Source organism: Macaca fascicularis, chromosome X (genome assembly GCF_037993035.2).
Source record: "Macaca fascicularis isolate 582-1 chromosome X, T2T-MFA8v1.1".
Lineage (NCBI taxonomy): Eukaryota > Metazoa > Chordata > Mammalia > Primates > Cercopithecidae > Macaca > Macaca fascicularis.
The window spans coordinates 103132556-103204644 of NC_088395.1; positions in this window are offsets into that span (position 1 = coordinate 103132556).

The following is a 72089-nucleotide window of genomic DNA, read 5'->3' on the forward strand; positions in this document are numbered from 1 at the left end:
TTGTACTCTAGATGGCATTTCTAGTTGACTCAGTTTCTTTTTTCAGAAGAGGAAATTATTCTTTCCCTTTAGCCTACAGCAATATTTTAATCATAAAATCACAGAATTTAAAGTGAGAAGAGTCACTGAAGCCTCTAAGTACAGATAAAACTTTGTAAACTCCCTAAATTCTTTGAAAAATAATTATTGTTATTTTCATGGTTTCTTTGAAAAATTACATGATGTTCTGAGGGACTTGCTATGACAACCCCAGGAGTGCAAAAATGCTGTTTACACATAGAACAAGTATCACAAGAGATAAAATAATACAAACATTCTTGCAATGTGCTTTAGTGCTGACCTGGAGGGCTGCATTTATGAGAAAGGGCCATGATATATGTACTAAATTTGTAAAAAATGAGTCTATCATCAAAGGCTTCAGGGTATATGCATGTGCAAGACACTAAAGCATGAAAAAAACTTTAAAATGAATATGTAAGGCTTAATTCCAAACCTAAAAGCACCAGATCTGTGTCTTCAGAGAAACAGAAAGAACACTCCCCTGGTTTTTTAGAGCAGTTCCCAACCATGAGGTTATGACACATAACTGTGTCACAGACAAATTTTGAGCTGTGCTGCAAGGAATATGTTTATAACAATACTTTAAAAGGAAAGTTTGTAACTGATTTATTTATTTTGAAGAAAATAATTTAAAGCCAATTCATACTGATCTTCACTTACTTGCATTCCTGTATGATTTCTGAGTAGAAAAGAGAAGCTGAGTGAGGTTACAACTGGTTCCCAGATATTCTTCCCTTGTACACATGAATGAATCAATTTATTCATTGATTTAACAAATGCTTTTTAAGTTTCTAGAATGTTCCAGGCACTATGCCAGGTACTGTAAATGCAAAGATGATTAAAGCAAGGTCTGTACCCTTTGGAGAACCCATATGACCAGTGTAGTAGGCAGACATGTAAAAAAACGTAAGCGAAATCCAAAGCGACGAATGCTAATACAAGTAAATGCTAAGTGACAAGGAAATACTGGATAGAAAATAGCTTTTTCTGTATAAGTCAAGAAAGATTCCACACAATTAGGTTAGTTGAGATAGGCCTTACACAATTACTGAGAATTTACTCAGACAGGAAAACATGCAGGGACTTTATAATTTATTCTCTAGAAACTGAGAAGACATTGGAGTTGCTCCTTTTGTTGTTTATGACTTTTTTAAAAGTAGGGAAGCAGCATGACTAGACTTGTTTTTCAGAAAGTTAATTTTTATCAGTATATAATAATTGTATACGTTTACAGAGTTCGTATATTTTGATACACGCACACAGTGTATAACAATCAAATCTGGGTAATTAGGATATCCTTCACCTCAAACATTTACCATTACTTTGTACTGGGAACATTTTAAACTTATAGCTATTTTTGAAATATCCAATAAATTTTTGTTACCTATTGTCACCCTACTGTGCTGTTGAACACTAGAATGTATTCCTTCTATTTAACTGTATTTTATACCCATTAACCAATTTATCTTCATCCCCCTCCCACACACACCCTTCCCAGTCTCTGGTAAAAACCATTCTATTCTCTACCTCCATGAGATGAACTTTGATAGCACCCACATATGTGTGAGGACATACAATATTTGAGAGAAAGCTAACTTTGATGATTATATAGAGGATGCCTGGGAAAGGAGAGAAACTGGAAGCTGGAATTCCAGTTAGAAGGTTATTGTAAGAGTCAAAGTAAGAAATGGTGAGAGCCTGAACCAAGCAGTGCCTATAGGAATAAAGAGACTGAAATATATTTAAGTGATATTTAAGCAACGGAACACTCAATAGGATATGGTGACTGACTGGATTCAAAAGGTGAGGAAGAGATAAATTAATCAAAAATGACTCCAAGTTTTCTAGCCTGAGTAATTTAACAGACATTGTTATTATTAATTAAAGAAAAAGACTTGCAGAAGACAAAAAAGGTCTCAAGAGATGAGTTTTGTTTTGGACATGTTAAGCTTGAGATGTCAGTGGGTCGTTTCAAGTAGAGCTGTTCCACAGAGAGATATATTGTAATCAGATTTCAAGAAAAAGTCTTGGTTACCAATAAAGATTGAGATTCACTATGTATAGGTTGTAGCTAAAAATGTAAAACTGAATGACATCACCCAGGAAATGTGAAAACAGAAAGGGGTCCAGGCCAGAATTCCAAGGAACACCAAGCCTTGGAGAGTGGGCAGAAGAAGAGTGGGGAAAGCTGAGAAAAAGAAGGCATTAGGCAAACAAACGAATAGAGAAATGTGCTTTGGAGAAAGGTTTAAGGATGAAGTTGTCAAAAATATTATGTGCCAAAGACAGAATGAGCACGGAAAAGAGGCCACGGAATTTGGCAAGCAGGGTGTTATTAAGTGATCTTAGAGCAATCTCAGGAGTAGTAGAGCAGAAACCAATAATTCAGTAAGTTAAAAGACATAAAGGATGTTCTCTGAAGATCAGGAAAGGGGATTTAAAAGATACAACGATACTACCCAGCTCCCACAGAAATCATTGTTCCTTCTGCCATGAGCCCCACAGATGGTTACAAATATATTAATGGAAGGAGGGGTGAAGGAGAGGTAAAATCCCTACCTTTTGACTATGATCCTCTGTGCCAGTTATTAACTTGGTGTCTCTCAGACTTACCTTCTGTGTTCTACTTTGTGAGACCCTGTGGTGCCGGGGCTGCAACTCTGCAAATCACATTTCCAGCTGGCTCATTTGCCGTGGGTTCCCTGATAGGTGCTGAAGCTAGGAAGCACTGGAGTGAGAATGCAAGGCTGAAGGAAGGGCAGAAGGCGTTACTCCTTCCCGTTTGCTTTCTGGTTTCTTAAGTGTTACCCCAATAATGGCCCTTCATCAAGGCCAAGGCTTTGGTTCCAGTCTGTAGCTTTTGGTCCCATTGTTCCCAGATTCAGGTTTATTGTGTTCCTCAAGGGACACCAGCACCAGGCTGCCAGCACCCTCTTCTCAGGAATGTGTGTTCCAGCTCTACATGGACCCTCCTCCAAGCTTCCTGGTTCTGATAACCCCAATCTCTTCCTTTTGTCCCCCTAGTCCTAGAGGTGGTAGAGATTTCCTGAGACAGGGAATAGTAATAGGTAAAGAACAGGTTTGGAGAAGAAAACTCCAGTATTCTGTTTTGGAGATGTTAAAGACGTCTTTGTGATTAATATAGTGACTACAAGACTTCAGGCACTTTTTATCCATCATTTATTCAAACACACACACACATTATAAATATATATATATATGTATGTATTATGTGTATATACAAAATATTAAAATACATATACTATTAAACTCTATACATAATATTGAACTATATATAATATTAAACTATATATATATGAATATTAAACTAGCCTATCATAAGGAAGCCTGAATGTTCTGGATTGTTTTCCCTGTAGTGAAACAGCATTGGACTGAACAAGCTGATTTGTGCTGATATTTGCACTGCCTCTAATTGGTTGTGTGACGCTGAACAAGTCATTTCTTTCTTCTCTCAGCATTAGTTTTCATATTCGTAAAATAAGTAAATTGATTACACTTTGATGGTCACCCTAGAAAGTACTGTTGATTGTGGCAGGAGGTAGAGAAATAGGGGTGAGAATGGCAACTGGCAATAGAGGGGCAGAGCATGGGTGAAACTTGTGTGTCTACTTTTAAGAGTCCAAGTTGGCATCTCTGCTGAAATTTTAAGTCACTTTTTGCTTGAGAGACAGGACAATGCAGTGGTTAAGAACACTGACTTGGATGTCAAAGAGACTTGGTTTTATTTTTTTCAGAGGTAGTTTTAAATCCTGTATCTACCACCTGTTAGCTCTGGGATGCTAGGTAAAACAATTAAGCTTTCCAATTCCTACTTTCATAATCATTAAAATTAGTATACCTGTTTTGTAAAATAGAGGTCTAGGGTTTCTGGGTATGAAGCAGTAGGAGGGACAACTACCTGAAGCATTAGGAGCTTGATCTGCTTACTGAAACTACTTTAAAAGGTTGTACTGCCATATCTGCATGTAGAAAGAAATGTTTCAGCCCCTTACCTGGATTAAAACGAACATAACCCACAGATAGATGCTATTATTTTTAGGCACTTGATATTTTTCTAGTAATGAGGAATGGCTGCTCATTGGTGGATTCATTTGGAAAGAATGAAATGTTCCTGGATTTCATCAAATTACCTATACTAAAAGCATATATATCCTGGTGAATACTGAGTTAAATCTGCTTGCTTTCCTCATACATGCATTAAGGAAAAAAGCATCTTAAGGAATTTTTTAAGGTGCTGGGATATACTCTACATATGTCAAGGAAAAAGTAAGGATGAGTACATCAGGACCTATACTGAGTATAAGAAACTACAGTACATTCATAGATGCATGAGTGATGTTCTTTTCAATTACGGGATTAATTTGCATAGAATACTGTGGCACATTTCTTAGCATTTCTAGCCAGTGAAAACGGATGGTAATAAATTAAGAGCAAGACCACCTTTCTGACCAAAGGAGACAATTGTTTACATTCCCTATGTTTACTTTCTAAATATTATATTGCTGTGCTAGCTTGCCTCTTGGTCTTAAAATAGAATTTTGCAAGTACCATTTACATCCTTATGTCAGTCCCTTACTACAAAATAAGTGAAAATTAAACATACAGTCCCTGGATTCAGAAACTTCAAGGCAGATTTCTAAGGCCAAGAGGTCATCTCCTTAGGTTAACATACATTTGGATACATTAACGAGTTATTCACCCATCCCATCCCTAAACAGCCACACTCACATGCAAATTTTCCCTATAATTTGAGGCATCTGCAAATAATGCAGATGATTCTAAGTCCCGAAGGTGCCAAGACAGAAATTAGGCTCCTTTGGCAATTGCAGTAACTTTTTCGAGTTACACAGATTATCATTTAAGTGTCTGGATCATCAAATATAATATGATATATAAGGAAATGAGTAGGAGGGAAATGTGGTAGAGACGTGTATTTGAACTGATTTAAAAATATGTCTCCTTTGAATGACTAATGTAATGTTCCAAGGTTGAATTTTGCGGTTTCTTAAATGCTTTGCTCTAAAAACATATTTACAACCTGTACTCAGAATGAAAAGTTGAATATGAGGAGTATATGAGACAGCAACAAATCTTTATTTCAAAATTTTTGTGCAGGCTTTTAAGAACAAACGTTAAAGTTAAATGCTAGCTCTTGCATATTCCAGGTGGAATAATAAGTAGGTTTTCTTGTTCTTTGAAAAAGAAAAGAAAGAAAAAAGTCTGTGATTTTTGGTCATGAAAGAGAAATCCTGTGGTGAGAGATTTAACTATAATGGTTTGGGCATGGGCTTATGCTTTTCCAGTGTCTATAATAATTGATCGAATAGTGTTTCTTTGTTTTCTAAAGAAAACAAAATCATAGGGAACAGTATCTTTTTATTCTTCAGGGATACACACTCATACTTATCCTTTTCTTTTCCCAAACACTTGTAGTTGTCAAAATGTACTCATGTACATTTCACATAAATGTGAACCTCTTAATGTCCCTGTGTGATGAATAAAAAAGGAATCATCCTGTTTTACAGCTGAACTGACCTTCAGAGAGACTATGACTTGCCCAAGGTCAGGTTGTGTATCTATTTAATGTTATTTGATTACAAGCAAAATAAGCCCAACTCACATTGACTTAAGGAATAAACAAGTTGCTCATTGGCTCATGTAACTAGAAGCCTGCAGGGGTGGCGTGGGAGGGGAAAGAAAAGATGAACTGTCTTCACCCATGGCTAGATCCAGAGGCTGAATGATGTCATCATGTCTCTCTTTCCCTTATCTTGGTCACTCATCTCTGCTTTTCTCTGCATTGCCTGTGTTCTTGGACAGGCTCAATCCTGATTGGAGAAAGATCACAGCCATCAGCTCTAGTCTTATATTCCATCCTCTTAACAGTGTGCTTCATTTTCCCAGTTGATACACATCAACCTGGCTTTGGCCATAAATATGGAATATGCTGATTGGCCAGGCCAAGGTCACGTGCCTTCCCTTGGAACTGAGGACAGGGGTATTGTTAACCCCATGTTAAGCCCCATGAATTAATCACAGAAAGGAAATAATTCTCTTTAAGGTAAGTCAGTCTTCAGTTAACAAAAGAAGAGGGAATAGATGCTGGGCAGGCAAAAAAATTACCCAAACCTTCTAGCTTCTAAGTAGGAGGACAAGGATTCAAACCCAGGTCAGCTTGACTTCAACGTGTTCCCTCCTTACACTATATTATGCTACCTCCATATATTATTTTGTAAATATTATACTGTTTTGCTCAGTATACTTATAACTCAAAAATAATCACAAAATCTATTAGTACTACCTTAGGAAATCTCTGCACTGCATATAAATAGTGACAAAGAAAATTACTGGCATGTGTAAACAAATTAACACTAAAGATTAAATAATTCAATGTTTTCACAGAGACTGCCAAGACAAAGGTTGAGCTATCTCTTATTAGCCAAACCTTTCAGTGATGGCTTCCCAACTATATCAACTCCTTACCTCATTCTAATTCTGCATCAGTCCATGTCAAGAATTGCTTATGCTAATTTCTGAAGGGGATAAAAAATGAGCAGTACCCAGATCCTGTCACTAAGTAATTTGAAATTCAGTGGGGGCTAGAAGATGAGAGTGAAAATTAGGTGACCTTATAAACAGCTACAGTTATGCACTGCATAACAATGTTGCGGTCAACCATGGGCCACACACACAGCAGTGGTCCTACAAGACAATAATGGACCTGAAAAATTCCTATCACCTGGTGACATTGTAGCTGTCCTAACGTCTAGCACAATGCATTACTCATGTGTTTGTGGTAATGCTGGTGTAAACAAACCTACTGCACTGCCATTCATATATAAGTAGAGCACACACAATTATGTAAAGTACATAATACTTTACAATGATAATAAACAACTATGTTACTGGTTTATGTATTTACTACACTATACTTTTCATCATTTTAGAGTGTACTCTTACTTACTAAAAAATTTTAATGGTAAAACAGCCTCAGGCATTTTCTTCATGAGGTATTTCAGAAGATGGCATTGTTATCATAGGAGATGACAGATCCATAAGTTTTACTGCCCCTGAAGACCTTCCAGTGGGACGAGATGTCGAGGTGGAAGAAAGTGATATTGATGGTCCTGTGTTGGCCTAGGCTAATGTGTGTGTTTGTGTCTTAATTTTTAACAAAAAAATTGAAACTGTAAAAAATTAAAATTAAACAGCTTATAGAATAAGGATATAAAGAAATATTTTTGTACAGCTGTACAATGTACAGGTCTACCATTTTTAATCTTTTATACTGTATTTTTAGTGCACCTTTTCTATGCTTACATACACAATACTTACCATTGTGTTATAACTGCCCACAGTATTAAGTACAGTCACATGCTGTACAGGTTTGCAGCCTAGGAGCAATAGGCTAAACCATATAACCTAGGTGAGTAGTAGGCTACACCATCTAGATTTGTGTAAGTACACTCTATGATATTCGCACAACAAAATCAATTTGTATAAGAGTTCCCAAGTAGCATGGAAAGTAATAGAGGAAAGAAAATCCATTTTGGGAGGAGAGGGACAAGAAAGATTTTATAAGGATGTAGCGGCATTTGAGATAGATCTTAAAAGAGAGGGTAAGATTTTGATACAGCGTTGAGTGGAGGTAGAGGAAACAGAAACATTAATCTGGAAATTATGACAGAATGGAATTTCTTGACTTTCATTCCAAATTAGACTGAAGTGGTGAATTTCACTTTTGGTTTGTGAAGATACAGTCCAAAAGCAAAGAATTCTACTAAACTTCCAGCCTCTTGAACACAAGTTAGAGTCCCTTTCTCACTTTGATCTTTATGTTTCTACATCTTAGCCAATTCTTCTTTTTTTTTTTTTAGAAAACTAAATTTATTTAGTTTATGAGAAATTATGTGGTTATTAAAATTGGTTATTTCTATGTAATAGCTTTCTCTTGATGTAGCAAAGAAGAAAATAGATCAATCTTCATGAATTAAGATTTTTAACCATCTGAAATAATAAAATGGATGCATATAACATCTTGAAATTAGTTTCACCTCTGTTACTCTAGTTTTGTAAAGCAGACACTAAAATAAACATATACGTGTGTTTGCATATGTGTGCGTACACAGACATAAACATATATATGTACATTACTTATTATTTGTCCTCTGTATAGTAGTGTGTATTATATGTGTATGCATAAATACTATGTTCATATACTATATACATACGTGTACAGTGTTTATTCTTAAATAACATCTTGCTGATTTTCTAGCATGATTCCTACAGTGATCAGGTCTTTCCAATTTGTCATAAGGTAACTGTCCAACTCCAAGGTACAGAAGAAGCCCACTTCTAGTTAATTGCAAAATCAGCATTTAAATCCTAGGCAAGCATTAAGGCCCAAATAAAAACTCAGCTCCTATATGAAGCATTGCCCCATCAGCCCAATCCACAGACACACTTGCTTCAAGTCCTACAGCAATTATTAGCAATATCACATTTTCAGAAATTACCATATGCTGCATATGCTATTTGGTTGTTTCCAACTGTAAGTTTCTTGAGGATAGTAATCATATCAAACAACAAACCTATGTTAATTGAGCACCTACCATGTACAACATGCTATTAGATACTACTGGGAATATCAAAAACAGACAAAACAAACAAGATAACCCATGGTTCCTGCCCTTATTTAAAGAGGTTTTAGTTTATTAAGCCTACACAGCACATTACTGCATGTTGTTCATTTGGATTGATTGAAAATCAGGGTCAACTTCCATGAACTTCCTAATCTTTCTACCACTTCAATTCAGAGTTTCTCTGTTGCTACATCTACTCTCTCACCCTTCTTTCCAGCCTCAGAGAAGGGTCTTCTTCCTTTAAAATTTCACATTAGTACTTGTGATCTTGAACATATCTCTCTTAATACTCTCCAGGCCCTTGGACTTCAAATTATCCCCTCATCTTTCAAGCATTTTCCAAACGTTTTCAATTGCCTCCTCTCCTCTTACCTCTCCTACCACTCCCTTCACTTGTCTTACCCCAAACCCAAATCCAAACTCCCACAGATCTCAACTAGTCTGAAAAGACCTTTGCTTGAACTTGCTACTTCTATCCATCATTCTAATTTATCCCCACGTTGACTAACAAATTTTCAGCAGTGTGGGCCTGTACCTTCATTGTTCGTTATGGAAGCTACACGTTCAGAATGGTTTCCTGCTCCCACGTATATAGGCTTTTTCTCAGACCTCGTTCCTTCCTAAGATAGTTCCATGTAACATGTAACAATATTGTCCATGCTCTCTTTTGTGAAAAACTTCCTTATGTGGACTTTCAGGATGCCTTTCCTACTTCTCTGAACACCCCTCATTCCTCCTTGCTGGCTCCTTCTCCCATCATATCCTAATAATGAGCATTCTCTAAGCCTCAACCCTCGGCTTTTTATTTCTGCGTTTATACTCTCTCCATCTGAGAATGCATCCGTTCTCAAAGCTTTAACTATCTGCTAATGCAAAGAAACCTAAAAGGTAAATTAGATAATTTTATTGCTCCCAGATAATATCTTTCAATAACTTTATGTTACAAAAAAATAAAATTTAGGCCGGGCGCTGTGGCTCACACCTGTAATCCCAGCACTTTGGGAGGCCGAGGCGAGTGGATCACTTGAGGCCAGAAGTTTGTGACCAGCCTGGCCAACATGGCGAAACCCCGTCTCTACTAAAAATACAAAAATTAGCCAGCATGGTGGTGCACACCTGTAGTCCCAGCTACTCAGGAGGCTGAGGCAGGAGAATATCTTGAATCCAGAAGATGGAGGTTGCAGTGAGCCAAGATGGCACCACTGTACTCCAGCCTGGGTGACAGAGTGAGCCTCCATCTCAAAAAAAAAAAGGAAAAAAAAGAAAAGAAAAGAAAAAAGAAATAAACAAAATGTAATGTTCTTTAGATGCTTTTCAAAGCCATCCATGATCTGGCTTCTGCCTTCCTCTCTAGCTTCATTCTGTGCCATGTCCCTTGCTCTATAAGCTCCAGTCACCTTGGCCTTCTTTCTGTTCTAGAGCACAACAAGATCTCTTTCACACCCAATCCTTTTTGTTCCCTCTTCCTGGAATGCTCTTGTTTCTACTTTTCCTGGCTGTTCCTTTCTCATCTATCAGTTCTCAGGTGAAATAGCACTTTCTCCCAGGCTTTCTTTGACCACCTAATGTAAATAGCACTTTCTCCCAGGCTTTCTTTGACCATTTTACCTAATGTAAAGTAGCCCTCCCTTCATAGAACTGACCATGATTCTATTATCATATGATTCTATGATGATACATAAACACTTTCCTAGTTTGTCTGTCTCTCCCTCTTGACTACAAGCATCTTGAGGGAAAGTGCCACGTCTGTCTTATTTGCATTCTAACTAGCCCCAGTGTCTAGCATAGTGCCTGACAGAATAGGTGCTCATTAAATGTTTGATGAATGGATAATTCAAAGTTGGAATTGTTCAACTTTGACCTGATTTTTTCCAGAGTTCCTGTCTCATATCCTAGTTCCCTATTGGTCCTTTACGTTTGGATGTATCCTCCCTAACGTGCTATATCCCAAAATTATCTCATCTCACAAAACTGCCCTCCTCTCCTAATGATAATTTTATGTCTATGTTTTAATAATCTCGCCCAGGCTTGAAATTCATAAGTTATCTTTAACTCTTTAACTCCTTCCTCTCCATCCCCCTCCCACTCCCATGAAAACCATTTTTTCCCCCCAGACATAGTCTCACTCTATCACCCAGGCTGGAGTGCAATGCCTCAATCTCAACTCACTGCAACCTCCGCTTCCTGGGTTCAAGAGATTCTCCTGCCTCAGCCTCCCAAGTAGCTGGGACTACAGGCATGCACCACCATGTTCAGCTAATTTTTTTTTGTATTTTTAGTAGAGATGGGGTTTCACCACGTTGGCCAGGCTGGTCCTGAACTCTTGACCTCAAGTGATCTGCCCACCTTGGCCTCCCAAAGTGCTGGGATTATAGGCACGAGCCACTGCACCCGGCCCCACCAAAACCTTTAATCTTTCTGCTGGGATATCACTTGATGATATCCTTTTCTTCACATCCATGGTCACCACTCTGGTTCAGCCTGTTATTACCTATAGTCTAGTTCAGTGAGTGATCTCCAAAGTTTTTTATCCTGTACCCCACTCAGATTTGTAATAAAATGAATACTCATCCTCAATATTCGTATTTATATATTAGATACATGTAATCCAATGATAATATGCTTCCATTCCTCATTCTACTCCCTCTACTTTAGTAATTCAGATGTATTTTATAGTTCCTCAAATGTATCAAGAATGTTATACCTCTGTACCTTTGCGAGTGTTCTTCGTCCCTGAAAAAATCCCCATTTTAACTCTCTATTCTATAGGATTCTGTTTAAAGTATCACCTTCTCTGTGAGACTTTTTCTGAGCTCCCATCACACACACACCAGTACCACCACAAGCACCAGCAGCACCAGCAGCACCACCACCACCTTGAAGTATATTTGTCTATTGTATAGACATCTATACGCAAGTAGAACACTAAATTACAGATACCTGCTTATGTTTATTTCTCCCTCTGGACCAAAAGTCTCCAAACACAGACAACTAGCAGTAAAAATGTTTGAGTATTCACCCCCCACATAAACATATGATTGTGTTACTGTATGTATCATATTACTGTATGTTATATACTACTAGATTATATTTATTACACTGCATTTACATTCCTATAATATATACATTATAAATTATGAAAAGTAAAATTGCAAAAGTATGAACTGAAACAAAGATGAATAGTAACTGAAGTTCTAATCCTCTTTCCCTCCCACTATATTGTTTTGAACACACCTTTGAGGCTTTGAGGTGTTCGCATTCTTTTTTGTTGTTGTTTTGTTTTTTGTTTTGTTTTGTTTTGTTTTTTAAGAGATGGGGTCTTACTCTCTGTCACCCAGGCTGGAGAGTGCAGTAGTGTGATCATGGCTCACTGCAGCCTCAAACTCCTGGGTTCAAGCAATCCTCCCCCTTCAGCCTCCCAAGTAGCTGGGACTACAAGCACGTGCCACCAAGCCCAGCTACACTCCTTTTTGGAGGCGTGTGGTCTATTCTATACTATTGTAATAACTTCCAACTCACAGTAATCTCTCCCTCTGATAGACCCCTATGGCACTTGATTGGCATTTTTGGTAGTTCTTATACAACTATCTAATTTGAAATTAACAAAAAAACTTTAACGATTACTTTTATTTGACAATATTTACTGAGTGCCTATAATATACCAAAAATTTTTCTGGACTTTGGGGTTACAGCAATGAACAAGACAGACAGGGCCCCTGTTTTTATGAAGCTTACATGCTGGGATGGAGAGAGACAGAGATCAAGATAATTGTATCATATGATTGTAAGCAGTGTGAAGATCTATAGTCTTATAGTGAGAAAATAGCAAGCGTTCAAATTAGGCAGATCTGGATTCAAATCTAGAGTTTACCACATATGAGGTCTGTGATTTAGGCAAATAATTTAATCACTCTGATTTTGTTTTCTCATCTGTAAAATAAGATTAATAATTATCCTTTCAAAAGGGTGATTGTGAGAATTAATAAGATAATGTATAAGGTTTCTAGAATAAGTGTCTAGACAGTCATATTTTATGTGTATTTTGTAAAATCTTCATAGCTAAAACGGCATACATTATATTATATCTCTATTTAAAGGAATTTACATTAATACTAGAAATAGGATATGGAAATTCTCTTTTCAGTTCACCTTAATTAGATAAATTTGAGAGCAGATTTGAATGTGAGGAATATACTTTGGAAAATATTAAGGAAGGAATGTTTGGAGCTAGCTGTCTGCCTAAGATAAGAAAAATAATTGCTTTTGACAGTTTATTTACCTGACAACTTTCCTAGAAGCTGAAGTTTTGGCAATTCATCTTTACTGAATATTAGTTGCCTCTGAGGCAGCCTCGAGCTCCACAGATTACAACAGGCTGGAGAGAAGCAAATATAAAAGAAGAACAAATGGAACCCCAAATTGTCTTTCATGTTCAATCCCCTACCTTCATATATAAAATGGCCTAACCCTACAGAGTTAAGATATTCATCATTTGCTTCCTAGGTTTTCATTTGAAAGATATAGCAAAGCCTAGCACAGCCTCTCTTCCCAGACTGAACGCAGAGATAGATAAAGCCTAACTACCAACAGCAAAGACAGTAAAAAGCTATACTACCCAAGTTTAATTAAGCATGTAGTGGTGACTGAGGCAGAGGAGTTGTAAGGTTCAATGTGACTTCTGAGAATACACTAGTACTTGATGAAGAGTCATAATTATTGCGAATATGCACATTTAAGTGATAAAAACAATTTAAGGGGCATATGTTGCTATCTGTTTAAAATCTTACTCGTAGCTAATATTTCATTTGATTATAGCTATGTAATTTTTATTAAAACATTTTATTTTCTAATAGTAATTGAATCAGCATTGATATGCTCATCTTATTACATTAGCAATTAATGTCTTTTGTGTGTTTTATAAAACACCTGTACAACAAATTCACTGTTGCTTTTTCTCTCACTCCGCTTCCTAATGGTTTCTCCAAAAGCCTGAGACTCAACAAAAAATAAAAACTGCAATGCTGAGTTAACCAAGATTTTCTGAATTGTATATGTCTTTTTCTGATGATTTGTATATTTTAAATTCTGGCCTCTCAACACTTTTCTGTAAGGAAATAACTAATTAAAATTCACACCTGCCAAAGAGCTCTTTAAACTTTTAATATTCATAAGCCTTAACCTTCATGGCTAATGTCATGTCACCTAGGTAACTATGCATTAAACTTCATAAATATTAGACCAGCCTTTTGAAGCTCAGTTTCTCTCAGGTCTATTATGAGTCATCAACACCAGAAAATAGAAACGAGTAACTGAAAACTGCCCTTTGGTACTCCAAGAATGATGACTTACTGGTAACGCATATAATGTTGGAAGAAAATTACCAATACAGTCAGCAATTCATTTTCACTGCTAGGGTAACAAGGTTCACCCAAAGCATGAAACAACAAATGGAAGGTCTACCTTTCTTTTTATTCATGAATGCAAAAGAATCACCTTAAGTTCAAATATAGCAAAGGAATACTTTAGTTATGGTGCAGAGCTGAAAGAGAGTGCACCTCATGCACAATCATTTCATTTGAAGGCCGAGTTGATGTATTTTGACCACGTCCCAACAGTATACTTGAAATGAATCATGGTTTTATGTGACAGGAACTGATAATACAGGAAAGTAATTAGTTAACCAGGAATTAAAGGAGCGAAAATAGACCATTAGCAATTTTATTTTCAGTCTCACTATGGAAGTGAGTTTTGACTCTCTGCGCTTACTGTTAAACTTTATTAGTAATTTGAATATAAGTCATTAAACATTCCTACTTAAATGTTTGGTATTCATTAATTAAATTTATTAACATGATGCTTTCCTTTCCAACTGCTCTATTCCAGCCTCTCATTTTAACTCTCTTGGATAGTTACAGTAGCCTCCTGACTACCTCCATGCTTCTAGTTTCTCATATATCCAACCCAAAGTCACCATCGTCATCACGATATTCATAATAGCAACTGCTATAATTGAATGAATACATATGATGTGCCAGTATATAGCGGGGCATTTTAATTTAATGCTCACAGCAACTCTATAAGGTCAGTACTAATGTTGCAGAAAAAAACCAGGTTCTTGTCACACGACCAGGAAAAATTAGGTACGCAGACACTTTAAAGGGTGAAGGGAAACGGAATTTACTAGGCGAAAAGGAAGAAAACTCTCAGCAAAGCAAGAGGGGTTCCTGTTAACAGGCCCCCATCTCACCAACCGAATCCCAGGTACCACAAAGGAACAGGAGAGGCCAGACTCCTGCCCCCCCTGCAAACTGCACGAACTTCCCATGACTCCACCCTGTTCTCCCCATGCCCGGGCAGATAGACGCTATTCTCCGGGTATCCTCCCCCTTATCTTCCTCCTGCATCTATCACTAATGTCATCCCCTTTTTACAGATGAGAACATTGAGGCTGAGGTGAGGTTAACTAATTCGTTCAAGGTGAAATAACTAGAAAACAATAGATCTCAATTAAGTTTTGCCTGCTCTAACTTTAAAACATACACAGAGTCTTCCATTTCTGTCTACATCCCCTACAAATTCAGCACATATCAGGCAGAACCAACTTTTTAAAAATCTAAATCATGTCATGTTAAACCCTACTTAAAATTTCCTCTAATGGCTTCCTGATATGATTAGAATAAAAAACAAAATCCTTACCCTGGTCTACAAAGACATGGTAATCAGACCCCTACCTTCCTCTAGATCCTAATCTCTTGCATGCATATCTGCCCTTCAGTCTCTTCAGTCCTGCCACATCAGCCTTCTGTCTGTTTCTAAAACACATCAAGCTCATTCCCACATAAGGCCTTTAAATCAGCTATTCCCTTTTATTGGAAGTCTTTGCCTCAGATATTCACCTCACTAATTCCATCTTCTGCATAGCACTTACCACCATCTAAAACTATCTGTAAAATGTATTTTGTTGTTGTCGTTACTGTCCTCTGTCTCTCCTTTGCCCTGCTAAAGAGTAAGCACCATGAGAGCAGGGGACTTGCCAACATTCATCACTACTATGGCCCAGGTGACTAGAACAGTTCCTGGAATGTAGGAGCTCAATCACTTATCAAATCCAATTCTGTCAGACTTCAGAGCACTTAGCTCTTAACCACAATGCTAACTTCTTGTTTTTGGGTTTTGTTTTGTTTTGTTTTTTGTTTTGTTTTGTTTTGTTTTTGAGATGGAGTTTCACTCTTATCACCCAGGCTGGAGTGCAATGGCGTGATCTCTGCAACCTCCACCTCTCAGGTTCAAGCGATTCTCCTGCCTCAGCCTCCCAAGTAGCTGGGATTACAGGCATGCGCCACCACGCCTGGCTAACTTTTGTATTTTTAGTAGAGACAGGATTTCACCGTGTTGGCCAGACTGGTCTCGAACTCCTGACCTGAGGTGATCCACCTGCCTCTGCCTCCCAAAGTGCTAGGATTGCAGATGGCAGCCACCATGCCCGGCCCACAATGCTAACTTCTTAAAGAATAGATTTGTTCACCTTACTTCTTTCTTCAAAAATCACCAATATTGCCATTTTCTACAAAATAAAGTTCCAGCTGCTCAGTGTTGCTTTCAGGGGCCTTCACATCTAGCCTGTCTTTCCATCTGACCTCCACCTGCACCTCACCTCATGTGTTATGACTGAAACACAGCAAAGGATCTGAATACTCCCCATACTTCATATTCTGCACTTCCCTTCACTGCGACCTCCCCCGACCAACCATTTCTACCTACAAAATATGACATGCATCCTTCACAGCCAATCTCAAACCACACTTCTTATCCAGAACTTTCCTAACCCTGAAACTGCCTTTGCAAAAATTATATCAGCAAGAAAAATTCTAACAAGTTGAGCTACCCTGCCTTTCCTATCTTGCCTTTCCCTTAGTTATTCCTGGGCTATTGGGCCAAGCTAACTTTGGAAGACATAGACATTTAGGCTATTATTTAAATGATAACAGGCCTTGCCCAAAACTCAACCACCTTTGTAAAGCTAACAGGAGGCCATCAGGCTGAGGGGAGGCGGGGCACCTGAGTCCTGCTAGGGTGCAGACACAAAGGACTGTCAGCCATTATTCTAGAAGTTATAAGATCTGCAACTTCCCCAATTTCTCCTGCAAATAGCACCACTATTGTAGATTGACCTTTTGGGATATCTCTTCAGTTTTTTTGCATGTCTGACATCCATGGCTCCACCGGGACCCACCAACCCCACTCCTGTGGCCCTACCCAGAAGGGTTCAGCCCACTAGAGGACAGCTTCAACCCCCTACGATTTCATCTTGGCCCTACCCAATCAGCAGCAAGCACCTGTTACCTGGCCTTCCCCACCCCTTCCCCCAAACTGCCTTTGCAAAACTCCCAAACTAGGAGCTCCCAACCAGATGATTTGAGTAGGAACTCCATCTCTCACCTGAGGTGGCCGGCCTCATGTCTATTAAACTCTTTCTCTACTACAGTGCCATAGTCTTTAGGCAGTAGGCAGGAAGAACCCCTTGGGCAGTTACAACTCCCTCACACATAATTAATTTCTCCCTCTATGATTTCCCCCATGGTACTGTGTAGATCTTGAAACATTCACTACAATGTGCCTCACAAGAAAGTTAACTGTCTCTTCCTCCAGATTGTTACCACTGTTATCTTATTTTCTGTCATTTTTTTAAAAATTTAGGATCTAGCACATAATGTTTACTCAAATATTGAACTGAACTAAACATTTGTGGGCTCTCACATCCCTTTCACCACTCATGTATGCTGTTTCTAGTATATTACATTTTTCCCCTTGCTTCTTAATTGCTTATTATTTGACTTGGGTATGTTATTTTTCCCCCAATTAGATTTTAAGGTAGTGAAGACTTCTGTTTCTTTAAGGTTATTCCTTGTCCTTTCTCTTGTCAACAATACCCCTCTACCCTGTGGTACCCCATTACTGCTCCTTCACATTTAACCTGTTGCTGAACATGTAGGGAGTATATTCTATATAACAATGAGTGAAGTATAACTGACTACACAAATAAATAAATGGATTAAAAGAAGATTTCCACTAGGTTTAGTATGATAAGTTTAAAAAAATAGCATCTAAGTAGTCCAACTAGTTTTTCTCTTTCTGTGTTTCAAGTGGAACAATGGTTAATTGGAGAGGCGGGGTATGATAGTAGCCCTGGGCTACTGGCCAGAGGCAGGAACAGGAGATCAGAGTCTTTCCCTCATGATTTCTGGCAGATTTGCAGGGAGGTTTAAGAGCAAAGATTAGATCAAGCTGACAAAGCAGGGTCAGGGTATTATTTGCATTCTCCTCCCTCCATACCTCCAACTCCCCCAAGACAGACATGAACAGCTTTGGGATGGGTAAATGCATAAATTGATTTTCCCTAGCATTATTATTTGAAGAAGCCATGGAGGTCTTGAAAATAGCTACTTCTAAAGAGTAATCATTTGTGGAGCAAATAATGAACATCGATTATGTTTATGAATTTTATGTGTATCCCTAGAAGGAAAGATGACTATCAAAATATTAGTGGACTGGTAAATAGTGGTTAATTAAGAGGCTGCAATGACCATGTTTATTTGTTTTTTAAACATAAAATTTAGTCTGGACAAGCATCATTACTTAAGACATCTCATTTTTGCCCAAAATGGCTTATGGCCCAGTCTGGATGAGTCAGACCAAACAAATGTCTCCTGTGTATTTCCAGAGTAAACATTTCCCAGAGGCAGAACTCTGCCCTCAGTCTTGCCTATTAACACAGAAGACTGCTTGAGCTTTTCCATAAACATAAGGAAGAGGAAGAAAAGGCTGAGGAGGAGGGAGAGAAATACAAGACAAAGTTTCTTAATTAATAAATTAAACATCGACCCTCTTGAGGAAAATCAGCAGGTCTGACTGTTTTTGTGTTTGGTGAATTATATATCTATTTACTGTGGAAAGACCTCCTCAGCCATAGGCAAAAAACAGAACACCAACAACAAAAGAAACCCAAAAATCAAATACCAGGAATTGGACAAGTGACTCAGCCTCTGAAGACAACCTAGAACAATCATCAGACTCTAGTTAGGTAACTCTTTGGCAAATAAAAAATAAAAATAAAAACAAAACCACCAAGATGCCTAAGTATGTGCAGTAGCATTTCCAGGTGAACTTTTCTTGATCCAGACTGTAAAGAAGAGGAAGCAAAAGAGTGATGAATAACGGACAACGAAGCAGGTCAATTCTGTGGTAGCTAAAGAAAGGGATTTTTACCCTTAGAATCAAAACAGTTTCTTGATGACTTAGTATAATTATGCTATCAGCCAGCAAACACAGGGAATACTTTTGATTGGAGCAGGTCCTTAATATACCAGAAAACCATGAAATAAGGAACTGTTAACAGTCCAGTAAAGAACAGCAGCGTTTGAAAAGGTCTGTCTCTTAGGTTTTAAAATAAAATTCCCAGTCCCGGTGTGGTAGTTCACGCCTGTAATCCCAGCACTTTGGGAGGCCAAGTGGGGTGGATCACTTGAGGCCAGGAGTTTGAGACCAGCCTGGCCAACACGGCGAAACCCCTTCTCTACTAAGAATGAAACCACCTTTGCAAACATTATAACTGAGGAAATTATGACCATGAAAGAGATCGTACCTAATCAATTCCATCTTGCTTCTAACCTTTAAGCTGTCCTTGTTCATCCCTGTGCATAGGCTGAATTAACTTTGGGAAATAATTCAGTTATGGTTTGACTCTGAAACAAAATAGATAGCAGCCCTTTCCCAAAAAGACCCCCTTCTCACCTGGGGACCAGTCTGCCTTTGCAGGACTAATAAATTAGCTACAAGACTGGAAATTAAGGTTAAGGAGTCAGCCTCTGACTGCAAGAGTCTGAATCTCCCCAAATTGCTCCTGGGGATAACATCACTTTTGTAAAACCTAAGATCAGCGTTCCAGAGATTTTGCAGATTCTGCACTGGATGGATCAGCTGACACCACCCAGACCGGTAATCTGGCTGAACCAGCTCTGCCATCCCACCCAGGAACAGATGACAGCAAGAAAACCTCACTTCGACGCCCTGTGATTCCATCTTCCAACCTGACTAAACAGCACTTACAACTTCCCTAGCCCCTACCCACCAAATTATCTTTAAAAACTCTAATCTCCGAATGTTTGGGGAGATGGATTTGAGTAATAATAAAACTCCTTTCTCCCACACAGCCGACTCTGCATGAATTACTCTTTCTCCATTGCAATTCCGCTGTCTTGATAAATCGGCTCTGTCTAGGCAGCGGGCAAGGTAAACCCATTGCACGGTTACAAAAAAAAAAAAAATTAGCCAGACATGGTGGCACACGCCTGTAATCCCAGATACTAGGGAGGCTGAGGCACAGGAATCCCTTGAACCCAGGAGGCAGAGCTTGCAGTGAGCTGAGATTGTGCCACTGCACTCCAGCCCTGGCGACTGAGCGATACTTTGTCTCAAAACAAAACAAAACACACACACACACAAAAATTCCCCTTACTAATGAAATCACTTTATGCAAGTGGGCTGCCATCTATTCCGTTTTTCATACAATGGGATTTCTTTTTTAAAAAATTCTGACATGTTTTACTTCAACTCTAGATATATGATAGTTTAACATAATAAACTCCTGTAATCTATAACTGACAACTAAATACACAATCTAATACCCCACTCCTTGAGGTATTTTTTATTGTCATGCTATGAATATTGCCTTATTTACCTATAATATCTTCCTCTATGTGGTAGAAAAGTTACTTTTTGTATATAACAGAAAATCCTCTTTAAAGCCAATAAACTGAAATTGTGGCTGATAAGAAGATGTTAAGCCCAATGAATTAGAATGAGTCAGGAATGGTATGAGCCACTTGAACAAACTGATGTCACGACCATTTGGGGAGAGAAGAGACACATACAAACACCCTCTCAGAGAGAAATGTTGTGGAAGAATTAGTTATACTTGTATGTTACAAAGTTAATTATATTAATAAGCAGATTGAAATCCCTCAAATCAGACTTTTTTGGGAACCATGTGAAATAATATATTTAAAGATATGAAGGCTGCACATTTAATCTATTTGATTCTTGAAATTTCTGAAATCTGATAAAGAAAGGCACTTGCTGTCAGACCAAGAAAGTAGAAGTTAAGGAACATAAGGTTTAGAGCAATATTATTCAAAGTGCAGTAGGTGGACCATGCACCATCAGAATCACTCAAAATATGTAATACAAAGACTGATTCCAAGTTTCACTACTTCAGATATTCCAAAGTACATTTGAAATCTCTCCTTAGAACACGCTCCCCTCCCCAGATTATTCTATGGTCATTAACATTTGAGAAATGCTAATTAAGGTATTTATTCTGGGTTACTCTTGCTTATTCCTTTGATGCTCTAACAAATCTTTCTAACCTCTATGTGAAAGGTTACTACAATGCTAAATTTATGCATTGCCCTATTCCCAAATGACACCAAGATACAAAGCTTTAATAGGGTTAAGAAATAGCCCCACTTTCTGGGAGCTTGTTTGGAGATTCTAGCAGAGGAGCACAGCTACTCATATATCCTTGACCAAAGAATGGTCCTTTTCTACCAGGGAAGATCCTCTGACTGAATGTGCAGCTTCGGGTGGGATGTACATGGAGAGGTGAGGGAGGAAGCAGACACCTGCCTAGCCAGTCAAATCAGCCAAAGGCACCCTGGTGATCAATGGAGTGAGAGATGTTGCAGTCATATAGCTCTTACATCCACCCCCACTTTCTGGGAAGGGACTTTGTGTTTTCTGAAAATCCAAATCTCCCCTGCCCACATTTATTTATGTAAAGGCCAAGTCGAGGCCTTTTGGATATTTTAATCAAAAAGTTTTATCGAAACATAAGTTGGTAAAGTATTAGTGTTTTAAGCAACAACTTCCTACAGGGCAAAGAGTGTTTACCTGAATCAGGAACATGTGGGAATTTTTTTTTAAAAACCTTTTTAATGATGATGACTATTAGCAAAAATGGAAAAGTGCAGTTTAATATTTACTCAGTAGAATGTAAGCAACTCTCAGTGAATGTTTATTTAAACAACACACACCAAATCAGTTAACAATTTTTGCTGAGCATGTAAAAAAACTGCTATGTCTTCTGATTTAGACATTGCATTCAATTGCAGAAGGTTCACAGAGTAGTGGTTTACAATAAGCTCCAAAACTTTCCGTGTCTTTCTGGTGAACTTCATTATCACAGTGTCTTTTAAAACCCATATGGGCAATTTCTATTGATTACAATGCTGCCTACTGCTGAGAGCAAAACTGATCCAGTGCACACTCCAAAGTGGATAATCCCTGCCAGCAGGTCACTTGTGCCTCCCGAGATTTGCTTTTAACACAATTAATGATGATGACGAAGGTGGTGATCATAATAATAATAATAATTCTTAATGCTTACTCAACACATTCTATTAAGATAGCTGGAAAATTAAATAGGGCTAACGTAATGTCATTTCCTTGACAGTGAAAACATAGGTTAGAATATTCCAATGGCCTAGTTACATTTTGATGGTAATTTGAGATTTTTTTCAGAAACTAGATCCTAAAGACATCCTTGAATTAAAAAGAGACTCAAAACATCTTTAATAAACAACTACAAGACAACTACAGATTTTCTACAAAGTTACATCCTCTACCATGTAAGACTTTGCTTTCTATTTTCCATAACATGTCAAAATAATTCCCAAAGGGTACATATGTAGCAGCTGGCTTTGCTTAATAAAGAAGGAAAATAACCTCATAGTTCTCCAGTAAGTTTTTGCAAAATACACCTCCTTAAAACTCTAAGTCAATAGAAGAAATATACCCAAAAAAGTAGCTCCACCAATTACCAAGTTTGCTAATGTATTAGCACACTATTATTAGCTTCAAGAGTGAAGACAGTAGCTTTCATTTCATTAATATGGTGACCAAATGTATTTTCTGAAATTCCAACCATATTTGGACCCCAAGTTGAATTAAATTTCTTTTTAATAAAATAAATATAAAACCTAAATCTACCTGGTATTCTTTATATAATTTTTGTCTTTCTGTGTGATTATTTGGTAAAGGTCCACTTGCATCATCGTTTTAAAATGTCCTTTGGTAATGAAGCTATAGTTATTCTTTCATTCTTATTTCCTTGGAAGATTAAAATGAAGAGGCTGGAAAATCTTACCTTTATGGTTCTTCCTATGAGTCTATGATTGTTGCACACCGATTGAAGAACAGCTTAACTGCCTACATAGATTAGAAGGAAAATGCAGGCTGAGAATAAGTATCTCTCATTTGAATGCAGATCTTTCAGGTGCACTGGCACCAAATTATAAAGCTGCTTCTTATGAAGCAAAATTTATTATAAGGTACTTTCAATTGTGTAGACCCGAAAGATAGTTATTTTCTAATAACCAAAAGGACTAACTATAAGGCAGGATAATTACAGAAGGAGAAACTCACCAAAACCAGTGAAAATGTTTATGCCATCAATATCTCTATAATTCCAAAAACTTGTTATTTAGAACTACCATTGTGTTAGTCTACTCAGGCTACCATAACAAAATATCAAACCCTGAATGGCTCAAATAGCAGAAATACATTTCTCACAGTTCTGGAGGTTGGGAAATCCAGTATCAAGGTGCTGGCAAGGTAGATTTCATTCTGAGGACTCTTCCCTTGATTTGTCATCAGCCACCATCTTGCCGTGTGCTCACATGACCTCTTCTTTGTGAGCTAGAGGGAGAAGGAGTAAGCTATCTGGTGTCTCTTTTTATTAGGGCAGTCTTAGTCCATCTAGGCTATTACAACAAAATACCTTACAGTGGGTAATTTATAAAAGACAGAAATTTATTTCTCCCAGTTCTGGAGGCTAGGAAGTCCAAGATCAAGGCCCCAGAAGATTTCATGTCAACTGAGGGCCCATTCTTCATACAGAGCACTTTGTATGTGTCCTCATGTGGCAGAAAGGCAAGGCAGCTCTCTGGCGCCCCCGCCCGCTTTTTTTTTTTGACGGAGTTTCCCTCGATCTACCTGCCTCAGCCTCCCAAAGTGCTGGGATTAGAGGCGTGAGCCACTGCGCCCGGCCTCTGGTGCCTCTTTTTATAAGGGCATTAATCATATTCAGGAGAGTGGAGCTCTAATGACCTAATCGCCTACTAAAGGGCCCACCTTGTAATACCATCAGCTTGATGATTAGGTTTTAGCATGAATGGAAAACACAAACATTCAGATCATAGCAGGCACTAATTCCATCATGAGAGCCCACCCTCATGACCTTAGGTTACCTTAAATTACCCACCCAAATACCATCAAGGGGGATGGAGGGGGGTGTGGGTGTGGTTAGGATTTTAACATATGCATTGGGGAAGGGACACAAACATTCAGTCCATAACAATCATGTTGCCTGCCACCACAAACTTTTGGCATCTTTACTGAGAGACACAGGTTTAAACGCCATAGACTGATATACATTGAATGCAAAACATAGTCAGAGTTGAACCATATAAGTATTGAATTTAAGTAATTCCTTTCTACTTGTGATAACAAAAAGGACTACCCCACTCCAACCCTCTAGCAACAGCCTTGGTGTTTGCCTGAACTGTTTATTTAAATACCCCAATTATTTAATTCACCTTGTCAATTTATGCAATCACATGGCAATTATTTTAGTGAAACACAACTTGACTAAGAAAATATCTTTTCCAAGTTGGCTTCAGTGTCCAAAGACCTCCATTCATACAAAGAAAACACAGTGTTCAAGAGGCCTCTTTTGTCACCGCCTATGAATTACTCTACCCAGGTGGGAATGTGATGTCCTCAAATTAAACAAAGGTTGGGGTTCAGCAATATATTGTGAAAACAGCAACCTAAGGCACAATTTCTACCTTGTTCATCATCCCAGTGCACCCATTTTCTCACTTTCAGAAGCTACTAACTCTCAGAAGACTGGACACATAATTTATTCAAGAAATACTCCACAAATCTCCAATTTCAAAGAGCAAAATCCAACTTTAAGATAGTATCATTAGAGATCTGATTTTCTTAATTCTAACTGTAATTCACACAATTTGGGATTTTGGTCGTCTAAATACATATTTACTATTTGTGTTTAAGAAGCCACTGAACCTCTGCTGACTGGAATGTTTTGTATGATTTCGGCTCAGAAATCTTTTTTAGGCCGGGCGCGGTGGCTCAAGCCTGTAATCCCAGCACTTTGGGAGGCCGAGATGGGCGGATCACGAGGTCAGGAAATCGAGACCATCCTGGGTAACATGGTGAAACCCCGTCTCTACTAAGAAATACAAAAAATAGCCGGGCAAGGTGGCAGCGCCTGTAGTCCCAGCTACTCGGGAGGCTGAGGCCGGAGAATGGCGTGAACCCGGGAGGCGGAGCTTGCAGTGAGCTGAGATCCGGCCACTGCACTCCAGCCTGGGCTACAGAGCGAGACTCCGTCTCAAAAAAAAAAAAAAAAAAAAAGAAAGAAATCTTTTTTACATTCTTGAATGGTCAGTTCCATAATCTCTGCCTCCAGTGGTATCCCAAAACTTCTGTAATAAAACAAAATGGGTCCGGGAATGGTGGCTAATGCCTGCAATCCCTGGGAGGCCGAGGCGGGCGGATCACCTGAGGTCAGGAGTTCGAGACCAGCCTGACCAACATGGAGAAATCCCGTCTCTACTAAAAATACAAACTTAGCCGGGCATGGTGGTGCATGCCTGTAATCCCAGCTAGTCGGGAGGCTGAGGCAGGAGAATCACTTGAACCCCGGGGGGTGGAGGTTGCAGTGAGCCAAGATTGCACAATTGCACTCCAGCCTGAGTGACAGAATGAGACCCTATTTCAAAATAAATAAATAAATACATACATACATACATATATACATAAACAAACAGAATGGATTTTTTCCCCTCTTTTCAGTTATTTCAATACCTGAGGTAGTTACCAGTGGATCCTTTGACTACTCACACAATATTATAAATTCACATATATTCAATGATTCTAATTTTCAAGCATTTCTTCAAAGGAATACCAGGATACTTTCAGATAAGCATATTTCAAATTAATTCATGCCAACTAATTCTGAGATTTGAGTTGAAGTTTCTTAGTTCTGTATTACTTCATGGATATGACAATCATAATCAGTTTCTGCACACAAAGTGTGGGCAATTTAGAGATCTAAAATTAGTGCGAGCAAATTATTTAAATGAATGCCGCATAAGAGAGAGATTAATCAGGTCACACAAATGGCTGAAGCATCCCAAATCTGAGTTCTCACTTATTTTCTTCTACCCTAGCAATCTAACCAAAGGTAGCAAAGATTTTATTTTGTGAGCTTATGGAAAGTACAGCATTTTGTAATTTTTTTAACCCATAATGATTGGGCATCCATAGTGGAATTTAAGCATTTTCGTCCATTTTTTTATTGAAAATTTTTCAAAAGGACTGTCTGTTAAGTTTAACACACATACAATGGACAATAAATAAATATTGTTGATAAATAAGCACATGAACTAGCTGACTTTACCCTTATTAGATGTCATCTTAGTCCAGCAAAACTGAGGCAGTTCTCAAGTTTGCCATTTAGTTTCAGCTATTTTTTACAAAAGGGAAAACTTATAAAAATGTTTACGTTTCCTAAAAATATAAGAAAAAACATCTAAACACAACCCCATAAGCATATATGTTATTTATGTATAATTTCTATTTTCATTTTGTTTAATACTATATTATAAAATGGAATTGCCTTTGTTGACAAAGTTGACTAACTGAATTTTGAATGGGTGTTAGCTTCTGACTTAATAACATTTTCACATTTAAACTTTCAAAAAACATCTTCTTATAATGTCTAGAATAACTAAAAAAAAAAATTATTAAATGAATTTTTGAGTTGTAAACCCAATAGTGTGTGGTACTCATATTTTGGATACTTATTTGTTAAATTAATCAAGGAGCTTTCCTCTTCCACATTCCACAGAAAATTGCTAGTACTTTGTGGGGAAAATGCTTATAGCTCATATTCTCTGCTGTTACACAAACTACTAAATCTATATAAGGTTATGACTACATCTTAGGCAAGAAATACAGATCTTTCCATCGTTTCCATAAGGAAAGCCAAGATCTGACGAGGCAGTGGACAAATTGTATTTCAGAAAACTTGTAGATGAACTATAAAAAGAAAATTTCAGGATCTAATTTGGCAGATCACCTAGTAGGCATTGGAGGATGGGAGGCATGCTGATTTGCAACACTAGCTAGGGTTAGAGAGCCTGTTCCTATGTAGCAAATCTCCAAGCCTCAGCACTAGGGTATCTTCCACCTCCCTTTTAAAAAAATATGCCATGACTAAAGCCAATAAGATACTCAGAGAATCTAGAAATAAATGTTACATTATTAATGCATTTGGTATTATTATACAGATTTGAGATAAAAAGTGAGTCAGAATTTAATATAGGGTATTTACATAACAGAGCTATATTTGTGAGCAAGCACATTGTCACCACATTCTGCATTTAGCTTTCTGGTGCCTAAGACACATTTAAGATCACAAATGGGCTTCTCCTTTGGAAAATCATTTTAAAGGTCTTTCATCTTTATCAGGTAGCATTATTTCCACCTTTATAACATGGCTTGTATGAACACTAGATGACACATGCTACTCAAATAGGCTTTAGATATTTGGAATCTAGACAAATAGGAGCTTGATTATTCCTTGGTAGTTTTTAATTTCATGCAACCAACTTTGTGTGCCTTTCCAGAACAATTCTTGCCTGCTTCGTTTTTTGTTTTTTTTTTTTGGTTTTCTTTCTTTTCCTTTCCATTTTTTGCCCTCTACCTTTCTTCTTATAGCAAGTGAAAGACACAATTAAAGGAAGAGAATAGTGAGAGAAAGACCATTTTTGTCCAATTTCAACCTCTCAGCTCAGGTATACTTCCCTATGACCAACTACTTTAGCACTAATTAATGCTTTACCTTCTTGGCAAATCTTGAGATAAAAACTGATGACAGTTTTTATCTCAACAAAATGTCATCAGCTCCTCCATGAGATAAACTGTAGTATGAACTTCTCAGCTACTATTAGCTTAGAGAAGGAGAGACTGTATCCCCCAAACAGACTCTTGCATATTCAAAACTAAACAGCATAGAAATACCTTGTGTTTAGTTTTAATATTTATGGAATACCAAAGTATTCCTTCCTTTCTTAGAGCCACCTTGTTATTAACATTCTTCTCCACCATCTCCAGGTGACTGATTGTATGTCACTTTTTTATGGCATAATCCCCTTTTGATGGCTAATTTTGTGTCAATATGACTGCACCAAAAGGTGCTCAGATCAAAAATTATTTCTGAGAGTGTCTTTCTGAGGGTTTTCTGGATGAGATTAGTATTTGGATCATGGACTCAGTAAGGTGTATTGCTCTCTCCAATGTAGGTGGGTGTCATCAAATCCATTGGGGGCCTGAATAGAACACAAAAGCAGAAGAAGGGGGAATTCTCCCCTACTTGAGCTGAAACATAGGTCTTTCCCTGCCCTTAGACTAGGATTTACACCATCAGCTCTTCTGATTCTAAGACTTTCAGAGTCAGTGTGGAATTACAGCATAGGCTTTCCTGCTGTCCAGATTGCAGATACAGATCATAGGACTTCTCAGCCTTAGCCTCCACAATCACAAGTCAATTCCTCTTAATGAATCTCTTTCTACATATATATCCTACTGCTTCTGTTTCTCTAGAGAAACTTGATTAATACACACCTCCCAGCACTTCCAGAAACATCCACTATTTAGCACGTATTGGGCTATGTGCACCTACTCAGCAAACATTTTTTTTTTTTTTTTGAAACAGAGTCTCACTGTGTTGCCCAGGCTGGAGTGCAGTTGCGCGATCCTGGCTCACTGCAACCTCTGCCTCCTGCGTTCAAGTGACCCTCAGCCTCCTGAGTAGCTGGGACTACAGGCATGAGCCACCACGCTCAGATAATTTTTGTATTTTTAGTAGAGATGGGGTTTCGCCATGTTGGCCGGACTGGTCGAACTCCTGACCTCAAGTGATCCACCTGCCTTGGCCTCCCAAAGTGTTGGGATTACAGGTGTCAGCCACCGCGCCAGGCCAGCAAACACTTAATACAAACTTATAAAAATGATATTTAATTGACAGAGAGTATGTATGTCGAGGAATAAAATTACAGTTTTAAACATGAATGGTAAGAGCCTTGTGAAATCTCATTTTCCACTGCATACTTGACAAATAAACAACCAATGTCATGGAGACCAAATAAACACCAGTGAGCTGACCAGGAGTGAGGGCTTTGGTAGGAAATGGGACCTTCAGTGTTAAAATCAAGGAAGTGCCCAGCAAACCAGAATGGCTGGCCATTCGAATAGAGTGAATGAAACTACTGTCAAGAAAATCAAAACCTCTAGTGTGCTTTCTGCCGGAATTTACTTTTACCAGTAAACTTGAAATCACTGATAATTTCCTCTCTTATTACAATATTGTCTCCTACTAGTGCTACCATTTTCTTCAGAAAGCCAGCGTTTTGTATTCTCTAGTTTTCTCATTATTGTGGTTGCTATTTTGACTGAGAAGATACTCATTTCCTTTGGAAGTATCACCATAAAGACTCTGTGAACTATTTTAATCATAGTTTTTGGTTTTGGTTTTGTTTTGAGACAGGTTCTCACTCTGTCACCCAGGCTGGATTGCTGCAGCCTCGACCTCCCAGGTCAAGCAATCCTTCCACTTTGGCCTCCCGAGTAACTGTGACTACAGGCACATGCCACCATGCCTGGCTAATTTTTGTATTTTTTGTAGAGATGGGGTTTCGCCATGTTGCCCAGGCTGGTCTTGAACTTCTGAGCTAAAGTGATTCTACAGTTATTAAAAGTAACTCACAGATTTGTATTCCATGATAGTTCCTAGCATCATGATGTTACTACTGGATGGAAATAGCTGGGATTTTGCTATATCATGACACCTGCACATTCATTACATTTATCTTGCCATCACAGTAACAATTGTCGTTCCCATTTTCCTGATGGAAAAATAGAGGCTAGTGAAATCAACTGACTAGCACAGGTTGTAGAACTAGTCACCGGTTAAACTACTGTTTGTGATGGCCTTGAATTTCCATATTAATAATAACTCTCCACTTTCCAGCCTATTAAATAGGTCTAATGTCCGTGGACACAGAAGAAATGTGACTTAAAGTTTGTAGACCAAAAGATCTACTGAAAAGCATTTTTTCAGGTCTGTCTTACGTGTATCTCTGATAGCTTCATGATTGACTTTTCTAATTACTCTCATGAGATCATAAAATCCAACTCTCTGACAGACTGCTATTGAGTTTTTTTCCTTTATTTTTATCTTGGATATGCTGTTTGCGTTTTAAATTTTCATGGTAAGCATTACTGAGAAAGTAGAGTCTTCATAATATTTCAAAAGAAAGCTACATTCAAAAGCCCGAGAATTGAGGGGGGAAAAAGGGCAGTTCTGATTTTGTTTTTTAACTTAAAGTACCCATGATAGAAGGTTGAATTTCAGGGCACCAGACCACACTACTTTTCTTCAAAATAGAAGTTGAAGTCCTCTTTACTTTATTCTATTTGCCATGCATGAATAATAATAAAAAAAAAATCTGTGCCCACAACCCATAATTCACTTTAGTGGAAGAAATTTCTTGGGAATTATATTCTAGAAATGGCTGTAGTCTGGCAATTCTAGAATACTAAAATAAAGAAGTCATTTCAGAGAAATTTTCCTAATAAAATATTTTCCCTTTGAAGGATAGCTCTGCTTTAGTCAAATTCACATAATGAAGGGAAAATAAAAGCCTAAAGCTAATTCTGTAGGAATATATGAATACATGCAAGCACTGGTACAAATTAATGGTATCAAGTTACAAACTCAAGCAGTTTATTGGGCAGAATATCTGCAAAGTCAACATATACACAGAGGCAACTGTTACAAATGTAAGGAAAAAATAACAGAACAAAGATCATTGAAAAATTTATAGTTCAGCTTTAAATGCCTGTAAGCAAGTTTTTGTTTGAATTCGGTTCATCCTAGACGATTCCAAAATGGGAATTCACTGAACCCTAACTTGCAAAGAGAACTGACAGCAAGTCAGGTACACTTCACTCCAGTTGGTTAGAGCTGATGTCACCTTCATGGATTTATGGTACTATGGGAGATGTGTACATCTGTCTATGTATACATGCTCCCTCCAGCACTAGAGAAAATGAGTTTCAGGACTATAGATTTTGAATCTACAGTTATAACGTATACATTACTAACAACCTTAAACTCTAAATTTCATTTCTTATACATGGCTGGCTCAGGTTTACATAACAGAACTATCCAACTTTTTTGGATACAAGAATTTCTCTAAAAATTCTCATCATGTGCCTCTTTATATAACATTGTTGCATTAGGATTTGCAAACGAAGTAGCTCAAACCGGTGTCCTATTATCCTGTAACTCTAAAAGTACAACAACAAAACATGACTTACCCTAATTTATAAACCAATGATTGCCACTTGCATAGACAGCCTTTGATAAACTGAATAAGATAAATAGCTATTTAAACATATACCTCAACACCATTGTTATATTTTATGATCAGTTTAAGAGGGAATGATATCACAATCACTTGTGAAGCAGTGTCATCAAATCATTAAAGCTATTAAGTTCTAACATCCCTAGAAAAATTGCCTTATTAAAATAGATTGATGAACTATATCATGTCATGTCTAGATAGCCCCATTCTACATTTAAGATATCCAAAAAATATCATACAGCTGAAAAAATACATTAAAATAAAATAAATATATAATTTCCATTTGATTATTATAGTAATCTATCATATCAAAATCTGAATGTAGTATTTTTTGTCAAAGTATGGTTCTTGCTATAATTCAAAGACCACAGCTGAGACAATAAAAGACCCTTCACGTTTCACATATATTTTCTGTCATCCACTAAGAACATCAATTTTTTTTAGGTTTACCTACATGTTTGGAGTAGAAGAAAGCAAAGTGGTATTATTAAAGTTGTAAAATTTTACGACAAGGTTTGACAATTTTAGCACAATACTGAGAATTATTTCTTGGTTCTCTTTAGCATTGTTTGTATATCTCTTAACTGTTAATGATGCATACTCAACTACTATAGATGAAATCTGATGATTCTGCTTTAAAATATTCCAGCCAAAAAGAATGGGCGGAATAGATAAATCAAGATGGGAAAAGTGTTCCTAATTGTGGAAACTGGGTGATAGTTACATGGAGTTGATTGTATTATTCTCTGTGCTTTTGCGTGTATGTGAAAATTTCCATGCCTTATTCCATTCCTGCTGCTATATCAAAATACCACAGATTGAGTAATTTTTATAGAACAGATATTTATTTCTCACAGTTCTGGAAGCTTAGAAGTCCAAGATAAAAGCATCAGCAGAATCAGTGTCTGGTGAACGCTCATTCTCTACTTCCAAGATGGCACCTTGTTGCTACATCCTTACATGGGAGGAAGGCAGAAGGACAACAGGGACCAATGCTGTGTGATGCCTCTTTTAAAAGGCATTAATCCCATTCAAGAGGACAGAGCCCTTAGGACCTACTCACCTCTTAATATTATCACATTGGTATTTAAGTTTCAACATATGAATTTTGGAGGGACACATAAATTCAAACCATAGGACTCAGTCTGTTTTCTGTTGCTATAACTGAATCCCTGAGACTGGGTAATTTTTAAAGCAAAGAAATGTATTTCTTACATTTCTGGAGGCTGAGAATTCCAAGGTCTAGGGGCCACATCTGCTGAAAGTTTTCTTACTGGTGGGACTCTCTGCAGAGACCAAAGACAGCACATGGCAGCACAAGAGAGAACCAAACGGGCTTGTACAGCAAAGTCACACTCGTGATAACCAACCCATTCTCATAACAACCTGGTAATTAGTTAACCCATTCATCCATTCATCCACGAATCTCTTAATCTATTCTGGAGGGCAAAGCCCTCATGACCCAATCACCAATTAAAGGCCCCACTTCTTAATACTCTTTCATTGGGAATTAAGTTTCTTTTTTGTTTGTTTGTTTGTTTGTTTGAGATGGAGTCTTGCTCTGTGGCCCGGGCTGGAGTGCAGTGGCACGATCTCAGCTCACTGCAACCTCTACCTCCCGGGTTCAAGTAATTCTCCTGCCTCAGCCTCCCAAGCAGCTGGGACTACAGAAATGCGCCACCAAGCCCAGCTAATTTTTGTATTTTTCGTAGATATGGGAATTCACCATGTTGGCCAGGCTAGTCTTGAACTCCTAACCTCAAGTGATCCGCCCTCCTAGGGCTTCCAAAGTGCTGGGATTACAGACATGAGCCAACGTGTACAGTCAAAGATTAAGTTTCAACATGAGTATTGGAAGGGGCAAACACTCAACCATAGCACCAAAGTATTAAATTTAAAAAAATTTTAATCTCAATTCATCCTATCTTCACAGGATTCACTTTAGTAAATGTGATTCAATGATGTATATGAACTTTATGTACCAACATTTTTTATTCTTTTCTGAATCCAAACATGAAAGAAAATTTACCTGTAAATGATTATTCTACCACATATATATAGCTGCTTAAAATAGTCTAAAATCAGCAAGATTTTTGGGAGATCTATTCTTGAAGTGATGTAACTAGTGACTTTATTGTCTCAAAAGTGGTAGAAAAATTTAAGGAACAAATTTAGTCATTATTTCCCTGATATGAATCAATGAGAATCCTTAATCCAAAAAGCTGAAATTCAAAATGCTCCGAAATCCAAAACTTTTGAGCACCAACATGACACCACAAGTGGAAAATTCCATACCTGACCTCATGTGACAGGTCAAAGTCAAAACACAGTCAAAACTTTGTTTCTTTAACAAAATTATTTAAAACATTGTATCAAATTACCTTCAGGCTATGTGTATAAGGTGTATATGAAATGCAAATTTTACACTCTGTTGGATCTCATCCACAAGATATCGCTATGTATCTGCAAACAGATATACATATCTATGTATATGCAAACATTCCAAAATCTGGAAAGATCTGGAAACAGAAATACTTCTGATCTCAAGCATTTAGGATAAGGGATACTCAACTTGTTTTTAATCAAGAAACATACTATAGGGGGCTGTAGAAAACAATAAAATAGACAAGACATTGGCCCAACTGTCAAAAAGTTAACAGATCAGCAGACGACATAACATTAGTACATAGCAAACAGCAAACAACAAACGGCTGAAAGCTGAACTGCATGTTTCTGGCAGTAATTATAAAGTAATTTATCAAAGTGAGAGTTTTCTGAAAGTCTCACATAAGAGATGGGATTAGAAATGGTCTTTTAAAAATGGATAAACTTTGGGCAAGCTGGAAAAAACATCATGTTGCATGCAGAGAGTTCAGCGCAAACAAAGATATAAAAAAACATGAGTTCGCATGGCATGTATATACTAAAGAGAGAATTGAGCCCAGAGCAAGGGCACACATTAAGGAATAATGATGACAACAGTAATAAAAATAGCAAACCCTTACTGTGCACCAAACACTATTCTAACTGTTCTCTATATATTATCCTTAAGAGTTATATGTTGTTAGTGAGAACCCAACATTGCAAATGAAGAAACTAAAACACGTTGAGGTTAAGTAACTTGACAAAGATCACAGACTTAATAATGGTAGAGCAAGGCTTTGAATCCAGACAGTCTAGATCTAGAACACATACGCTGATTTCCATGGGATTCTGCCTGCCCAGTGGGACTTGATAGTTTGGGAGCAGATAATGAAAGTCAGACAGGACTTTCTACTTGATACTGACTAACCATATTGTTTTCTTAACAGACAGATAACATGGCGCGAAATGCAGTCTCTGATACTAAAGTGGACTTCATTCCCATCTTTACTTCAAATGACCACTACCTTTACAAGACTGTCCAAAATTGTACAGTCTAGAAGCTGAGAGCTAACTTTTGCTCTGTTAAGTCAAAGAATCAGAAAACTGTGGCACTAAGTTTAAGCAACTTGGCTGGAAACACATAACTTTGTGTTGGATCAGAGAACTAAAAATCAAAAAATTCTTGGTTTCAATCCTAGACTTCACAAACCAGTGCACACCTCTTCTCTCAGAACTATAATATAATTCTAGAGGCTGAAAATGGCAGTGCATTTAACTGGATCTCAGCCGTCTGTCTCACATCTAATGACACAATGTGGTAACTATTACACAATAATTCACAGCCTGTTGTGTTTTATTGCACTTCAAGCAGATAAAAATAAATAGTGCAGATATTTTTAATAATCCTTTCCATTATTGTTCAGCTCGATATACAAACCCCACTGTTTATACAACTCTTAGATTAAATCTTAAAACCCAGAATAAAGTTATAGAATCTAAGATTGTAATTATTCATGGTCTCCTCTTTTCATACTTTTGCCATTACTGCTAACCTTCACATCTGACTAGTTCTTAGGCTTGTTGCTGACTAAGTTTGACTATTTTCACTACTTTTGTTATATACTAGAAGTATTAAGTTAGCTTCCAAAATACCTCCCCTTTAAGTCCAGAATTAACTATGTGGGAGTACGAAACATTTGTATTGTCATACCAGAACTACTTTCTTGAACTCAGATGACAAACCATGTTGGTTTGCCCAAAACTTTCCTGGTTCAGGCACTGAAAATACTGCATTCCAGGAAAAGACCTCAGTTCTGGGCAAACAAGGAGAGATGGTCATCCTAGTGTCTGGTACAGTTTCTAAACTGTTAGAGAAAAACCTGTGTGCCTTTCTCTATATAACTGTTTGTGTGCCCACACACAAAAACACTAAACATGTGTAAGTGACAAAAAAAATTAAGACCTGAATAAAAAGCAGAACTCTTGGCCAGCCTCCTGGAGAGACATTTATTCTCAGAATGAGAACTACTCCTTCCACTTAGAACAGAAGTGAGCCTTTGCCCTAAACCATTGTTAATATACAAGGATAAAAGTAAAAACACTTCCTAGTAACTCCTCAAGTTGCAGTAATGCTGCTAATACACTGTGTTGGGAACTTAGGTTACCACTTTATCTGAAAATGTAACTCACTCTTAATTAAAACTAATTGCACACATAGAATTTCTATATTGTAGTGCACTGGCCTGTGACACAGTTTTCAGGAGCTACAATAGTGTAGAAATTTTTTATTTAAAAGCAGTAGAAATCCCAGTATTAATATTAAAGAAAAATGACTCACATTAACTGTTGAGGTATTCTTTGCAAAAGCCATAATTTTACTTGAAAGCAAGGAAGTGAAAAAAGGGGAAGCTGACATTTTAGTAAAATACCTTCTCTTAAGATCCTTTCTAAGAGGGTGGGCATTATTGCTCAACACACACTGTAGTCTCAAAAACACTTGAGCAAGGATCTAAAAGCAAGAGTTCCTCTTCAGAAAACTGAGAAAAACTTCTTCCCTCTCACAGACCCTATATTTTAGGAACAGCCAGGGATAAAATAAATTTTAAGTTAAAAACATTAAAAAGTATTTTGAACACACTTCCATTTTTATTTATCATCATCATTATTATTATTATTATACTTCAAGTTCTGGGATACAAGTGCAGAATGTGCAGGTTTGTTACATAGGTATACATGTGCCATGGTGCTTTGCTACACCCATCAACCCATCATCCACATTAGGTATTTCTCCAAATGCTATCCCTCCCCTTTGCCCCCCACCCCCCAACAGGCCCCAGTGTATGATGTTCCCCTCCCTAGGCCCATATGTTCTCATTGTTCAATTCCCACTTATGAGTGAGAACATGTGGTGTTTGGTTTGCTGTTCCTGTGTTAGTTTGCTGAGAATGATGGTGTCTAGTTTCATCCATGTCCCTGCAAAGGACATGAATTTATTATTTTTTATGGCTGCATAGTATACCATGGTGTATATAGGCCGCATTTTCTTTATCCAATCTAACATTGATGGGCATTTGGGTTGGTTTCAAGTCTTTGCTATTGTGAATAGTGCTGCAATAAACATACGTGTGCATGTCTGTATAGCAGAATGATTTCTAATCCTTTGGGTATATACCGAGTAATGGTATTGCTGGATCAAATGGTATTTCTGGTTCTAGATCCCTGAGGAATCACCACACTGTCTTCTACAGTGGTTGAACTAATTTACACTCCCACCAACAGTGTAAAAGCATACCTATTTCTCCACATCCTCTTCAGCATCTGTTGTTTCCTGATTTTTTAATGATCGCCATTCTAAATGGAATGAGATGGTATCTCATTGTGGTTTTGATTTGCATTTCTCTAATGAGCAGTGATGCTGAACTTTTTTTCATATGTTTGTTGGCCACATAAATGTCTTCTTTTGAAAAGTGTCTGTTCCTATTTTTCACCCACTTTTTGATGCGGTTGTTTGTTTTTTTCTTGTAAATTTAAGTTCCTTGTAGATTCTGGACATTAGCCCTTTGTCAGATGAATAGACTGCAAAAGTTTTCTCCCATTCTGTAGGTTGCCTGTTCACTCTGATGATAGTTTCTTTTGCTGTGCAGAAGCTCTTTAGTTTAATTAGATCCGATTTGTCAATTTTGGCTTTTGTTGCCATAGTTTTTGGTGTTTTAGTCATTAAGTATTTGCCTGTGCCTATGTCCTGAATGGTATTGCCTAGGTTTTCTTCTACGGTTTTTACGGCTTTAGGTCTTACATTTAAGTCTTTAATCCATCTTGAGTTAATTTTTGTATAAGGTGTAAGGAAGGGGTCCAGTTTCAGTTTTCTTCATATGGCTAGCCAGTTTTCCCAACACCATTTATTGAATAGGGAATCTTTTCCCCATTGCTTGTTTTTGTCAGGTTTGTCAAAGATCAGATGGTTGTAGATGTTATTTCTGAGAACTCTGTTCTGTTCCATTGGTCTATATCTCTGTTTTGGTACCAGTACCATGCTGTTTAGGTTACTGTAGCCTTGTAGTATATTTTGAAGTCAGGTAGTGTGATGCCTCCAGCTTTGTTCTTTTTGCTTAGGATTGTCTTAGCTATATCAGCTCTTCTTTGGTTCCATATAAAATTTAAAGTAGTTTTTTCCAATTCTGTGAAGAAAGTCAATGGTACCTTGATGGGGATGGCATTGAATCTATAAATTACTTTGGGCAGTATGGCCATTTTCACAATATTGATTCTTCCTATTCATGAGCATGGAATGTTTTTCCATTTGTTTGTGCCCTCTCTTATTTCCTTGAGCAGTGCTTTGTATTTCTTTCTGAAGAGGTCCTTCACATCCCTTGTAAGTTTTATTACTAGGTATTTTATTCTCTTTGTAGCAATTGTGAATCGGAGTTCACTCATGATTTGGCTCTCTGTCTATTATTGGTGTATAGGAATGCTTGTGATTTCTGCCCATTGATTTTGTATCCAGAGACTTTGTTGAAGTTGCTTATCAGCTTACGGAGTTTGGGGGCTGAGACGATGGGGTTTTCCAAATATACAATCATGTCATCTGCAAACAGTGATAATTTGACTTTCTGTCTTCCTATTTGAATACCTTTTATTTCTCTTGCCTGATTGCCCCGGCCAGAACTTCCAATACTATGTTAAATAGGAGTAGTGAGAGAGGGCATACTTGTCTTGTTCCAGTTTTCAAAGGGAATGCTTCCAGCTTTTGCCCATGTAGTATGATATTGGCTGTGGGTTTGTCATAAATAGCTCTTATTATTTTGAGATATCTTCCATTGATATTTAGTTTATTTAGTGTTTTTAGCATGAAGGGGTGCTGAATTATATCGAAGGCCTTTTCTGCATTTATGGAGATAATCATGTGGTTTTTGTCATTGGTTCTCTTTATGTGATGGATTATGTTTATTGATTTGCATATGTTGAACCAGCCTTGCCTTTCAGGGATGAAGCCGACTTGATTGTGGTTGATTAAGTGTTTTGAAGTGCTGCTGGACTCGATTTGCCAGTATTTTATTGAGGATTTTTGTATCAATGTTCATCATGGATATTGGCCTGAATTTTTCTTTTTTTGTTATGTCTCTGCCAGGTTTTGGTATCAGTATGATGCTGGCCTCATAAAATGAGTTAGGGAGGAGTCCCTCTTTTTCAATTGTTTGGAATAATTTCAGAAGGAATGGTATCAGCTCCTCTTTGTACCTCTGCTAGAATTCCACTGTGAATCCGTCTGGTCCTGGGCTTTTTTTTTTTCTTTGGTAGGCTATTAATTACTGCCTCAATTTCAGAACCTGTTATTGGTCTATTCAGGGATTCAACTTCTTCCTGGTTTGGTCTTGGGAGGGTGTATGTGTCTAGGAATGTATCCATTTCTTCTACATGCTCTAGTTTATTTACATAGAGATGTTTATAGTATTATCTGGAGGTAGTTTATATTTCTGAGGGATCTGTAGTGACATTCCCTTTATCATTTTTTATTGTGTCTATTTGATTCTTCTGTCTTTTCTTCTTTATTAGTCTTGCTAGTGGTCTATCTATTTTGTGAATCTTTTCAAAAAACCAGCTCCTGGATTCACTCATTTTCTGCAGGGTTTTTCATGTCTCTATCTCCTCAGTTCTGCTCTAATCTTAGTTATTTCTTGTCTTCTGCTAGCTTTTGAATTTGTTTGCTCTTGTTTCTCTAGTGCTTTTAATCATGATGTTAGAGTGTCAATTTTAGATCTTTCCTGCTTTCTTCTATGGGCATTTAGTGCTACAAATTTCCCTCTAAACAGTGCCTTAGCTGTGTCCCAGAGATTCTGGTACTTTGTGTCTTTGTTTTCATTGGTGTCAAAGAACTCATTTATTTCTGTCTTAATTTCGTTATTCTCCTAAGTAGTCATTCAGGAGCAGGTTGTTCAGTTCCCATGTAGTTGTGTGGTTTTGAATGAGTTTCTTAATCTTGAGTTCTAATTTGATTGCACTGTGGTCTGAGAGACTGTTTGTTATGATTTCCATTCTTTTACATTTGCTGAGGAGTGTTTTATTTCCAATTATGTGGTCGATTTTAGAATATGTGCTATGTGGTGCTAAGAAGAATGTATATTCTGTTGATTTGAAGTTGAGAGTTGTGTAGATCTCTATTAGGTCCACTTGGTCCACAGCTGAGTTCAAGTCCTGAATATACTTGTTAATTTTCTGTCTCGTTAATCTGTCTAATATTGACAGTGGGGTGTGAAAGTCTCCCACTATTATTGTGTAGGAGTCTCTTCGTAGGTCTCTAAGAACCTGCTTTATTAATCTGGGTGCTCCTGTATTGGGTGCATATATATTTAGGATAGTTAGCTCTTCTCGTTTCATTGATCCCTTTACCATTATGTAATGCCCTTCTTTGTCTTTTTTGATTTTTGTTGGTTTAAAGTCTGTTTTATCAGACAATAGAATTGCAACCCCTGCCTTTTTTCTTTTTTTTTTTTTTTTTTGCTTTCCATTTGCTTAGTAAATCTTCATCCTTCCCTGTATTTTGAGCCTATGTGTGTTTTTGCACATGAGATGGGTCTCCTTGTGTCTGGAATTGGGGGGGTTCTTGGTCTTGCTGACTTCAAGAATGAAGCCGCGGACCCTCGCGGTGAGTGTTACAGTTCTTAAAGATGGTGTCTCCAGGGTTTGTTCCTTCAGACGTTCAGATGTGTCTGGAGCTGCTTCTTTCCGGTAGGTTCGTGGTCTCGCTGACAGGAGTGAAGCTGCAAACCTTCACGGTGAGTGTTACAGCTCATAAAGGCAGCATGGACCCAAAGAGCGAGCAGCAGCAAGATTTATTGCAAAGAGCGAAAGAACAAAGCTTCCACGGTGTGGAAGGGGACCCGAGCGGGTTGCCACTGCTGGCTCCGACAGCCTTCTTTTATTCCTGTATCTGACCCCACCCACATCCTACTAATTGGTCCATTTTACAGAGAGCTGATTGGTCTATTTTACAGAGAGCTGATTGGTCCATTTTGACAGAGTGTTGATTGGTGCATTTACAATCCTTGAGCTAGACACAAGAGTGCTAGACCGAAAAGTTCTCCAAGTCCCCACTAGGTTAGCTAGACACAGAGTTAGCTAGATATAGAGTACCAATTGGTGTATTTACAAACCTTGAGCTAGACACAGAGTACTGACTGGTGTATTTACAAACCTTGAGCTAGACACAGAGCGCTGATTGGTGCATTTACAATCCTTGAGCTAGACACAGCTAGACAGAAAAGTTCTCCAAGTCCCCACTAGGTTAGTTAGATACAGAGTACCAATTGGTGTATTTACAAACCTTGAGCTAGACACAGAGTACTGACTGGTGTATTTACAAACCCTGAGCTAGACACAGAGTGCTGATTGGTCCGTTTACAATCCTTGAGCTAGACAGAAAAGTTCCCCAAGTCCCCACCAGACTCAGGAGGCCAGCTGGCCTCACCCAGTGGATTCCTCACCAGGGCTGCAGGCAGAGCTGCCTGCCAGTCCCGCGCCATGCATCCATACTCCTCAACCCTCGGGCAGTTGATAGGACCAGGCATCACAGAGCAGGGGGCGGCCCCCATCAGGGAGGCTTGGGCCCCACTGGAGCCCACGGCAGAAGTGGGGGCTTGGGCATGGCGGGCTGCAGGTCCTGAGCCCTGCCCCCCCGGGGAGGCAGCTGAGGCCCCACAAGAACTGGAGCAGGAGCACAGCACCAGTGGGCCGGCACTGCTGGGAGACCTGGCGCAAACTCTGCAGCTGCTGGTCCAGGTGCTAAGCCCCTCACTGCCCTGGGCCTGCAGCTCCGGCTGGCCTCTCCGAGTGTGGGGGCCCGCGGAGCCGCACCCGCACCCGCGCCTGCGGGAATTCATGCTGGCCAGCAAGTGCAGGGCGCAGCCCTGGTTCCCGCCTGCGCCTCTCCCTCCACACCTCCCCGCAAGAGGAGGGAGCTGGCTCCAGCCTCGGCCAGTCCAGAGAGGTGCTCCCACAGTGCAGTGGTGGGCTGAAGGGCTCCTCAAGCGCCACCAGAGTGGACGCCGGGGCCGAGGAGGCACCGAGAGCTGCTAGCACGTTGTCACCTCTCATCCTGAATATAGCACACCAATGGGTCTTGACTCTTTATCCAATTTGCCTGTCTATGCCTTTTTATTGGGGACTTAGCCCATTTACATTTAAAGTTAATATTGTTATGTGTGAATTTGATCCTGTCATTGTGATGCTGGCTGGTTGTTTTCCCATTAGTTGATGCAGTTTCTTCACTGACCATAGTCGACGGTCTTTATATTTTGGGTCATTTTTGCAGTGGCTGGTACCGGTTTTTCCTTTCCATATTTAGTGCTTCCTTCAGGAATTCTTGTAAGGCAGGCCTGGTGGTGACAGAAACCCTCAGCATTTGCTTGTCTGTAAAGGATTTTATTTCTCCTCCATTTACGAAGCTTAGTTTGGCTGGATATGAAATTTGGGTTGAAAATTCTTTTCCTTAAGAATGTTGAATATTGACTCTCTCTTCTGGCTTGTAGGGTTTCTGCAGTGAGATCTGCTGCTAGTCTGATGGGCTTCCCTTTGTGGGTAATCCCACCTTTCTCTCTGGCTGCCCTTAACAGTTTTTCCTTCATTTCAACCTTGGTGAATCTGACAATTATGTGTCTTGGGGTGCTCTTCTCAAGGAGCATCTTTGTGGTGTTCTCTGTGTTTCCTGAATTTTAATGTTGGCCTGTCTTGCTAGGTTGGGGAAGTTCTCCTGAATTATATCCTGAAATGTATTTTCCAACTTGGTTCCTTTCTCCCCATCACTTTCAGGTACACCAATCAAATGCAGGTTTGGTCTTTTCACATAGTCCCATATTTCTTGGAGGCTTTGTTCGTTCCTTTTTGTTCTTCTTCCTCTAATCTTGTCTTCTCTCTTTATTTCATTAAGTTGATCTTCAATCTCTGATATCCTTTGTTCTGCTTGATTGATTTGGCTATTGATACTTGTGTATGCTTCACAAAGTTCTCGTGCTGTGTTTTTCAGCTCCATCAGGTCATTTATGTTCTTTTCTAAACTAGTTATTATAGTTAGCAATTCCTCTAACCTTTTATCAAGGTTCTTAGTTTCGTGCATTCAGTTATAACATGTTCCTTTAGCTTGGAGGAGTTTGTTATTACCCACCTTCTGAAGCCTACTTCTGTCAATTCATCAAACTTATTCTCCATCCAGTTTTGTTCCCTTGCTGGCCAGGTGTTGTGATCCTCTGAAGGAGAAGAGGCATTCTGGTTTTTGTAATTTTCAGCCTTTTTGTGCTGGTTTTTCCTCACCTCCATGGATTTATCTACCTTTGGTCTTTGCTGTTGGTGACCTTCGGATGGAGTTTTTACATGGTCATCCTTTTTGTTGATGTTGATGCTATTTCTTTCTTTTTGTTAGTTTTCCTTCTAACGATCAGGCCCCTCTTCTGTAGGTCTGCTAGAGTTTGCTGGGGTTCCACTCCAGACCCTGTTTGCCTGGGGATCACCAGCAGAGGCTGCAGAACAGCAAAGATTGCTGCCTGCTCCTTCCTCTGGAAGCTTCCTCCCAGAGGGGCACCTGCCAGATGCCAGCTGGCGCTTTCCTCTATGATGTGTCTGTCCACCCCTGCTGGGAGGTGTCTCCTTGTCAGGAGGCACAGGGTTCAGGGACCCACTTGAGGAGGCAGTCTGTCCCTTAATAGAGCTCCAGCACTGTGCTGGGAGATCCACTGCTCTCTTCTTAGCCAGCAGGCAGGAACATTGAAGGGCACCCACAGCCCCCCATTCCCCCAGGTGCTCTGTCCCAGAGAGATGGGAGTTTTAGCTATAAGCCCCTGACTGGTTCTGCTGCTTTCTTTCAGAGTTGCTTTTCCCAGAGAGGAGGAATCTAGAGAGGCAGTCTGGCTATAGTGGCTTTGCTGAGCTGCGGTGGGCTCCACCCAGTCTGAACTTCCAGGGGCTTTGTTTACACTGTGTGAGGAAAACCACTTACTCAAACTTCAGTAATGGCGGACGCCCCTCCCCACACCAAGCTCAGGCACCCCTCCCCCCACCAAGCTCAAGCGTCTCAGGTTGACTTCAGACTGTGAAGTCTGACTGTGCTGGCAGCAAGAATTTCAAGCCAGTGGATCTTAGCTTGCTGGGCTCTTTGGGGGTGGGATCCACTGAGCAAGACCACTTGGCTCCCTGGCTTCAGCCCCCTTTCCAGAGGAGTGAATGGTTTTTGTCTCGCTAGTGTTCCAAGTGCCACTGGGATACGAAAAAAGCTCCCGCAGTTAGCTCGATGTCTGCCTAAATGACCGCCCAGTTTTGTGCTTGAAACCCAGTGCCTAGGTGGTGTAGGCATCCTAGGGAATCTCCTGGTCTGCGGGTTGTGAAGACCATGGGAAAAGCATAGTTATCTGAGCCGGATAGCACCATCCCTCACAGCATGGTCCCTCATGGCTTCCCTTGGCTAGGAAGGGGAGTTCCCCGATCCCTTGCGCTTCCTGGGTGAGGCAACACTCCACCCTGCTTCTGCTTACCCTCCGGGGGCTGCACCACTGGAGCTGTTCCTATTCGGCCATCTTGCCCGGGAATAATCAACACTTCCCTTTTCTTTAAATAGAAGTTGTCTGGGAGACTGATAATAAAGAGAGATGTATTGTATAATTACATCTAATATACAATATATGATTTTTCATTACAACTTATTAATCCTCTAAGAGGATCCCCAAAAAGCATCTTGAATGAAACAATATTATGCTAGTCAGAACTAGATTTTAAATCAGAATTAATACTTTTATTTGCTGACTGTATTAACGGGAAAATGACAAGAATAGTTAGTATATTTCTAGAGGAAATCAAGCTGAGATAGAACATTTTATTATTACAGAATTTTATTCTAGAGCAAACACATTTGAGATAAAAAACTTAAATTATACATCACACTTTTGTAAATGTAAAACAGAAGATAGAGACAGAAAAGCTAGTTCGTTTCAGATTCACATGTCGAAATGGAGATTTTGTGTTCAATGTTGCTGAGGTTTTATGATGAAGCCTTAAACGTACAGGGGTGACTATTTTAAGGCTCTACGAATGTTAACTTTTGCACTTCATGTTAGCCAAAAGGCCAAGAAGTGATCAGAATGTTAACTTCTGTACATTCCCTTGGTAAAATTTCACTACAGATAAAATGAGAAAAACGGTTAAAAACAAAACCAAGCAAGCAAACAAAGAGAAAATCTAGGAAACATAAAAAAGAAGCCGGTGAAAAGTTACTTTGTTTTTGATGCATTGTTGTCTTCATGCATTTGACAATGATACTACTAATAGAACCTAATGCTCCCTTCTGGCATCCTAGACTCAAATTCCATGTGCAAGACTAGTGTTTGCTCTTATTGCCAGCTATGGCCGTATTCTCTCTAGGGGGCCCTGTCCTCTGGCCCTTCATGGGCACCAGAATCGGGAAAAGAACTCATTGTGCTAACAATAGCAAGATAAAGGAAGACTGGTAAATACATGAGCTGCTGGATATGTGTCCTGGCTTTGTTATTTTCAGTATGTCACATCCACAGTTTTGTTTTCAATGGAAATGTGCTAACACTGAGTTGAAAGTTAGGGACCTGGGTTTTAAGTCATGGCTCTGACACTAACTGGCTCTATAATCTTAGGCAAGCTGTTTTACCTCTCAGGGTTTTGGACTAGAATAGTCACTAGGTGACCTCTATGAGCACCATTCAGAGACTTGAAGTCAAAGTCAAAAGCAAAGGCAATTGTTTGAACAATGTTATCTTAGATCAAATCACCCCAACTGATCCCAGATATGTGAGAGGCAGTGTAGAAAAGTACTTATTAATGTGCTTCTGGAACCAGACTTCCTCTTATTACCTTTGTGACCAGGGTCAAATTTCTTTTCTGTGCCCTCATTTCCTTTTCTATAAAATGGGAATAATAACAGTACCTATCCCACAGGGTTATTATAAGGATTAACTGAAATTATCTATGTACAACCCTAAGAGCACCATCTGTTTATTCCTAATACATGCAGGAAGAGGTAATGAATTAATGAAGCTAGGTACTTTCCAGTAGCAGGTGGGTTCAAAAGCACAAATGGAAGAAGAAGGCTTTTAAACAAAGAAGACACTTCCTCCTAAAGTGACACTATTTTACTCCACACTCACACCCCCAGTTATTTTCCAGCAAGGTGAATCACTAACTCTATCTAACATCAGAATCTCCTGGATGGCTTGTTACAACAAAGGTTGCTGGTCTCAGTTGTATAGTTTCTGTCAGTAGGTCTGGGATGGGGTAGAAAATTTGCATTTCCAACCAGTTTCCAAGTGTTGTTCGACATTGGTGGCCCAGGAATCATACTTTGAGGACCACTGCGCTAAATAATATCTCCCTGATTTCTCATAGTCAGAGAACTATCAGGACCTGCATAAATTGGGTGCCCGAGGATACCATCTCTTATTCCTTGACTCAACAGTACAGCTTGCTAGCCTGTGTGTGACTACCAATGTACCTGACCACACTTGGAGAACCACCGATCTAGTAAATCACACTATTTGTTCCCTTCCTCACTATGTTCTAGCCACAATGACTTTTTTCTGTTCTTAAAACCAGCTAAAGACTCTACCTCACAGTTCCTATAATTTCTAAACTTTACACTTCGAAATCTGCTCTCCTAGATCTTCACATGGCTGGCTCACCTCCTCTTTCAATGATCACCTCTTCTTTAGAAGTATATATATTTATGAAGAAAAACAAGAAGAGGTATTACATTTTATTAGTACAGAAATTCATTATGGAGAAAACATATTTGAGATTAGAAACTTTATCAATCACACTTTTTATAAAAAGAACTCCCCAATTCCAGCTTATCACCTTATTTTAGCTCCCTCATATCAATTATCCAATCTGTAAATATATCATTTTTTTTCATAAATGTATTTGCTTGCTTGTTTTCTTCCCCCATAGAATGTAAGCTCCACAAGGTTGGAAGTTCTTTTTTAAGTAACTCTATTCCAAACACCTAAAAGACCACTAGGAATATAGTAAGCATTCAATAAATATTTACCAAATGAATGAGTAAGTCAGAAAGGAGCCATTTGCATCAGACTTAATATTACTGCTCCACGGAGAGCAAACTTCTCTCTAGTTTTCATGCCTACCAAATTAGTAGAGATCCAGCTTTCCTTCCAGAAGTAATATAATTTTAGTCTTCCTTAATCCTAGTTGTGTGAAGACTCTAAAAGGAAACCATAAAGGCAGTGTTGTTTTGTACTAATTATCTAAATATAAGTAAACCAGCTTCTCAGAGTGACCTAAAACAAAAAATATGCAGGGTTATGCCACTTGCACTGTTGCTTGTTAAGCCAAGAACAAAATGTTACAGAGTGGAATGAGTTCCATCCACTAAAGAAAACAAAGCTGGTTCACTATGTCTTCTTCAATAGTGATGCTGCTGACAGATTTTGTTGTTAACAGGTATTCAGTCTATACCCATTCATGGAAGGGAAGAGTTAATTCCTCTGGGTGAGAGGGAGGAACAGGTCTCCTGGTCAACCTTACATTCCAGTTTCCTCTTAGAGATGCACAAAGCACATGGGAACAGAATGAAGGTTTTGAGAAGTCCTATATCAAAAAGCCTTTGAATTTGGTTAAGCCATGTTTCCCAAATTTTGACCCATCCATGTGAACAAAACACTGTAGGAAAATCAAGTTCATGGTCCACAGCATTGACTTGTATGTTTGTTTTGTTTAGTAACAAACTCTTAGTGGGACAGCTAACTAGTACACAAGTTCAGTGAGACCTTACAAGAATGTGAACCTTCAGTGAAGGAACAATAGGTCATTCACTTTACAAGGTACTTACCATTATCCAGGTATCTAGAACAATATTCTAGCTCTTTAGCCACCCCCTCCCCCTCCTGCTGCCGAATTGCCTAGGAACCTAATGTGTTTGAATTTCTTCATACCTAGTTTGCAGCTCTTCAATCAAAGTCATTGGAGACAAGGAGTGGTTTCTAAAATTTCTGATAATTTAGCACAGCTTTCGAGGGACATGCATGGAGCCATGAAGAAGGAAGGCAGCCAAATCAGATGTGTCACATTTGAGGTCAATGGGTGACAGATGTCACTGTCAGACACACAAACTGATCATTTGCCTGCTCTTTAGTTTTCCCAGAGAGGGACTTCTAATGAACCCACACGGACTTCAAAGAGTTTTCTCTTTGGAAAGGATCATGGTTTTTCTATAAAGAATGCCAAAAGAATTAATCTTTTGTCACTTGTGTTTATTTCTCAAGAGGCTTTTAGTCATTGCTGGTCTACAGCTCTAAGTGACAATAGTGCACAGGATACATTTACTTTTTTTTTTTTTTTTTCAAGGGGAAGCCAGCCTTCAAAACAGTGACATCCTGGACATTTTCCAGAAAGAGAGATTACAAAACTCACACCTGTGGCACTAATAGACATCAGCGTCTCTCTAGTGGTTGCCTGCAACTTAACTCACCAAATAAACAGGAAAGGGATCTCTCAAGTCTTTATACATGTAGCCAGGACATTGGCTTTTAAATGATGAGTCAAGAAATACTAAATAATACCTTTTATTAGGGGAACATAGGTAAACTCTCAGAAAATTGTAAAGGTTATTTTGAGTGTTGTTGGCACCTGAGGCTTGAATTCCAGGAGTTTTGCAAATTCTGCTTGAAGCTAAAGAGATTCTTATTTTAGGTCAGCCAGTGTGGTTATACTGATGCATCTAAGGCTTTGTCTGTTCAGTCACACACTCAACAGGCTAAATTGATGGCTCATTCAAATGTCTGAGGGGACTAAGTCCTGCTGTGCTATGGCAACTTTAAATACTGATTCAGACACTTAACTCTTTCAAACTATTGTTTTCCATTAATGAATTTAATGTTATTTCCATATATAATAAACATTACATCTCTGATTATGAACAACAGCATCTCTATAAATCACCAAGTTCTCCTCGTTTATGGAAAGAAAGGTTACTAGGATGCTAGTTCCAATAACCAGAATAGCGTGTACATTTAAATATAATTAAGATAGAAAAGTTCAGAGATCCGGGCGTGGACATTAGGCCTCATTCCCATTGTTTAACAAAGGATTACTGGCAATTGTCATGCACAAGGAAGGCTGCTGCTGTACTATGGTAAGTTCCCGCAAGGAGTTGTGAGGGAAAATAACCAGAGGAAAGATAATGATGAGGGGAAATAAGATATAAAAACTATTATAAATGGGACGAGTAAGACTTGAAACATGGTGCATTTAAATTGGGCCTCAAAATATGGGTAGGAGTTCTGCCTCAAAACTAGGTAAAAGTGAGAGGTTGGATGGTCCTGGTAGAGAATATTATAAAAGCAACAGCAGTGGAAAAGGACAGATACGAACACATGTGTGGGAGTGAGGAGTGGATGGGATGAGGGGTATATTAAATGTGTGTGTGTTTAGCTGAAACATAAGTACTAGCAAGGGAGTTGTTAGGGACAGGTAAAACTCAAATGATGAATTGGAGTCAAATCATGGAGGGCTCTGAATACTAGATTAAAGAGAGTTGGCAGACAATGAGGAGACACCAAAGGCTTTTGAGAAGAGTGATATTCGTTTAATGAATTAGAAGATGTATCTGGTAGTGATGTGGAGGGCAATGGGAGTTCAATGAAGACTAAGGCAGGAAGACTACCTGGTTGTTGTTGCAGAGAAAACATTATGAAAAAAAAAATTGAAATGTAATCCCACAGCAATTAAAATAGAACCTGAACACCTAACATGCAAAATGTCACTATCACCTCTTCCTATTTAGTACCCTCTATGTAGATGACTTATGAAGACCTAAAGCAAAAACATAATGCTTTGCCAGGTTATTCTTTAGAATACAAGAGAGATCAATCACATTCATAAAAAGCACAATTTTATTTTATATGTCTTACTGCTTGGATCATCAATAACAGAGGGCATATAAAAAAAACAAAATCAAGCATCTTTACTAGACTATGTAAAAGACACGTGTGGTATCTTCCAAACATAAAAAAAAAAAATTTCAGACTTCAAAGCTAGCATTCTTCTATGACTCAGGTCATGAATAAAAACAGAAAAATAGTCCTAAGTACTGCTGTCCCACTTTATTTGATGGAGGCATTTTAGCTAAACTCTAAAGCTTGCTCTTGAATTAAAAAAAAAAAAAAAATGAAATGGAAAAGAAAAAAGGGAGGCAGGAAATGTATTTTCATTGTTGTTCAGCAAAGCAGCTACACAATGCTGAAGGAAAAAAAAGAATGACTTTAATATAAAAGTCTTGGATTCTGGCAAGCTTTGGATTATTCATACTGTTTGGTTCTGAGGGTCACAGAGGGAACCATATGTCAGTAGCAGCATGCTGGATGCCATTTTTTTCAGGCCTAAACAAAAACATCACAAATAATTACTTTGAAGTTGTCTTTTTCCCTTTTCTCTTTTGCTCCTCAGTTGATGTCTTTTTTTTTTTTTTTCATTTTCATTGTTTTTTGTCCTTACCAATTAGGTAAATATGAAGTATATGATAAGTCTAGTCAACAGAATATAGTTTCAGATGTAGTTCTTAGAAGTGATCATTTAACAGGCAACATGGTATATAAAAATAAAGAGTAAGGAGAGGAAAATAGCATCGCTTTAAACTTCTGGCATCTTAGTATGTTTATTTAACGGCATCCACTTTAAGAATCAAACATTATCATTGTCTTTTGCTTTCCTGTTATGGTTTTCAGCTCAACAAATTCCAGCTTCCTGATTTTGTCATACTAGGAATTCTGCTGCACTCACTCATCAGATCTATTTTTGGCATCTGTATCCTGTTCTCCATCTCTAAGGGCATATTATCAAATTCTTCAAACTGACTCAGGGTGTCTGGTAACTTCTCAGACAGTTTGAGCGACTCAATAGGACATAGTCATTCCATTAACTGTGCTATAGGAGAAAAAACAAGTCATATCCTTATTTTCTGCCTGGAGGTTAGCACTGCCATATTACTATGTCCATATTTTCTTCTGTGGATGTTTAACTGTATTTTCAATGTTCATTAGAGCTGTTTCCCCAAATTATTAAATTTCCAGGGCTAATGCTCTTTTTATAATGCTCTTTTTATATAAAAAGAAGTCAGATATCCTTCATAATGGATCAAGGCCTACTGCCTCTGTGACAACAGGGCCTACTCTTTTTGTTGGGTTTTCCAGTAGTGGGAATGGGTTGTACTTAGTGGTCCTGTATGCCTCAAGAAATTTTGCACATATGTCCAAATGCTAAAACATGCAATCTCTTATCCAAACAGAAATACAATTGCATTTATTATTTTTAGTCATATAAATTTATTCAACAAACATTTGCTGAGCACCTACTGAATACAACAGACTGATAGGTATACTGTAGAGAGGATGTAATGATGCATGGGGCACGGCCCCTGCTCTCAAGAAGCTTCAATTTTTAGAGCATGAAGTGGGTGATGGTATAAGGTGAGTGTACAAATAACTGTAACACAAGGTAGAATATGATGAGGACAATTAAGAAAATGTTCTAGAAGAGGGCAGATCATAAATGGTGGCTATATCAGAAAAGGATTTAGGAAGAAGTAGCAGTGGAACTATGGAGTTTGATGGCAAACATCTCAACAGGCAGAGATAAGAGACGAAATGATATAGGTAGAGGAAACAGCATACACACAGGCATGGAGGCAAGAAAACACATGGCGAGATTGGAGAAAGGCAAGGGATTCAGTCTGATGGACCACAGAATGTACATACTTTGGCAGTGGACAATATAAAACTGTAAGAGTGGGTTGAGGCCATATTATGGAGGACCTCATCTAGACTGAGAAGTTTAGGGTTTATTTAGTGCACAATGGGGAGGTAATAAAAGCCTCCAAGAAGGAGAATGACTTACTGACTGTATTTATTTCTGCATCTGTTTATTTTCACCCCTCCACATTTCAAAAGGAATTTGAGGCAAGTAACAAAAATACAACGCAATAGGATAAAAATATGTAAAGAGTCCAAGATGAATGCTTAAAATAATAATAAAATAATCAAATGTCATCAGGAGTAGGTTGTGCACAAAAATGTGTAAAGAAGATCCTGCACAATTATTAACAGTAAAGCATACAGTCAGCTCTGAGTTTGTAATTCACCAAAGCACAGACCAAGATGTAATATGTGGACTAATGACACAATCAAAACTGTACTTTATGAAAGTCAATCTGGCAGTGGCAGGAAGGAGGAACTGGAGTGTGGACAAGGTAAGAGAAGGGTAGACTGTTCAGAAAGTTATTACAATAGCAAGAACCTTAACAAGGGTGATGACGGGAGACTTTCTTACAGCATTGAGTTTCTCTTAATAGAAGTCTGGCAAAGAGGATAAACTCATATCTTATTGGTCCAAAGCATGTTGCAAATGACAAACCTGAAAGATGTATAAAACTCATTTGGTGCTATTTTCTGTCTGCTAGAGATGTTTTCCCTAGGGTGTGTATGTTGCACAATTAATATCTTTTAAGAGATTCTTCCCTGACTGTCCCCAGGCAGTTGGCAGGTTAAAGCCTTTTGTGTCCTCTGTGTGCAACAATGACATCTTTAACAGTTAGACTGTGTGGTACCTTTCAGAGTGGGCTACCCTTTTGCAGTCTGAACACTGGTAAGCCATTTAAGAATAAATGTTCAGTTAATAACCAGTTTCTTTCAAAATAAATAAAGACTAAGCTTTTTTCCCCCTTTTGTAGTGTTCACTTTCAGCGTGATGATATGTGATGCTAGCAGCAGGGAAAAAAGATAGCTTGCAAAGGCAACTGCAGCTCCAAAATCACAAAAAAGGAAGTCAAAGTAGTAATGATACACATTCATTTCATTTTAGAATGCCTGGCCAAGGCAGCAAGATCTACTTTAATAACAGCAGTTATATCCTGTGGGGAAAGTACGTTACTCCCTGTTGAGTCTAAATTATTCAGAAGCAGGGGTAAGTAGAGAGGGGGAGTAATTATCTCTACTGATGTGGGCATGTTAAGCTTTCCAAGCAAGGTATCATTCAAAGCATACACACACACACACACACACACACACACACACACACACACAGAGATTCAAACATATATACATGTGTTTCAAAGTATACTCTATATTTTCAGCTACACTTTAGTCATCATATGCTGCCAAAGAACCCTCTCTTATTTAACCTTCACCTTCCTCCTGAATTAATCCATGGTTCCATTCTTCTTCTTTCCTTTCTTCCCACCACTTATCCTTCTGACCAAATAGCCTGCAAAAGGAACAGCTATCAAATGGCTCTAATATCCCTACAGCTCTTTATTTCTGGTTAGTCACTGATCAGATGCTTTTATTTTTTGTTGTGTAACATGAGAGAGAGAGGAATAATGTCACAGAGAGAGAGAAAGAATGACACAGAGAGAGAGAGAGCAAGAGACAGAGAGGGAAGTAAATTATAAATTATAAAGCATAACAGTAAAACAGTGGTTCTCACACTTCAGCATACATCAGAATCATCTGGAAAACGCGTTACAACAAAAACTACTGAGCCCACCCCCAAAGTTTCTGATTCAGTAGGTCTCAGGTGAACCCCAAAATGTGCATTTCTAACAAGATCTCAGGTGATGCTGATGCTGGTGGCCTTGCGACCACATTTAGAACATCACTGTACTAAAGTATTACTAATAATGTTAAAACTACTAGGGGTTTCTTCCCAATCCCATGCTCCTTTCTTCCCTTACGAGGCCATTACTATGCTTATTTTAAAGATCATTTCCTTGCTTTCTCAAAAACCCTAATTTTGTCATGTGTACGTCCCCTTAAACTGTAATAAATAAATGGAGGTATATTCAGACAGCAGCAAAAAGGAATGAACTACAGCTACACACAATAACATGATGAATCTCAGAAACATAATTTCAGGTGAAAAAAAAAAAACAAAAAACAAGTTACTAAAGACTACATGTAGTACATGAGCATTTTTTAATGTTTCAATACTTTTCATTCCCAGTTCTGCTTGATGACTTCCCCAGAAAGCCTTTATGTTTTTCACAAGTAGGAAATTGAATGTGCTTCACAACTTCCTTCCAAGGATCTCTAAGCACATCACACGTTCTTATTTAATCTAAAGTTGTGAGGCTGGTAAGAAAAGACATTCCTAATTTTTGTAATAAAATAGAACTGTGAAGTACAGAAAGAAATTATCTGAGGGTAAATGTCGTTGGAAAAATAAAGCCTAAAATCCCAGATTCTTGGAGACTTTTGCTGATGCCAATTAATTTTATGTCTACAAGAAGTGGGATAGCATAATATAGTAAAAAAAAAACAAAAAAAAAAAGTTCTGGCTAGGAATTAGGAGAGGTGGATTCTAGTCCTGACCTTACTGTGGACAAGTCAATTCATTTCTCTGGGTCTGTTTCTTCATCTACAAAATGAGGAGATTGATAGCTTCGAAACTGTCTTCAAAGGAGACTAGGCATTCTTCAGAGATACATCTGGAACCACGTTGGGCAATCGGAGGATGAGCAGGTGGGAGGCATAAAGGACACATAACATTTGAGGCTCAGGGCTTCTCTCCCCTTCTATCTGAGCCACTGAACTTTTATCTGATTTACATATGCTATACTACTGCAAAAGAATTCATTTGGAGAAATCCACTGATTGAAAAATCAGTTTGTAAACCATGGAATTAAGAGACTTGTAAGGGTCCTTCTAGCTCTAAAGCCTGTTACTATTCTAAACCTTTACTACCTTTCTCAAAGCAATCTATATCCTACCACCACCACCAAAACTCTTTGATCTCAGTCTTGCTTTTCTCTTTAGAGAGACTTGAAATGTCAGTTCCCTCAGTTTCCCATCTCAATACCAAAAAACCTGTTCATTGCTATACCCACCATCATCTTCTTTAATGCAGTCTCCGAATAAATTTCCTGATTTTCCTGTATCAGTGAATAACACCCTTTTCTAGCCCATTATCCACATTGATGCCATTGGAATAAAGCAGAGTGAAGGAATTACAGGTACACAGCTGACTTAGAGTTGAGATCATAGACATATTGTATCCCTTATCTTTGCTGTTCATCCTCATGAATCCCCATAAGCAAGGTGGGAGTTAAAGCTAATTAATCAGTGATGTCATTACATACCTTTTACTTACCTTGTGTAATAATAAAACAATCCAGGAGCTATGTTCTAGTACCTTTTTCCCTGAAAAAACCATGTAGTTACCAACATTTCTTTTTTTTTTTTTTTTTTTTGAGATGGAGTCTGGCTCTGTTGCCCAGGCTGGAGTGCAGTGGCCGGATCTCAGCTCACTGCAAGCTCCACCTCCCTGGTTCATGCCATTCTCCTGCCTCAGCCTCCCGAGTAGCTGGGACTACAGGCGCCCGCCACCTCGCCCGGCTAGTTTTTTGTATTTTTGTTTGTTTGTTTGTTTGTTTTTTTGTTTTTTGAGACGGAGTCTGGCTCTGTCGCCCAGGCTGGAGGTGCAGTGGCGCGATCTCGGCTCACTGCAAGCTCCGCCTCCTGGGTTTATGCCATTCTCCTGCCTCAGCCTCCTGAGTAGCTGGGACTACAGACGCCCGCCACCGCGCCCGGCTAATTTTTTGTATTTTTAGTAGAGACGGGGTTTCACCGTGGTCTCGATCTCCTGACCTTGTGATCCGCCTGCCTCGGCCTCCCAAAGTGCTGGGATTACAGGCGTGAGCCACCGCGCCCGGCCGTTTTTTGTATTTTTTAGTAGAGACGGGGTTTCACCGTGTTAGCCAGGATGGTCTTGATCTTGTGACCTCGTGATCCGCCCGTCTTGGCCTCCCAAAGTGCTGGGATTACAGGCTTGAGCCACTGCGCCCGGCCTTTTTTTTTTTTTTTTTTTTTTTTTTGAGACGGAGTCTCGCTCTGTCTCTCAGACTGGAGTGCAGTGGCCGGATCTCAGCTCACTGCAAGCTCCGCTTCCCGGGTTGAGGCCATTCTCCTGCCTCAGGCTCCCCAGTAGCTGGGACTACAGGTGCCCGCCACCTCTCCCGGCTAGTTTTTTTGTATTTTTTAGTAGAGACGGGGTGTTACCAACATTTCTTACTGGAAAATTTCTCCCAAGATCTTTGAATACTAAGATACAACTCATAAATTACAAATACGTGATTAGTGGATTGAAATAATAAAAGGCACTGATTCTCCTCTTTAGGGTAGTTGTAATCTGCGAATTTCTCCAAACAGATGCCTTGGACAACTACCATCCCCTCCAACATAAGATCAGAGTTACTGTATGATAATATCCTGGATCAATGTTCCTTTGCTCTAGCAAATTATCATCATTGGTTATTTTATTTAACAAGTATTTATTGAGCATTTGCACTGTGCTAGGTACTGTTCTGAGCATGAAAGATTCAGCCATGAGCCAAACAATACACTGTGCTTTTTATTCTGTTTTCTTCGCAAGATTCATTCTCACTTCTCTGTCCACTGTTGCCTTAGAGGCTGACCCCCAAGAACTGGTTCACCTGGGCTCCTTGCTAGCTGGTTTCTGCCTGCGTTTTCACAACAGGAGGCATCGGTAGGAGAATGGCATAAATGAGAAAAATCGGCCATTTCTTCTCCCGCTTCTCCTTACTGCCAGCACCATGTCTTTCTCTGTTAGCAGTAGAGTCCCTTTAGCAAGACATCTTCTTTCAGGCAATCCCTCCTTCCCAGCTCCAGCTCTCACTGGACTTCAGTAACATTCTTTCTTCCTCTCTCCCTATCAAGTCTAGTTTCAATATACCTTATTTCCTTAACCCTGCCCAAACTTACCACCGTAAGTAATCCTTTCAAGTCTCTTTATTTGAACTATCTAAAATGATTTCTGTTTCCTCATAAAACCCTGACATTATGCAGTCTCTGAATTTACATATCTCAAATTTTATTCTCCCCTCCTTCCAGGGGGAAGAAAGAGACAACGTCAAGTATACAATGTATAATGAAATATTACAGCAATATGTGCTAAGAAGAAACAGTGAAGCTGGATTAGAGTAATTGGGGTGGGAGAGGTGGAGGTAGACTATTTTAACAGATAGTAGAAGGGAAATGTATCTAAAGAAGTAACATTTTAACACAGATCTGAATAAAATGATGGAATTAATCATATGGGTATCTAGAACATTCAGAACAGAGGAAACAGCAAGTGTAAAGGCCTTGAGGTGGGAAGTTACTTGGCAGGTTGGAGGAACAGCTAGAAGGTCAGTGTGACTATTTGATCATATTGACTTTATTTACATTCATTCCTTCTAAAAATATTCATTTATCATCTGTTATGTTTCAGGCACTGTTTTGGAGAACTGAGATGACAACCATAGTCTCTGCCTTCATGGAGCTAGCAGAAACAGTAAAGATATCCTTTCTTCTATTTAAATTAGAAAAGAGGAAAAAGTATCCTTAGCATTTGGATTTCTAGAAGGTAGGAAAGCCAGATACTTCCATGAACCTTGTTCCAATGTTTACAAGTCAAATTCAAGTTCCACTCATTCATTAAATTACACGTTCAACAGTCACAGGCTACTAAAATGTTTAAAGACACTTACCAAAAAAAAAAAAAAATACAGCCTTGGCAACATAGCAAGACCATGTCTCTCTATATATTTTAAAAATTAGCCATGCATGGTGGTACACACCTGTAGTCCCAGCTGAGGTGGAAGGATTGCTTGAGTCCCGGAGATCAAAGCTGCAGTGAGCTATTATCACGCCATGGTACTGCAGCCTGGGCAACATAGCAAGACTCTGATATATACATATACATATATATATTTTTTTTAATTAAATTACTACTTTATGGTAGCAAAGTATGCAGTATTGGTAACCCAGTTTGGAAATATAAGGAGAAATTGGAGGATGTCCCTTAGAGACCTAAATTTTTTTTATTTTATGATGAAGTACAAACATAATAAAAGATAGAAAATAAGTCCTAGAAAAAGAAGATTAAAATAACATATATATATATATGCATCCATATACATATAAAATGCAGAATGAGAGAAAAAGAGAAATGGTATTGAAGTCACATATTGGAGGAATTCCTTCATATTGAGAGTGACAAATCTTAGAGTGGACCATGGAAGCCTCTGTCTCCCGATTTCATTTAGACATCTATCTGTCTTGAATGAAATACACGTGGATGCACATGAAGGAAACGAATACATCAGGTTATTTATTCAGGCAAACAACATGTATCAAGTACCTACTGTGTGCCAACCACTCTGCACAGCCTAAGGGGAATGCAAAAGATAAGTGATCTATGGTCTCAGTCCTTAATGTGCCTATACTCTAATTATAGAGACAAGACAAATACACAACAAGGATTGACAAATGTAAGAAAAAAACAGTTCTAATAAGGCACAATTCTAAGTTGTCTAGCTCTAAACAAATGTTTAGTCAGATAACCCATGTTTTAAAGATACTCCATTAAAACTGTACTTTAGAAAAAGATGGATACACGTATTTGTGGAGGGGTTACAGTCAGCATCGATCTCCTCAGCTATTGCATGCCAAATTCCTATGAGGTTATCTTTCTCTCTACTTTGTGTGAATTCTGCACAGGGCCCACGGCAGAGAAGGTACTAAACACACACTTCCAGGAATTTTTAATCTCTCAGTATTGCTGCATTAATTTTAAAGACCTTTTTTCTACACATCGCTCAGCAACAGATTAAATACATTGAAAACATATAATGTCCAGGTCCAAATTCTGCCTTAAGAATATCTGTAGTAACAGTGAACAACATTCAATATTCTTGACAAAGAATGACCAATTGGTTCACCCAATTGAGAACTGAAGACTGATGCAAATAGTCTGATGCAAATTTTAAAAATCTTTGTTGGGAGAGAATTTTCACAATGCTTTAACAATCCTTCATGACCACATTCACCCACATCCTAGCATCTACTATAGTATAGCTCTGTGTTTTGTTTTTGATTCTATGCAGTTATTTCCTCCAAAAATCTACCTTTCTGGTTATATTTTGTCTAATCTAGATAGCCAACTAAGTGGAAGTTTCCAAAGACCACAAAATAGATAGAGGGAAAGGTGAGACTAAGTAACAAGGGAAAGCTAGCCAGTGATGAAATTTAAAATACATCACGGGGTATAAATTATCTATACATAGATAATCAGAAGCTGACTGTATCTTCCAAAATTCCTTTCATTCCTGGGCTTATATAGCAGCTGTGTATTTCTATATCCTTCCCTGCTCTGTACTGCCAACCCCAGTCAACCAAAGCAATTATCATAGCCCTTCACTTGCATCAGGAGATACCATCACCAATTATCTGAAATATCTGCATCAAGCTTAGTCATAAACTCTTAGTTACAGATTATTTACCACATTTTGGACTTGATCTTTTAAAAATATACTTCTAAGGCTTGAAGCCTTCACTGCTGCATTTTCAAAGTTGCGTAAAAATGAATTATTATCTCCATGTGTCAATCCACCAATTCCAAATTATGATTTACATAATAAAAATACCAAGTTGTACAAGTCCCAGAGTCCCTCAACAATGTCTCTACCAAGGAAAAACAGCAAAAAAGACTTTCACACTTTTTATTAAACATAAACAGTTGTTCAAATCCACTTTGCCAATACAGGGGCTACCCAAGAACATTTATGAACATGTTGTACTAATCACTTCTACTAAGCACTTATTATGCACACAGCAGTTTTTCAGACACTATGGAAGATGCAAAACATAAAAATAAGACACAGAATTCCTGCTTTACATAAGCTTATTATTTAGAATGAGATCTAAGAGAGACACATGTAAAAGAGAAGAATAAAACTGTCTGATAATACATTCCAAAATGTATAGGAAATGCCAGAGTACAAACAAAGGGAGAAATCAACGGAGATAAACATAATTAGGGAAAATTCCTTGAAGTAGATGACTTTTGAACTAGAGTTTTACTTATTTGAGAAAATCTGCTGCAACAGTTTTTGAAAAAGTAAACTTTCAGCTTGATGGGATTTGGGAACTAGATGAAAACAATTCAATCTTTTCGTTTACAAGAAAAAAGAGAGACAAAAGATATCCATCACCTCTGCAGGAGGAAGAAAAATTATACTTCATCTTTAGATACCCCCCACTCCAGAATATGATTCATATCTTTTACCATGGAATAGTCTGTTTTGCCTTGCATTGTTCTACCAAACGATAGAGTAAGATGGTAAAGCATTTCATCTGAGGATGCAAAACAGTGACAGGTTAGATTATACATTAAGGTTATTGGGAAACAAATGTGATTGCTCAGGGCACCCTTTTTAGGAATGGAAAACTGATGATCCTTTGTATTTCTTGTAGGAAGCAGCAGTTTTGAACACTAAGTCTTAGCCAGCCCTAGTCAAAAGACACGAGGTCCTATTACTAAAAAAAAAAGTTTCTTGTTTCTTGCCCAGATCTTCTGGGGTCTATTAACAAAGAAGATTCATCTCTGGCCTCACACACTGCTCTACTTTGAAAGCATTTGAAAAATTATTCTATATGATATTCTTGCCTTTTCACAGAGGAAAAAGTCACCTCTCTGATTCAACCAACCATCTAATAATTAGAGCTGACCTGTTAGTCACTTTAAGATATGATTATGTCCAAAGGAATAGTTGCCTCTCTGACAAACAATGACAATCTGCATTTATTTGAAATCGGAGACATAACTCTGCTGTTCTTGGTATTACAACATGATTTTTCTTTGCTCTATCTTTATCCAGGGCCAGATTTCCCAAATTTAGAGAGAAGCTTAGACTCTGAGCCAAAATAATGTTTTTGAATTGCCAGAAGCTGCCTGTTAATTTTTCCCGTGTTCTTATGAATTCAATTAAAAGCTGAAGCTTAGATCAAATTAAAATGACTTGCTTCATTATCAAACATTCAGCCATCCAGCTGTTCACAAAATTAGTATTAATGCATTTCATGTACAATAGTGTTTTCTAATGTTCTCTGTAGGTTCCCTCACGTCTGTAGTCAATTAATTACTTGTTATGTATGTGCTCATGGCAGCCCGGCTTCCTGTTTCCCACTACTTCTTCCGCTTCCACAAAGTCCTGCAACACTTAAATCCTGACATTTATGAATCATGACTAAATGTAATATCCTTTCTTTTCTTGTCACTGGAAGCACGTCTCATACTAGAAGGTAGAGAAGTCTAACACTCTAAAAAACTTGAATATAATTCTTCTCCCTTATCAAACATTACATTCACAATACATCTACCAGTATATGTCTACCATGGCAGACACTTGGCATTTTGACAAAAAGTGAGGCACCAAATGTGAATGAGGAACATGGCAAGATATACTACTTCTTTTAGCTGAAGATTTTAAAGAAACAGATACGAGTGTATTAGTATTTGTTTTTATTTTCAGAATAATTAAAAGTAAGTGCTTTGAATGCTATCTGAAGATGTACATCTACCTGGTAAGAAGAACCATTCTACTCAATCAGTAACCAGTAATCATTATTAATGCATAGTAAAGTGCTATTGCTGAGACAGATCCATGTAGGTGAGAAAATTAGTCAAAAACGAATGAATTATTATTAAAAACAACCGAACCTGGTTCAATTATCAGCAAAATTCAATGAGGTGAAAATTATCTTTTGCAAACTAAGTACAATTTGAACTGCTTCTCTTCCTCGTAATAATGCCTTGCTGAATTTCTATATTTCTATAGCTTTTCGGATCACCTGAGTCCTTGTGAGCCTGTCTTGGAATTTTAAGGCTACCTGGTACTGTTTCAAGCTAACAGATATTATTCCTGCTCCAACAACTACACACCCACACATATTTCGCCAGCTTCAATCATAATTTGTTTAACTAAATGAATATGTTATGCCCATTTCAAACCACCTATACATATTCACACTCAGCAGAGAGCAAACTAGCCAGAGAAGGAAACAAGAAAAGGAGCATTTCAGACAAGGGGACTAGCAAGAGCAAAGGCACGAAGCAGAAAATATCAAGCTATGTGCAGAAAATATCAAGCTAAGTACAATGATTGCCAGAAGTGCAAATTGAGGTTCGTCAAGGGAAGGGGCATCTTCGTGGCTTTCAGTTACACGCCACATGAGCAAACATGCAGATTACATGAATATTTTATGGTGACAGTGAGTCAGTAAGTCCAAGCTTGGCATGAGTATTAAAGATGACTGATATATAAGTTAAATGAATGTGAAGTTTTATCCATACCTAATTGCCCTTCAATCAATAAACTTTCCTTTTTTAAATTTTTATTTTATGTTTAGAGACAGGGTCTCACTCTGTCACCCAGGCTGGAGTGCAATGGCACCATCAAAGCTCACTGCAGCCTTGAACTCCTGGGCTCAAGTGATTCTCCCACCTCAGCCTCCCAAAGTGCTGAGATTACATGCATAAGCCACTGTGCCCAGCCTATAAACTTTCAGAATGTCCCAGTTTCAACATGTAACATCAGTGTTATTAAACTTGTATGTTTATATGAATTAATACACTTGTAAATTTATATGAATTAATTACATTCATCTTTTATGATTTATTAATGACCCAAACTTTCTAACATGGTGTTTTTCAAAGCATAAACTACAGACACTTATATCAGAAACCTCACTTGATGCATTTAAACGTAGAGTCTTGGAATTCAAATCATATCTGCTGAATTAAGAGTAGAGCCTAAGAATCTGCATTTTGACAGACACCTCCAGCTGACTCACATCCACAATGAAGTCTAGCCATTTCACTAACATGACACCTGTCTGTAGTGAGTTACACAAGAGTAACTGCTGGCAGAAGTTTAGTGCATACTGTCTCACACCTGGCTGAATGCTGTGTCAGTGTTTGCCAAGGCATATTCCTCAGAGCGCTGCTTGCTGGGGATGCTCTAAAAAAAATATTTCTGTGGTCAAATACTTCTGTGATACCACCAAGTTATATATTCCTCTTAAGAGAGTCCCAGTGAGTATTAACATATTAAAGGTTCTGCAAAGTCCTGCACTAAATGGAAAACTTCACCAAGTGCAGTGGCTCATGCCTGTAATCTCTACTTTGGGAGGCTGGTGCAGGAGGATTGCTTGAGGCCAGGAGCTCAAGACCAGCCTAGGCAATGTAGCAAAACCCCATCTCTACAAAAAACAAACAAAAAAAAAATTGAAAATTAAAAAAAAATTATCTAAGCATGGTGGTGCATACCTATGGTCCCAACTACTCATGAAGCTGGGGCAAGAGAATCACTTGAGTCCAGGAGGTTGAGACTGCAGTGAGCTTTGATTATACTACTGCAATGAAAAAGTTGTCTCAAAAAAATAAAAATAAAAAATCTTGTTTAACTCAGCATTTCTCAAACTTACTTGAGTATGAAACCCTTTATTTTAATGACCCTATTCATGTACTCATATGGAATGAGTACATTAGGAGCAGTAATGGAAAATCGGGCTCTAATGTTTCACTATTAAATATGGAGTTGGCATTTATTTATCAGATTATTGAATTATTTTTCCATTTCTATTTTTTTTTTTTTTTACAAATCAGAAATATATGCAACAGAACAACTGATTGTGATAAAGGGTAAAAAAAAAAAAATGAGAACCAACAAAAATACACGCAAATTCCATGTGGGTGTTTTTCAAGAAATTGTTCAGTTTATTAATGTTATCATTTATTTATTTAATTTTTTTTTAGACAAGGTCTCACTCTTGTCGCCCAGGTTGGAGTGCAGTGATATGATTACAGTTCACTGCAGCCTCGACCTTCCCGGTCTCAGGTGATCCTCCCACCTCAGCCTCTTGGGTAGCTGGGACTACAGGTGCACACCACCATGCTGGACTAATTTTTGTATTTTTTGTAGAGACAGGGTTTCGCCATGTTGCCCATATTGAAATATTATTTATTATCAAATATCTTTATAATAAGAAATCCACCATCAAAACTTAGTTGAGAAATTAAGTCATAAACCAGAGGACTTAAGTGCTGTAATCCCAGCACTTTGGGAGGCCGAGGCAGGCGGATCACTTGAGGTCAGGAGTTCGAGACCAGCCTGGCCAACGTGGTGAAATCCCGTCTCTACCAAAAATACAAAAATTAGCTGGGTGTTGTGGCCGGCACCTGTAATCCCAGCTGCTCGGGAGGCTGAGGCAGGAGAATCACTTGAACCCAGGAGGCGGAGGTTGCAGTGAGCTGAGATCGTGCACTCCAGCCTGGATGACAGAGCGAGACCCTGTCTTAAAAACAAAAAAACACAGATGAAAATACAGTACAGTTTTTCTATTAGATTGTTTTAAAAAATTGTTTCATAATTAATTGTGAAATAATTTGGAGGTACTAGCAGATCAGATGTGGCTTTTGAAGCAACTTTTAGCAGTTACAGATCAAATTCTGTTTTCAATGACTTCCTCATTAACATGCCATCTCCCTGTTACACATACGATGTGCACTTTATTATCTAGCAGGGGATTCACTGCAGTATGGATTTATTTGTGAGATTCTGAGCACATCTTCACTTCACACCAGACTGCCAAGCAGCTCCTCTGACCCCAGCATACTTGGAAACACACTAAGGACATGTGAATCTCTTGGCTCCAATTTTAACAAGCAGCTTCCCTTCCACCTATTTACAAATTATAGCCAAGAGAACAAATGTTCACCTTTATAGAGTAATGTTTCCAGAAGGTACAGTTTACTATATTTGTGTGTTAACTCACTTGACTCTACTGATACCACTGTTACCTGTTTCTCCATCATAACATCCCTATTACATTGGGAACCCCTAACTTTTCTATAAAGTTTTAAATAAAATCAAGCCCATTTTGGAAAGCATGGACTTGGAATCTTTTTAAAGCTAGGAATGAGTATGATACAAACAGTAATAATATAAGATAGAAATCATTTTCTTTAGAGACTGTATCAAATATTATAGAATGTCCTATTGTGAAAAGTAGTTTAACACAGAATTAGCAATCAAGGCTTTTTGCCAGCCTCCTCAGCAGCTGTTAAAATTTGTTTGGAACTTTAGCATGAGAAAAGCTGCAACAACTGTAAACTACAGTGGTTCATCTGAAATACATTTATGGTTATGAAAAGCACAGAAAAACATCTGCAAAGGAAAGAAAGCACTAGGGGGGTAGAAGGGCAAGTTAGCAAAGCTTCCCAGAATTATCCCAGGGCCTGTCAGGGAAGGTTAAACAAGAGGTTTCCCCAACAGCTGCCAGAGACAGAATTGGAGCTGCCAAGAGTTAAAGGAATCAAATAAACGGTGGAAGGACCCAAGGGATTTCTATTTCTATCTCATAGGCTGAGAGTAAGGAAATGCACTGGAGTGTAGCTAGGCAGTAACCTCCTAAGCAGAGGAATATATAAAGAAATGGGATGGGTAGTGCTATATATGATAGCACAGTCTGTACACAAACAAGAAGACATATTCCATATTGTGCAAAGGGCTCATTACAGTGATTCCCAAAGAGGAGCTTCTAAGTAGCAACTTTAGATAACATAAAACTGAATTTCAACACATGCTAATAAATCAGGAGCTGAGCAGAAATGTTAAAAAGTGCATGTTCAGGCTGGGCATTGTGTCTCACACCTGTAATCTCAGCACTTTGGGAAACCAAAGCAGGAGGATCGCTTGAGACCAGGAGTTCAAGACCAGCCTGCACAACACATGGAGACTTCATCTCTACAAAGAATAACAATACAAAAATCAGCTGGGCATGGTGGCACAAGTCTGTGGTCCCAGCTACTCTGGAAGCTGAAGCAGGAGGATCACTGGAGCCCAGTTCAAGGTCACAGTGAGTTATGATCTTGCTACTGCACTCCAGCCTCAGCAACAGAGTGAGAATCTGTCTCAAAAAAAAAAAAAAAAAAAAAAAGCATGTTCAAAAGAAAATAGAAACTCTGAGTGGAAAAAAGACAATGTGGCCTAGGCCCAGTGGCTCACGCCTGTAATCCCAGTACTTTGGGAGGCAGAGGCAGGCAGAACACCAGAGGTCAGGAGTTCAAGACCAGACTGGCCAACATGGTGAAACCCCATCTCTACTGAAAATACAAAAGTTAATCAGGCATGGTGGTGCATGCCTGTAATCTCAGCTACTCGGGAGGCTGAGGCAGGAGAATCACTTGAACCTGGGAGGCAGAGGTTGCAGTGAGCCAAGATTGCACCATTGCACTCCAGCCTGGGCAACAAAGCAAGACTCCATCTCAAAACAAACAAACAAAACAGACAATGTGGAGAATTCCAAGTAATTAATGCTGTTAAAAATTGACATACATTTGAGTCAAGTTCACAATAAATTCAGAAAAGTGCATTCAGGAATTTAAGAAGACATCAACTATTATCAATGGGCTATTTTTGCCTCAATTTTTATTAGCCAAGTGATTTATCCTCTCTCACTCCTCTTTCTTGTAATCTTCTAAGCCATTCATAGGCCAAATATAAGGTAAGTGGAAATTTCCCAAGATTGATGTGGAAAATTGTCACAATAAAATGTAAATCCAGGTTGATTATCTTTCCATCATTAAGTATTTAGTAGTAACTGTATACATACTGTAGAAATAATGTATAGAACGTTCAACGCATTTATTCTCTGAGGAGTTATAAATCTAAGATGCACTGGATAGCTGCCACTGTCTTCTAATATATTACAAGACAGTGTTGATAACGGCTGTGCATGTTAAAGACTGTTTTGTTGTCAAAAATTCCAGATAACTGGACATTAGAGAGTTTGCTTAAGGCCACATTCCTTGAAGTCAACAAAACATAGAAATATTTTTTAAGTTCCAGTGTAGTTCATATTACTTGCTACATCTTAATGTTGGGTAAGTCTGGACTACTAACTAACTAAATGAGTTGAGCAATAATCTTAATTGGATGGTAGTTATATGTTAACAGTAAGATATTCATCCAATAAGAAGTCAGAAGAAGATAAAAATATTTGTGTTATACATTTATATTGCGGGTTTATAGGGAACGTGTCTTAGAGATGTTCATCCTATATCTATGTAACAGTTTCTATAACATTAGGTCCTCCACACTCTACCATCCTCCACAGCCAGTTTAATCAACTACTATCACCTAAGCTTCTCATACTCAACTCTGTACCTTCACACATGAGGTCTCTCTACTTTAAATATTCTCACAGTGCCTCCTCAACAAATCCTCAAATCCCCCAATTCCTTTATACCTCAGCTCACTTGTCATGTACTTTATCAAGACTTCTGGCTGGGCACGGTGGTTCACACATGTAATCCCAGTACTTTGGGAGGTCAATGTGGGTGGATCACTTGAGGTCAGGAGTTCGAGACCAGCCTGGCCAACATGGTGAAACCCCATTTCTACTAAAAATATGTATATATAAAAATTAGCTGGGCGTGGTGGCAGGCGCCTGTAATCCCAGCTACTCAGGAGGGTGAGGCAGGAGAATCACTTGAACCCGGGAGAAGGAGGCTGCAGTGAGCCGAGATCACACCACTGCACTCCAGCCTGGGCAAAAGTGAGACTCTGTCTCAAAAAATAAAGACTTCTGACTAGTCTTAGCCTATACTTAACTTTCCACAACTTTGAATTCCTGTAACACTTATCAATAGTTTATATCACAAGATTATATTCTCGTTTCTAATTAGAATTATTCTCGGTAATTATGTAAAAAAATAATAATAATAATAAGTCAGGCCAGGCGCTGTGGCTCATGCCTGTAATCCCAGGCCAAGGCAGGCGGATCTCTTGAGGTCAGAAGTTCAAGACCAGCCTGGTCAACATGGTGAAACCCCATCTCTACTAAAAAATAATAATAATAAATAGCCAGGTGTGGTGGTGGGCACCTGTAATCCCAGCTACTCGGGAGGCTGAGTTGCGAGAATCACTTGAAGCCAGGAGGTGGAGGTTGTGGTGAGCCAAGATGGCGCCAGGGCACTCCAACCTAGGCAACAAAGAGAGACTCTGTCTCAAAAAGAAAAAAATAAAGTAAGTCCTCTTTTCACAACTAGATCTCAAATTCCTTCAGGAGAGAACTTCAATAATGCATCTGATCTCCCACATCTATTATAGCAGTGCTATCATTCAGCCAAAAGGACAAATGGAGCATCTCCTTGTGCTCTTAGGACTGTACAGGGCATTATGGGTATAGAAGAAGTGGGTAAGGATTCTTGTCTATGCATACAGTAGATTGTGAATAAATGTTTCTTGTACAAATGAATAAATGAAGTAATGGATTGTGTTTAGCCACACTGTGGATCCTTCTTGGATTTGGGTATCTTTCCCCTGATCTCTAGAATTTCTGTGGAATTCAATCATACATCTTCTAGTGTAAACAGAGATTTGCAGCTTCTACCGTTGAATTAGCAGCATTTAGGTCCAATAATTATTAGCACTTGAAATGTGTGGGTAACACCTGAGCCAAATGATAATTAAACTCTGATCATCAGAGCAATGTGAATCAAAGGGTCACTGAACTAAGCCAGGAATCTGGGCTTTTTCATGAGTTTGTCATGTGATATTGGACAGGTCACTTGGCCACTTTACACTTGTTTTCTCATATGTTCACCATCTCAATCCTTGCTTCTTAAAGTTTGGTCCATGGACAAGCAGTATGGGCATCAGCTAGGAGCTTATCAGAAATGCAGAATCTCAGGTTCCACCCTAGACCTACTGAATTAGATCCTACATTTTAACAGAATCTCTCAGCTGACGTGTATACATATTCAAATTTGATTAGCAATTCCCTGGACTATGAGACTTTTGAGGACAGAGACTACATTTTATTCACCATTGTATATCCTAACACCTATTATTGAACCCAGCACATAGTAAATATTCAATACTTTGTTGAAAGAGTTAATGAAAATATAAAAAGAAGGGGCTAAGACTGATTATTTCTTTGGCCCTTTCCAAGTCTAATACTCTATAATTGTAGACCAAGCTTAAATTGGTTAATTTCAACATAGGGGAAATTGGACTTAAGACCGATCTTGCCTATTGGCTGATGTCTCTGGCCTATTTTTCCATTTCCTCAGTGAGAAAATATATGCCAACTCTTAGCACACTATTTTTAAGTAAATAAAATGAAAAAGACTGGAGACTAAAGGGTGTGTGGGTGTGTGTGCTCCTTCGATAAGTAATATTTGTATATACTCACTGAGATTCTAGATGTTGGCATTAAAAATATTTGATAAATTTTTGGAAGTGGGAAAAAAATTGTCCTGGTCAGCTGTTTTTATAGCTCCTGTCTACCAGTTGGCTTTAAATAATAACAAGAGAAAGAGAATGTATTCTATTATTTACAGATACTGTCAACCCTTGTGCACTGAATTTCTTGCCCCACTTCCACTACTTGTCTCTTGCTTTCAGAGAGTTTAAATAATCTCATACCCACTTCTGGGCTTCTGACTGTCCCCACTCACCTGGTTTTCACTTTTCCTTAAATATAAATCGCAAAAGCTCATGCCTTCTCTAACAAGACTTGGTTATTTCAGTAATATTCTAAGTAAGAAAAAAATGAGGAAATACTCATATTGTAATAACATCCACTAACACGACTCTACCATTGCAGCTTGAAAATATAGGTTTTCTTATCCAATTACCAATAATGCTGAACAGGAAATATCTATATCTGGGAACACTGTTGCTATTTCAGAGCATAAGGCTGAAAGTCAGGATATGGCAAGAAGACAATATTTCTATAGGATAAGGCGTTGTGTTTCTGTCTCTTTGTGTCTGCCAAAAAATGGAATTATGAGATTAACTACCTTGTTCCCTACTACTATCCTAAGTGGTCTTAACATTTGTAATGCAAGCTCCTCAACTGTTTATCTCTAGTGCTATTATAAATACTACCATAGCTGACCTCTCTAAAAGAATGGTGAAGAATTCCTCACTGATATCAGCATCCTAATAAATATATCATGGATGAAAAATAATAATGTTTGTTTGCTACTACTAAGATTTAAACAGAATTTATACTAGAATATGTAACAGCTTATAGTTAAAAACCTTGCTGGGGGAAAGATATGACCTAGATTGCCACAAAATAATTTGAAACTTGTCTAAAAAGCAAACCATCTGACTAATTCCACACATACCATTATTCACACATTTTGAATCTGCTAATGTTTTAGTTCTGTTAATGTTTAATTTGGACTAAAAATTAACTCACTGAGCTAAAAATTAACTCACCCAGTCTAGTACCAGAGACTGGATGAGTTAAGCAACAAACATTTATTTCTCACAGTTCTGGAGGCTGGGAAGTACAAGATCAGGGTGCCAGCACTGTCAGTTCTGGTGAGGGCCCACTTCCTTGTTTACAAATAGCTATTTTCTTGCTATATTCTCACATGGGAGAGGGCAGAGAGGGAGACAGGCCCTGTGTCTCCTCCTCTTTTTAAAAGGGTGCTAATTCCATTCATGAGGTCTCCATCCTCATGATGTAATTTCCCCCTAAAAGGACCCAATTCCCAAAACTATCATATTGGTACTAGGGTTTTAATATATGAATTTGGGGGTTGGGTCACAAACATTCAGTTCATTGCAGTTAATAATGAACATAACCAGAATGATTGAAGAGTCTGACTTCCCACTTTCAACAATTTAAATATTTCTGAGATACACATAAACACACACACACACACACACACACACACACACACACACACACAATCCAGCAGCTCTGAAAACCCAGTCATTCACCCAGAAAACATTAGTAATTGCCTTGAGTTATTCAAGTACAGTTTTCCTGAAAAGAGATTAATTTTATGTGGTAGCTTAGGTCTCTGGCATCCCCCACCATCCCAGAAATCAAACCCCAGAACCCACCAGTAGCCAAAGATCATAAAAGTTCCCTCGTGTATTAGTCCATTTTCATACACCATGACTGGGTAATTTATAAAGAAAAAAGACATACCCAAGACTGGGTAATTTATAAAGAAAAAGAGGTTTTCTGCTTATAAAGACATACCCAAGAGAGGGTAATTTATTACCAAAAAAGAGGTTTAATGGACTCATATTTATTACCCAAAAAAAAGAGGTTTAATGGACTCATAGTTTCACGTGACTGGGGAGGCCTCATAATCATGGTGGAAGGCGAACGTCATGTCTTACATGGTGGCAGGCAAAAGAGAATGAGAGCCAAGTGAAAGGGGAAACCCCTTATAAAACCATCAAGGCTCATGAGATTTATTCACTACCATGAGAACAGTATGGGTGAAACCACCCCCTGATTCAATTACCTCCCAGAGGGTCTTTCCCACAACACATGGAAATTATGGGAGCTACAATTCAGGATGAGATTTCTGTGGGGACACAGCCAAATCCTATCACCTGGCATGCTCTAAAATCTAATTGACCCTATTTAAGTACAACCCTGACAAGAGATACAAAAGTAGGTGTGTTCATTCCCTAGGGCTGCTATATATCAGAAACTGGGTGACTTAAAACCACAGAATCTTATTCTCTAGAGATAGTAGAAGCCTGAAGTCAAGGCACTGGCAGGTCTTTGCTCCCTCCAAAGCCTATGGGGGTGGAACCTTCTTCCAACTTCTAGTAGCCCCAGGCTTTTCTTGACTTGTGACAGCATAACTCCAAGGCAGAGAATCTCCTCCATCTTCTCTCTGTGTCTGCCTGTGTTTAAATTGTTCCCTTCTTATGAGGACACTAGTAATATTAGATTAGGATCCACCCTGAACAAATATGACCTCATCTTAATCTGATTGCATCTGCAAATACCTATTTCTAAATAAGGTCACAATCACAGGTACTGGGGACTGGGACATAATATATCTTTTTGGGTGACACAATTCAACCCATATCACTGGGCATAATAATGACTGAATGGCCCTTTAGGCTCTGTCTTTTCTTAGCTCTCCTATTCAAATTTTGAATAAGAAATCCAATTATGTTCTATATTATTAATTTTGATATATTATTTGTAAAACACTAACTAAATGTAATATTCAATAAATGCAAGCAAAGAGATTCAGTTTACTTTGCTAATGTTTTATATCACTTTTTAAGTATCTTCCAGATCCCACACTGGATAAATACATATCTCAGAACTAGAATCAAGTACACAGTCATTTAAAACCACACAGTCACCAAAACCACAGATGTCACAGGCTCCATGTGGTCAATGCCTTTAAGCAGACAGTCTGCTACAATCTGTACCAACTGACATTTCCAGGTGGTGTACAAGAGAAGCCTCAGGGAGGAGACTGCACTGCTTCAATCTAGCCACAGGGTAACATATATCACAGAAATTGACTTTTTAAAAATTTTCCCCCAGGAGATCTAGGTACTTCTTAATTGCTTTCCTTCTTCTCCTTAAATTTGTCCTGGGGAAATGTGAGTACATAATTTCTATTATTTGATGAGATTCTAATATTTGTGTGGATGCTGATGTTGGATCAGTGATATCACTGCACCAACTGTGGAATGACAACCAGTCACAGTGGCAGG